Source organism: Megalobrama amblycephala, linkage group LG8 (genome assembly GCF_018812025.1).
Source record: "Megalobrama amblycephala isolate DHTTF-2021 linkage group LG8, ASM1881202v1, whole genome shotgun sequence".
NCBI classification, from domain to species: domain Eukaryota; kingdom Metazoa; phylum Chordata; class Actinopteri; order Cypriniformes; family Xenocyprididae; genus Megalobrama; species Megalobrama amblycephala.
The window spans coordinates 16372824-16423433 of record NC_063051.1 but is presented as its reverse complement, the minus strand read 5'-3'; the positions used below and the strand labels follow the sequence as shown (position 1 = coordinate 16423433).

General features: G+C 35.9%; 6 protein-coding genes and 2 long non-coding RNA genes across 26 annotated transcripts in view; 3 read left to right on the top strand and 5 right to left on the bottom strand.

Moving 5' to 3' along the window:
- Nucleotides 1-363, bottom strand: part of kif1aa (kinesin family member 1Aa) — an 80978-nt gene extending 80615 nt beyond the window's left edge. For 9 of the 16 annotated variants that reach the window (XM_048199662.1, XM_048199663.1, XM_048199667.1 and 6 more), the window contains exon 1: nucleotides 46-363. The gene's annotated coding sequence lies outside the window, so the exon portion shown is untranslated. The remainder of the gene's footprint in view (nucleotides 1-45) is intronic. The other 7 variants (XM_048199672.1, XM_048199673.1, XM_048199674.1 and 4 more) reach the window with 1 other exon arrangement.
- Nucleotides 364-2041: 1678 nt separating this feature from the next.
- LOC125273887 lies at nucleotides 2042-19357 on the bottom strand. Its single transcript, XR_007186132.1, has 4 exons — nucleotides 19219-19357; nucleotides 17452-17609; nucleotides 10451-10495; nucleotides 2042-2942 (listed from the first exon to the last, which is right to left on the bottom strand). It is a non-coding gene; the product is annotated as an uncharacterized LOC125273887 (long non-coding RNA).
- On the top strand, nucleotides 6871-17923 carry zgc:103559 (Allantoinase, mitochondrial). Its single transcript, XM_048199655.1, has 11 exons — nucleotides 6871-7117; nucleotides 7500-7651; nucleotides 9676-9790; nucleotides 11456-11602; nucleotides 11844-11889; nucleotides 11996-12089; nucleotides 12214-12400; nucleotides 14462-14600; nucleotides 17025-17197; nucleotides 17357-17389; nucleotides 17469-17923. The coding sequence occupies exons 1-11, from the start codon at nucleotides 6971-6973 to the stop codon at nucleotides 17613-17615; spliced, it is 1380 nt and encodes a 459-aa protein (XP_048055612.1). The 5' UTR covers nucleotides 6871-6970; the 3' UTR covers nucleotides 17616-17923.
- agxta (alanine--glyoxylate and serine--pyruvate aminotransferase a) lies at nucleotides 19276-24214 on the top strand. The gene is made up of 11 exons (XM_048199659.1): nucleotides 19276-19475; nucleotides 19995-20187; nucleotides 20280-20344; nucleotides 20421-20521; nucleotides 22488-22558; nucleotides 22638-22722; nucleotides 22835-22933; nucleotides 23067-23136; nucleotides 23392-23487; nucleotides 23586-23714; nucleotides 23866-24214. The coding sequence occupies exons 1-11, from the start codon at nucleotides 19317-19319 to the stop codon at nucleotides 23971-23973; spliced, it is 1176 nt and encodes a 391-aa protein (XP_048055616.1). The 5' UTR covers nucleotides 19276-19316; the 3' UTR covers nucleotides 23974-24214.
- LOC125273886 lies at nucleotides 19906-24743 on the bottom strand. The gene is made up of 3 exons (XR_007186131.1): nucleotides 24610-24743; nucleotides 24396-24473; nucleotides 19906-20220 (listed from the first exon to the last, which is right to left on the bottom strand). It is a non-coding gene; the product is annotated as an uncharacterized LOC125273886 (long non-coding RNA).
- A 499-nt stretch (nucleotides 24744-25242) lies between these two features.
- Nucleotides 25243-27871, top strand: dtymk (deoxythymidylate kinase (thymidylate kinase)). 2 transcript variants are annotated; one of them, XM_048199660.1, is made up of 5 exons: nucleotides 25243-25529; nucleotides 25871-25979; nucleotides 26090-26204; nucleotides 27335-27532; nucleotides 27631-27871. In XM_048199660.1, exons 1-5 carry the CDS (start codon nucleotides 25400-25402, stop codon nucleotides 27739-27741), a joined length of 663 nt encoding a protein of 220 aa, XP_048055617.1. In that variant the 5' UTR covers nucleotides 25243-25399; the 3' UTR covers nucleotides 27742-27871. The 2 variants fall into 2 exon arrangements, with proteins under 2 accessions (XP_048055617.1, XP_048055618.1); XM_048199661.1 differs by having other exon boundaries at nucleotides 25247-25529; nucleotides 26114-26204.
- atg4b (autophagy related 4B, cysteine peptidase) lies at nucleotides 27824-36122 on the bottom strand. 2 transcript variants are annotated; one of them, XM_048199658.1, is made up of 13 exons: nucleotides 35980-36122; nucleotides 34013-34114; nucleotides 33861-33932; nucleotides 33650-33748; nucleotides 33450-33551; nucleotides 33271-33343; nucleotides 32927-33006; nucleotides 31045-31244; nucleotides 30820-30898; nucleotides 29543-29688; nucleotides 28740-28796; nucleotides 28566-28656; nucleotides 27824-28477 (listed from the first exon to the last, which is right to left on the bottom strand). In XM_048199658.1, exons 1-13 carry the CDS (start codon nucleotides 35987-35989, stop codon nucleotides 28404-28406), a joined length of 1185 nt encoding a protein of 394 aa, XP_048055615.1. In that variant the 5' UTR covers nucleotides 35990-36122; the 3' UTR covers nucleotides 27824-28403. The 2 variants fall into 2 exon arrangements, with proteins under 2 accessions (XP_048055615.1, XP_048055614.1); XM_048199657.1 differs by lacking the exon at nucleotides 35980-36122 and adding an exon at nucleotides 35824-35973.
- Nucleotides 36123-36776: 654 nt separating this feature from the next.
- boka (BCL2 family apoptosis regulator BOK a) lies at nucleotides 36777-50279 on the bottom strand. Of its 2 annotated transcripts, XM_048199653.1 has the most exons (5): nucleotides 49606-50279; nucleotides 47108-47236; nucleotides 46756-46788; nucleotides 43913-44076; nucleotides 36777-38208 (listed from the first exon to the last, which is right to left on the bottom strand). In XM_048199653.1, the coding sequence occupies exons 1-5, from the start codon at nucleotides 49826-49828 to the stop codon at nucleotides 38083-38085; spliced, it is 675 nt and encodes a 224-aa protein (XP_048055610.1). In that variant the 5' UTR covers nucleotides 49829-50279; the 3' UTR covers nucleotides 36777-38082. The 2 variants fall into 2 exon arrangements, with proteins under 2 accessions (XP_048055610.1, XP_048055611.1); XM_048199654.1 differs by lacking the exon at nucleotides 46756-46788 and having other exon boundaries at nucleotides 49606-50276.
- Between the last annotated feature and the right edge of the window lie 331 nt (nucleotides 50280-50610).

Below are 50610 nucleotides of genomic sequence, written 5' to 3'. Positions count from 1 at the left end.
ACTGCATTGTCCTCTAGAACACGCCAACAATGAAAAAACTCTTACCTTTACAATGGTGATCCTCTGATGCTCTCAGCTACTGACTCTATAGATCAGCTCCCACTACTGCCTCTTGCGCTGGCTTCTCAAATTCTCTTTCTAGAGCTCTTCCTCTGATATGTTAAAAACAATCTGCTTTTCGCTCTGTTTAACAAAGAGTCCTTTATTTGTTCCAGCGAGGTATTGTGTAGCTGGATGCCTGGTGAGGCCTGCTTGTAAGGAGGAAGGCTTCTTTGGAAGGAGGAGAGATCTTTGAGTGCCCTGTAATGTAGAAGCCAAAATGGCTCTGCTGGCTGCCTAGAGCTGTGATGCTGAGACTGACTGAACCAGTGACATCATCACTGAGGAAGGCAGAAGCATCAATGCAGTAGAGAGAGGGAGAGAGAGAGAGAGAGAGAGGGGGAGGAGAGAGGAGGGGGTGAGGGATGGAGATTAGATTCCCCATGGAGTACGGTATGCACACACGCACACACACACACACACAAACATGGCTCTACATAACATGAGATTCAGTGGCTAGTGCTGGACTGCGTATGTGTGACAGATCAAAAGAAACCAAGTAGGTTTGTCCCAAACTATGCAGTATGATTTTTAAGACAAAATAATATTTAATATTTACGTTAATTCACCTCAAATTTTTTTGACTTGGCCTCTCTCTGTATTTGTTAATTAGAGACTAAAAGTAAAAAGACACCAGTAAAGAAATCTCATAATGAGATATAATGTATCTTAATAAAATTTGCATTAATTTTATTTGCAATTAGTTTTATTTAACAGCTATAGATGGCTAAAATTCTATATTATTAAAAATGACAGTCATTTTCATTTTTATGCAAGTTAGGGGTAATTGAAAGAAAACTACTAATAATAATAGTTAATATTAATTCATTTAATAATTATTATTAATAATAATATTATTATTGTTGTTTTCTTTATTATATTACGACAATAATAATTTAGTTATAAATTATTAAATTATATATATTAAATAAAAAAATAATGTAGTTTATACTCTGTATTTATACTTTTTTAATAGGGGTCAAAAATATATATAAACAAACAAATAGATAAATAAATAAAATGTTAAAACTATTCAAATCAAAAATACTACAAATAAATTTTTCGGAGATTATGGTTCCTAGATTCTTAAATACTGAAGGTAAAACATGTCAAAAATTCTAGATTATTAAAAATGTCAGTCATTTTCATTTTTTATGCAAGTAATTGAAAGAAAATTGTTATAATAATAATAGTTAATATTAATTTATTATTATTATTATTATTAATATTTATTATTATTGTTTTTATTATATTAAAACTTATAAACTTTAATGTTCAATGCTTATGCTAAAGAAAAATAAATACTCTGTATTTATACTTTTTATTAGGGGTGTAAAAAAAAAAAAAAAAAAAAAAAATTATATATATATAAAAACAAACAAATAGATAAATAAAATGTTGCTAACACTTTACAATATGGTTCATTAGTTCACATTAGTTAACTACATTAGTTAACATGAACTAATAATGAACTTCACTTATACAGCATGTATTAATCTTTGTTAATGTTAATTTCAACATTTAATACATTATTAAAATCTTGTCAACATTAGTTAATGCACTGTGAACTAACATGAACAAACAATGAACAACCATATATTCAACTAACATTAACGAAGATTAGTAAATACAGTAACAAATGTATTGCTCATGTTAGTTAATACATTAACTAATGTTTAACTAATGAACCTTACTGTAAAGTGTTACCAAAAAGTTAAAACTATTCAAATGAAAAATGCCATAAATTGAATTTTCATAGATTATGGTTCTGCAGTATTGCTTAAATCTTTTTTTTTTCTACTTTTTTTTTTTTTTGACTTGCAAAGAAGTGTAAATAATATTTGACCTCATTTTGGCCTTTCCTTTGAGCGATCTGTCAAGGAAAATCAGCTTTCTGGTGGATTACTCAGTTCACAAACTATTAGAGCAAATTGGACTGTGCTCTCCCCACAAATCCAGTAAACCCATGTAAACGCATTCATAACGGAAGCTTTTCCCACTGACATTAATCCACCTCTATTCTTCTGACTCAGCCCCTCTTTGCATTTTCTGAAATCAGGAAGTGAATAAGAGACTAAATGGAAATTACACCACTAAAGAATTATATCTTATCATGAAATCATGATTAAGCAATGCCATTACCATATGTTGAAATTTGTATTACTGAAAAAAACGAGTCTATGTTGGGCTTCTAATAATTAAATAATTATTTTAGGAGTACATTTAAACAAAAGTAATATTATTTGAGTAATACATAAATATTGAAGAGTGGAATAGCAATATGTATGCAAAAAACCCATCAGCCATTAACAGCCATCTTTTGAGGAAGATAATTATTACATACGTGATTCAAAGTCAAAATGCTTTTTATTTAGTGCCTCTATGTGATGCTGCATATGTCAGAAAGAAAACAGACCAGCACATCAGCCCCTCTGAATGCTGTAATGATGATTCAGTGTTTGTGAGCAGGTCAAAGCAATTGTTTGGCTGGTTCATGTACAATAGAGGGAAAGGGCACAGACCATCCATGGCACATCCAGAACATGGCAGTAGCCCTTGGGTTTCACCCAAATCAGATGCAAAAACAATTCAGTTAATGCTGGTCACTCACTTACATCTGGGACTTCATTTCCTACTGCCTTTGTCTTCCTTTTCATTCTATTATCTTCTGCTTGTCTTACTCTTCCTAACACCTCTTAATCTCACCCTGTTTTTTTCAACTCGCCCCTTCCTCAGAGGTTTGACCATTTTCGCCAAGTGGCTGTTCTTAATCACTCATAAATATCCAAGTCATTCATGACACTATGTGAGTCCAACTGCTGTCTATTCCATGGTGCACCAATCTATAGTAGAGGGTGTGATACAAAAAGAGAAGGACACCAAAATTAGACAAGTTAATATACAGTGCTGCTTGAACGTTTATGAACCCATTGCAGAATCTGCAAAATGTTCATTATTTTAACAAAATAAGAGGGATCATAGAAAATGCATGTTATTTTTTATTTAGTACTGTCCTGAATAAGATATTTTGTATAAAAGATGTTTACATATAGTCCACAAGACAAAAAAAAAAAAGCTGAATTTATAAAAATTACCCGCTCAAAAGTTTACATACCCTCGATTCTTAATACTGTGTGTGGTTACCTGAATGATCTACGACTGTTTGTTTGTTTTGTGATGGTTGTTCATGAGTACCTTATTTGCCCTGAGCAGTTAAACTGCCCAATGTTCTTCAGAAAAATCCTCCAGGTCCTGCAGATTCTTCAGTTTTCAAGGATTTTTTTGCATATTTGAACCCAGCAGTGACTGTATGACTTTGAGATCCGTCTTTTCACACTGAGGATAATTGAGGGACTCAAACACAACTATTTAAAAAGGTTTGAACAATCACTGATCCTCCAGAAGGAAACATTATACATTAAGAGCTGGGGGTGAAAACTTAAGAACAGGATGAAGATCTCCAAATTTTTCTTATTTTCTTTAAATATCATATTTTTCCCATGTAGTACTGCAATTTGGAAGTAACCGAAGATACATGTTTCCCAGAAGACAAATTAAGTACAATATACCTTGATCTTCACATTCAAAAAGTCTACACCCCCTGGTTCTTAATAGGGATGGGCGATACCACTTATTTTGTTTTCGATACGATACCGATACTTTCAAGACCAAAATCGCTGATATCAATACCGATACGATACCTCTAATCTGAATTTAAGATATTAAATTATTAATAATTTAAGTCCTTAAATTATTGAATTACTATGAGTAAAATGGGTAATGGTACCCACTTAACATTATATTTGAAAGGTATTTTAACATTCAATACGCCTTAATTGCAATTTTTTAGATTATATTTTTGTTTACACATGGTTAAAATGTTTATTTGTAGTGTTAACCATGGAAATCTACAAATACTATGGTCACTAGTAATGGTTCGGTTTCATAAGGGACTGCCAGTGGCTGTTGCACCCATAAAATGCAAACTTTGTATTTTGACAGTGTAGTTACAGAACAGAACATCAATACGAACTTTTAATGTTCAATTTAAATAAATGCAATTGCAAAAACCATGTAGGCTACTATTTCATTTTGTTTGTTGTGAAATAACTTGTTAAGCATTTGCTGTTAAGAATCGTTCTGGGCTGCGTTTCCCAAAAGCATCAATGGTTTCTAACAATATTAAACGCATGCAGCCGTTTGAATGTAGTGTCGGCAGTGAGCGAACGCTTTCTGTGATTGATTGGTTCTGACTTGCAACATTTGCGTGTGTTCAGATGAGCAGGAAAATACTTCTACTACACAATTATTCACTAACGTAGGTTATTTGTCCAATTCAATGCATATTGTATGCATTACATTTATTGTTAATTAAACAAAATCACTGGTAAAAAAAAACACACTTTGTATCGATATTTTTATTTGAGTATCGATACTTTCGATACTCAACGTCAGTATCGATATATCGATACTTCATATCGATCTGCCCATCCCTAGTTCTTAAAGCTGCAGTCCACGATTTTTGGCCCTCTAGCGTTTAATAGGTACCCGCAAGTACTGTGATACTCTGCGGCGGGTCCTACCAGTCCGGTCTGAAATAGGCCAAATATAAACACTTATTATAAGTGTACCATAATGATTCAGGGTAAGACAAAAACACGATTTGGAAAATGGATTCATGTTGTACATTCTCATTATATCATTTTTTGTAAATTTTGAACTCAAAAAAAAGTTTCGGACAGCAGCTTTAATGCAACGTTTTTCCTTGTGGAGCATCAGTGAATGTTTGAACCTTTTGTAATACTTGTGTATTGAGTCGTTCAGTTGTGACCAGTATGAAAAGACGGATCTCAAAATCAAACAGTCACTGCTGGAAAGGATTTACATATGCAAAAGATGCTGGAAAATCAAAGAATTTGGGTTTTTCTGAAGAACGTTGAGCAGTTTAACTGCTCAGGACAAACAAGCGACTCATGAACAACCATCACAAAACAAACAAACAGTCGTGGATCATCTAGGTAACCACACACAGTATTAAGAATTGAGGGTATGTAAACTTTTTGTATGGTTCGATACTATTGGATTTTACTTGTCTCAATCATGTGGAACCACTGTCCATGATTGAATTGAGTAAGTTGGACATAACTATTTTCCATAGATTCTTCCTTAGTCAGTTGTTTTGTCAAGCTGTGACCAACCATAGTAAATAAGTTGAATCAGCCTTAATAAATTAAGTTGACCCAACGTAAGTACATTAAATTGGAATAACAGAATTGCATAATGCTGAAATAAAGCAACTTAATCATGTGGAAATCCTTTCCATGACTTTTTTTATGTTCATTCAAAGAGTTATTTTTTTTTTTTTGTGTATTCTCATATTTATAATATATATTTTCACTTCCATATATGCAAAGCCTAAAAAAAACAAAAACAAATTCCAAAGTAATTATTAATAATAAATTACTCAAGTATTTCTTGCACTGAGTTTACTTTATTCTGATTGAATTTCATTTAAAGAGTACTTAGACTGAAGGATTTACATTAGTGCATTTTTTTATTCGTTTTCATTTTATCTTCTCTCTCTCTCTCTCTCTCTCTCTCTCTCTCTCTCTTTTTGAATTTAAATTGAAATGGGACATTTCTTTGATTTACCATGGGATATGACCCAGACAGGAAGGCACAGCAAGCACAGAGCAACCACAGCATTCAGTTAGACACAATGCCAGTCTGAGCAGTCCCTTGTGGCTGCTTTTCTCTCCTTGTGTCTTTCTCCATCCCAACCCTTTCTGCTCCTCTGTCTCAGCTCAGTAGAGCAATGCTCTGAATAATTTATTCAGCTAAAGAAGCTCTGGTGTGGGTCTGACGCCTGATACCGTCTTAAAGGGACAAGCCTTTAGCGAAAATACTGCTAATAAAAACATGATGATACAGGATAATGCAACCACAACACAAATCACACAAAAACAAACCTAATCCTACTAAGACACCATTTTCAGCTGTATTCTCAGTTTGAGTAGGCCTAATTAGGGCTGGGTGATATGGCCAAAAACATTCTCACTACATTTTTTTTTCCATATTAGTTGGATTTGATATTTATCATGATATTCATTTACCATTTATGGGGAAGAAAATGTTTTCCACATATTTGTAAGACCTTGAAAATAAATGTAAACATAATTAAACTCCACAGAGTAAGCTACCTTTTAAATAGGACCCAATGAAATTCATTTTATTTTTTTCCTAAATTCTGTGTTTTCCATTTTAATTTTTTTTCTGGATTCCATAAAGGTTTATGACTTAATACAAATTTATCATCAAAAATGGTGTCTAATTATTAACAATTTATCATCAAAAATGGTGTCTAATTATTAACAATTTAATCAATCTTTTAAAATGTAATCAAATGAAAATATAATTAATTTACAACAAAACACTGCGTTTTTATTTATGATCAAAAAAGATGCTGCACAACAGAACTGTATAAAGTAAAACACGGGTGAAAAAATATCTTGGTTGTATGATATTAAAAAAATATATATATTATTATAACTTCAAGAATAGATTTCTGTCATTATTTCTTCAAGTTAAACTTTTATTTTGAAGTTTTGTCATGAAGATCTTTCAGTTTCAGAATGTATTTGACCGTAGTTTTTCTTATTTAACCCATTCCCAAAAAACAAACTTGAATTACTTTATTAACAATCTACTGAATGTTTAAGTTATAAGAACCAACACAGGTCAAAGAACTTTTATCTTCCTGCTGACATCCACATAAAGATCAATGAGAAGAGGTACATTGACCCTAAAGTGAAAGCTGTTGCTGCCAGAACAGTGAAACACACTCATATAGGCTACAAAAGATATTGCAGACATGGAGCCAGGATCAACTGTCAGTGCTGTGCGGAGCCAGAGGGTTTTGTGTGGAGAAGAAATTCGACCTGCAGTTATCTTAATAAAGGAAGGAAAGATTCATAGCATTCTGCCTGATTCAGAAGCTTCAGCGCACACAGCTGGAAAGGTGAGCTAGACTATAAGAGTGCGACATACGCCACCTGCTGGAGACTAGAGGTGCTGCAGTCCTCAGGTTTAACCCATAAGGACATGAGATTTTGCTTGTTGGTTTTAAACACCTTGTTCCAAGCCTTCGTAATTTACAATAATTTTGTTTCATAATTAATTTTAGAAAAGGCCATTTCATGCAGGTTCCATTACTGACAACATGCCCTACTATTGTACAAAGTAAACAAATCTATAAATGTACACGTGTGTTCAGTGAACTGTATTTTTGCTCAGTATGCTTTATTTTGAAATAGTTACATCTCTGGCAAAACATCTAAATCTAATTTAAAACTTAAATGTTTTTCCATTCCTGTACTAACTAGACAGCATCTTTATAACAGGTATTGGATGTGGGGAACAGTCTGGTGATGCCAGGTATAGTGGACTGTCATGTTCACGTTAATGAACCAGGTCGTACAACTTGGGAAGGGTACTGGACCGCCACAAGGGCAGCTGCTGCAGGAGGGGTGACCACTATTGTAGACATGCCCCTGTGAGTATAGATTTTTAAAATTAAAATTTAGTGACTGAACTGAAATTACCATTATAATAAATGGTGGATTTAGAGTAGTTTCAGTTATTAAAAAAAAAAAAAAAAAAAAAAATCTACGGAAGAGGATTAGGGCCAAGCAATAATAAAAAAATAAAACCATCTCCATGGTTAAATTTAGAGAAAAAACGTGTTAAATTTCGAGAAAAAAAGTCGAAATAAAATGTTGAAAAAAGTCGTTAAATTACGAGAACAAATTAGTTAAATTATGAGAAAAATGACATTAAATTTCGAGAAAAAAGTCGAGATAAAATGTTGAGAATAAACTCGTTAAATTACGAGAAAAAAGTCGTTAAATTACGAGAAAAAAGTCGAGATAAAATGTTGAGAAACTCGTTAAATTACGCGAAAAAAGTCGTTAAATTACGAGAACAAATTTGTTAAATTATGAGAAAAATGACGTTAAATTTCGAGAAAAAAGTCGAGATAAAATGTTGAGAATAAAGTCATTAAATTACGAGAAAAAAGTCGTTAAATTACGAGAACAAATTTGTTAAATTATGAGAAAAATGACGTTAAATTTTGAGAAAAAAGTCGAGATAAAATGTTGAGAATAAACTCGTTAAATTACAAGAAAAAAGTTGTTAAATTACGAGAACAAATTCGTTAAATTATGAGAAAAATGATGTTAAATTTCGAGAAAAAAGTCGCGATAAAATGTTGAGAATAAACTCGTTAAATTACGAGAAAAAAGTCGAGATAAAATGTTGAGAATAAACTCGTTAAATTACGAGAAAAAAGTCGTTAAATTACAAGAACAAATTCGTTAAATTATGAGAAAAATTACGTTAAATTTCGAGAAAAAAGTCGAGATAAAATGTTGAGAATAAAGTCATTAAATTACGAGAAAAAAGTCATTAAATTACGAGAACAAATTCGTTAAATTATGAGAAAAATGACGTTAAATTTCGGGAAAAAAGTTTAGATAAAATGTTGAGAATAAACTCATTAAATTATGAAAATAAAGTTGAAAAAAGAAAAAAGTCGTTAAATTATGAGAACAATTCGGAATTTAACGAATTTGTTCTCGTAACTTAACGACTTTTTTCTCATAATTTAATGAGTTTTTTCTCAACATTTTATCTCGACTTTTTTCTCGAAATTTAACAACATTTTTCTCATAATTTAACAAATTTGTTCTCGTAATTTAACGACTTTTTTCTAGTAATTTAACGAATTTGTTCTCGTAATTTAACGAGTTTTTTCTCGTAATTTAACAAGTTTATTCTCAACATTTTATCTCGACTTTTTTCTCGAAATTTAACGAGTTTATTCTCGTAATTTAACGAGTTTATTCTCAACATTTTATCTCGACTTTTTTCTCGAAACTTTTCTCGAAAGTTTTTTCTCAAAATTTAACAACTTTAATCTCGAGATGGTTTTATTTTTTTATTATTGCTTTGCCCTAATCCTCTTCCGTAATAATCAGTCCCACTTTATATTAAGTGGCATTAACTACCATGTACTTACATAAAAAAATTAGTACAATGTACTTATTGGGTTCATATTGAATTGCAAAACATTTTTGCTGCTATTGAGGTGGATACGGGTAAGGTTAGGGAAAGCTTTGGTGGTATGGGTAGGTTTAAGGGTGGGGGTAAGGTGTAAGGGATGGGTCAACAGTGTAATTATAAATGTAATTACAGAAATTAATTACAGATGTAATTACATGCAGGTGTTTTTAAAATATAAGTACAATGTAAAAACATGTATGTACACAATAAGTGCATTGTATCAAATGATTAATTTAAATGTAAGTACATAGTAGTTAAGGCCACTTAAAATAAAGTGGGACCAAAAAAATCTTCCCCCCAGTCTCCCTTACTCCCTCATAATGATGACAAATAATATAGCTGATAACTGGACTCTCAATTGCAAGCTGATAAAAGGTCCTTTTGCATGGTGGAGGAATCTAGGTTGATAAATAACATAAAACTGACATAACTGATTAATTTCATGGTACATAGAAACAGCATCCCACCAACTACAACTCTTGGAAACTTTCATGAGAAGCTGCGTGCTGCTACAGGACAGTGTTTTGTAGACACAGCATTTTGGGGAGGAGTCATCCCTGACAACCAGGTACTTATCTACATATTGTAGGATAGACCACGTATAGTAGGAACAGAGGGACAGTTGAAACACCTTAGCTGTGATTTTTGCTCAATAAATGCATGGTAGTAACAAAGAGAGTGTTACTACGCATGTGTGGAGCAAAAATCACGGGTAAGAAGTGATGCGCACGCAAGTTAAAAGGATAGTTCACCCAAAAATGAAAATTCTGTCATTAATTACTCACCCTCATGCCATTCCAAACCCGTAAGACTTTCGTTCATCTTCTGAACACAAATGAAGATTTTTTTTTTTTTTTATGAAATCTGAGTTTTACAATCTCTTTATGAACTTTTTGAAGCATCAAATATCAGCATCAAGTTGCAGAGCTGTCTACAGAGGGACAGAAATCTCTCAGATTTCATCAAAAATCTTCATTTGTGTTTTCCGAAGATAAGTCTTATGGGTTTGGAACGACATGAGAGAAAGTAATTAATGACAGAATTTTCATTTTTGGGTGAACTATCCCTTTAAGGTGTTTCAGCTGTCCTGCTGTTCCTACTATATGCAGCCTACAAACTACCTGAATGAAATACATTTTGTTTTTAAACTGTTGTTATAATCTTCTAATTTTTAAATATCATTCACACAAAATTGGGAACACACAAAAAAAGATTTGCTATGTCATACCTATATTAAAGTTGATCTTGTTTGATTTTCTTCTGCGTTCCAAACCTGGAAGTGTGAAAAATGACAATTTCAGACCAGCACAATTGCGAGAGCGATATTGGATTTATATAACAGTTCAACAAATAAGTAACTTACATTTTACACACAGTATTATCAGTTACATTGTTCATCCATCTAAGCAGAATTAACAGCTGCAAACAGTATGTGTTTCGTTAATGAATAAATCAACGTTTTTGAATGAATTGGTTGAGCAAATGATTCAATGATTCACTCCAGAAGACATCAGCTACATCCAAATCTGCATATTTCACACTTCATGCATACAAATTCATGCTACACACACTCATACTATATACAGTAGCACATACTTTTTAACAGTCACAAGGTATGCTTCTTTTTTTTTTAACAGAATTACTTACTCAGAAATTACATGATTTTTGGATGCAGCCATCCACAAAGATTCACCAATTCACTCCAAAGACTTTGGCTGCATCCAAATATGCATACTTCACACTTCATGTGTACTAATTCATACTACTCACATTCATACTAGCACATACTTTTTAACAGCCGCAAAGTACGTTCAATTCAAAAGAAGTACCGATTATGCCATTTTTGACTCAGCCATTAACTGGTTTAATTCCTGAATGAATCAGCATTTTTGAACAAATTGGTTGATTAAATTATTCTTTCCAAAAGACATCGACTGCATCCAAATATGCATACTAACTCATACACATTCATACTATATAGAACATTCTTTTTTAACAGTCGTGAACATATTCACAAGAAGTACCTATGCGATTTCGAACACTTATTGGCATACGCTTGTTTAGTTCCTGAATGAATCAGCATTTTTGAATGAATCAGTTGAGTAAATGAGTCATTGATTCACTCATAAAGGCAGTCGCTTGTCTCCATTCATTGGCGTAACAATGTTTTGCCAGTATAACAATAAAAATATATATATTTGTCTCTGATTGTCTGCCTGCCCATCCATCTCAGCTAGAGCTAAGGCCGATGGTCCAGGCGGGTGTGGCTGGATTTAAGTGCTTTCTGATCCACAGTGGAGTGGATGAGTTTCCTCATGTGAGTGACGCTGATCTACATGCAGCTATGAAACAGCTCCAGGGCACAGACAGCGTTCTGCTGGTGAGCCATATCATATTATTCTGCCTGCCCAATCATTTCAACCTCATATCTGATTTGATGACACATTTCTGCCATGATGAGCTTCTCATAATCATTGTGCCTAGGGTGCAACATAATGGAACATAACTGTTCAGACAATTTATATGCAGCAATAAATATTAATAATGAAAAAAGTATTATGTTGCTTATGGAACTTAAAATGAATGAAGTTCTACAGTAATGATGCACCTATTTGGTATAGTTTCATGCAGAGCGAGAAGTCCAGCATCCAGCCGCTGAGAAGGGCGGTATGAGATTAATCATTTAATGTCATTTAAATTAAAATTCTACTGAAAAATCAGGAACATTTATTATTTTTAAAATGGAAATTCCTGCTTTTCTCTTGTTCCTCAGATCCACATGAATATTCAACCTTCCTAAGGTCTAGACCTGACATTATGGAGCTTAAGGCCATCCGTACCGTCACTCAGCTCTGCTTACAGTATCAGTATGTTATGATGAGACCTATGAGGATGATAAAGACCTCAACTTTTGATTATCTAATGATGGTTCTGCAGACTAGAGTAGCCAATCAAGAAATGTCAGGTCAGCTGTTCCATTCTTATTATCAGAGTGCGATGCCACATTGTGCACCTGTCATCAGCCCAGCCTCTGGAGCTCATTAGGGCAGCAAGACAGGCTGGAGCTCCGCTGACTGTGGAGACCACCCATCACTACCTCAACCTGACAGCAGAGAACATCCCAGCACGGGCCACTCAATTCAAATGCTGCCCACCGATACGAGACACAGCCAACCAGGTATCAGAAAAACGATCATAAACCTCATAGCTCAAGCCATTTTATAGATTCTGTAAAATTTACACTACAACTTGTTAAAGGTGCTAAAGAGGATGTTTTGTTTTATACATTTTTGCAATATTACTTGAAACTGTCTTTACTAACTGATAAAAGACTATTTATTAGGTGCACTGAAAGGAATAATATTAATATACATCATCTGTGCACGAGGTAGGGCCTTAAAAACATCAGCCAATCGTTCACGCGATCATTGCGTAAACGATTGGCCCTCTGGCTTGTCAATCACTGCAGTGACATTCCTTGTGAGAGACGTGCGCGGATTGGCCCTCTGGCTTGTCAATCACTGCCATGACGTTCCTTGTGAGAGACGAGCGCGGCTGCGCGCTCCAGTAACTTTCCACACTCCACAGGCGCCGCATGCGATGTTTTTGTTCGGAGACAGGAGTAACAACTGCAGATTATGAGTTACCTGCAGTGAGTCCGACATAATGAATCCACTAACACGACACAGCGAATGCCGGTGGTAAACACTCGTGTTCCAATACTCGTGCACGAATTTTGGGAGGCGTTCCCTCGAAAGGAAGGGGGGTTGTTCTTACGCATGCGCTCATTTCAAAAACTCAGTAACAGTCTTTGGTTTCTCAGTCGACGAAAAGATCCTCTTTATCACCTTTAAAGTAATAGTAATAGCACAAAGTTATTATATGTCTTTAGAATACTTGTAATAAACCTTATTTATTAAAGGGTTAGTCATTAATTACTCACCCTCAAGTTGTTCCACACCCGCAAGACCTTCGTTCATCTTTGGAACACAAATTAAGATATTTTTCATAAAATCAGATGGCTCAGTGAGGCCTCCATTGCCAGCAAGACAATTAACACTTTCAGATGCCCAGAAAGCTACTAAAGACATATTTAAAACAGTTCATGTGACTACAGTGGTTCAACCATAATGTTATGAAGCAACGAGAATACTTTTTGTGCACCAAAAAAACAAAATAACCAACTTTATTCAACAATATCTAGTGATGGGTGATTTCAAAACTGCCAAAGTCACGCCCCCCAGTGGTGAACCATTGAAATTTCAAAACACTTATGACATAACGAAGCCTCTTTTACTGAAATCACGTGACTCCGAACCACTCATTCGAGACAAAAGATTCGTAAAGCTTTGAAGCTTCATGAAGCAGTGTTTTGGAATCGCCCATCACTAGATATTGTTGAATAAAGTCATCATTTTGTTTTTTTGGTGCACAAAAAGTATTCTCTTCACTTCATAACATTAAGGTTAAACCACTGTAGTCACATGAACTGTTTTAAATATGTCTTTAGTAGCTTTCTGGGCATCTGAAAGTGTTAATTGTCTTGCTGGCAATGGAGGCCTCACTGAGCCATCTGATTTTATGAAAAATATCTTAATTTGTGTTCCGAAGATGAACGAAAGTCTTACAGGTATGGAACGACATGAGGGTGAGTAATTAATGACAGAATTTGGTAACACTTTAGAATAATGATCATTAGTTAACTACATTAGTTAACATGAACTAATAATGAACTGCACTTATAAAGCATTTATTTATCTTTGTTAATGTTAATTTCAACATTTACTAATACATCTTGTTAACATTGGTTAATGCACTGTGAACTAACATGAACAAACCACGAACAGCTGTATTTTTATTAACTAACGTTAACAAAGATGAACAAATACAGTAACAAATTAACTGATCATGGTTAGTTCATGTTAGTTAATACAATAACTAATGTTAACTAATGACCATTATTCTAAAGTGTTACCCAGAACTTTAATTTTTAGGTGAACTAACCCTTTAATTTGAACACTTTTATTATGGTGCTGTTGCATTCATTTCGAATCTTGAAAGCTCCAGGCCCCATTACCTGTAATTTTATTGAAAATTGCATCATTCTTCAAAATTGATCTTTTTATCTTCCACAAAAGAAAGTCATACAGGTTTGGAACAACATGAGACTATTTAATGAACTGTGATTATAGTGCATTCTAACTATAATCTGTCAGTAATGAATCTGTTTCTTTGTCAGGAGCTCTTGTGGTCTGCACTCAAAGCTGGTGAGATTGATATGGTTGTGTCAGATCATTCACCGTGCACACCTGACCTGAAGTGTTTGGACAGAGGCGATTTCACACAGGCGTGGGGAGGGATCTCTTCTCTGCAGTTTGGTAGGCTGTCATTGTACCCAATACATTCCTACACTCACATACTGAGTATGTCTTATGATGGCCAAAGTCCGGTGTGAGGTCCACCAACAGTTTACCAATCAGACTAATGATTAACTCTTAAGAAACATTCAGGTATCAAGTCCCAGATTTGATTCAACTTACAAAAGATCTACAGTCGCAAGAATAAAGTATGGGATTAGTGTGGATCTCAGCATAAACTGGTCTTAAAATTTAATGTGATCTTCATCAAAGTCACAACAATTGACAAACAAGCCTGCTGAAACAAAACACAAATATGGTGTTCCACAGACAAAACTTACTAAAGGCTCGCAATGCTAAGGAAAACGACACGGCACACCAACATCAAACCATCATTGTTTGGAGCTACTTTGCAGTGTCATGTTTTGGACTGTTAGGAAAGCTCAAGCCCAAGTTTATCAGGACATTTTGCAGAGAATTTTGTCTTCCAACTAAAGTGCAACAGAAGTTGGGTTGATTCAACAGGACAATGACCCAAAGACCAGGAGTAAATAAATAACTGAATGGGTTCAGCAGAAGAAAATATGGAGTGACCTGGTCAGAGACCCTAACCTGCAAAACATAATACTGAATTTTTAATGTTTTAAAAATGTTTTTTTTTCTTGGTTATGGGAACGTTAAAGGATTAGTTCACTTTAAAATGAAAATTACCCCAAGTTTTACTCGCCCTCAAGCCAGCCTAGGTGTATATGACTTTCTTCTTTCTGATGAACACAATCAGATTTATATTAATAAATATCCTGACATGTCCAAGCTTTATAATGGCAATGAATGGGACCAACGAGTATGAAGCTGAAGAGAGTGCATCCATCCATAATAAACGTACTCCACACGGCTCCAGGGGGTTAATAAAGGCCTTCTGAAGTAGAGCGATGCGTTTGTGTAAGAAAAATATCCATATTTAACAAGTTATAAAGCAAAATATCTAGCTTCTGCCAGACCGTCTTCAAGTTATGAAATAAGCGTAACTGGCGTCGTGTCAGTTACACTTTTTCTGTAAGTTGAATACGGAAGGTATAGGATGTAGCATAAGCGTTTTGAACTGCGAGAGGCGTTACACTTTCTTCATAAGTTGAATACGGAAGGCGGAAACTAGATATTTTACTTGCTAAATATGGATATTTTTCTTACACAAATGCATCACTTAAGAAGGCCTTTATTAACCCCCTGGAGCCGTGTGGAGTACATTTATGATGAATGGATGCACTTTCTTCAGCTTCATACTCATTGGTCCCGTTCACTGCAATTATAAAGCTCGGATGCGTCAGGATATTTATTAATATAACTCTGATTGTGTTCATCAGAAGGAAGAAAGTCACATACACCTAGGATGGCTTGAGGGTGAGTAAAGTTTGGGGTAATTTTCATTTTAAAGTGAACTAATCTTTTAAGGAAACATTACATTTAATGATTTTGCAAACATTATGAAGTTGCTATTGAATGTTCTCTTAAGTAACATGTTAGACAAACATTCAATTAAAACGTTTCAGGAAAAAAACGTTCCATGAACAACGTATAAATAATGTTTTTGTGCTAATGTTTTGAGAATATTATTAAAGACCAGATAACTTTAAACAGATGTTAGCTGGGTATCAACTTACTGGGTTCACATACTTTCCCACCCTGAACTGTGAATTTTTATCTGTTATTGCAACTGGGATTAGATCAAATGTTATGATCAATTTAATTTATGGAGAAATCTATGGTTCTGCAAGTTAATTGATAAAATGCAAGAGTGTTTAATATATTACGAGTTAGCAAAACTTAAAGGTGCTAAAGAGGATCTTTTCGTCGACTGAGAAACCAAAGACTGTTACTGAGTTACATGCGTAAGAATTTCGAGGGAACGCCTCCCAAAACTCGTGCACGAGTATTGGAACACGAGTGTTTACCACCGGCATTCGCTGTGTCGTGTTAGTGGATTCATTATGTCGGACTCACCGCAGGTAACTCATAATCTGCAGTTGTTACTCCTGTCTCCTGACAAAAACATTGCATGCGGCGCCTGTGGAGTGTGGAAAGTTACTGGAGCGCGCAGCCGCGCTCGTCTCTCACAAGGAACGTAATGGCAGTGATTGACAAGTGAGAGGGCCAATCCGCGCACGTCTCTCACAAGGAACGTAATGGCAGTGATTGACAAGCCAGAGGGCCAATCGTTTACACGATGATTGCGTAAACGATTGGCTGATGTTTTTAAGGCCCTACCTCGTGCACAGATGATGTATATTAATATTATTCCTTTCAGTGCACCTAATAAATAGTCTTTTATCAGTTAGTAAAGACAGTTTCAAGTAATATTGCAAAAATGTATAAAACAAAACATCCTCTTTAGCACCTTTAACTGGCGTTACTAAAATTTCCATTCATCTTGCTGTTTACCAACAGGTCTATCTTTGTTCTGGACGTCAGCTTCTAAAAGAGGATTTTCATTTTCTGATGCAGCAAGACTCTTGTGTAAAGAGCCTGCTCAACTCTGTCGTCTTGACAACCAAAAAGGGAGTCTCATTCCAGGTCACGATGCAGACTTAGTCATTTGGGACCCAGAAAAAGAGTTTACGGTGAGAAGGAGTGGGATTCACTCAAGGGGGTTGAGCTGAGATGCTTGAAATGACTGACAGCAAGATAGAACATGCTCGTGTCTAATTCTGTGTTTCTCTGAAAATACACTGAAAGCTTTTTGGAGCCTGCAAGTTAATGCGTGTCGTATAATTTCCTAGGTGAAAGAAGATGACATACATCACAAAAACAAGGTAGGTCAAATTTTACATAAACCAATATGACATTTCATATATTGATGAAGGGAAATTGTTACTTTTTCTCTCTTTTCAGTTGACTCCATACATTGGCCTTGCTCTGCGAGGGAAGGTGAAGGGCACTATAGTCCGAGGGAGGGTGGTTTACAGTCATGGCTCTTTCAGCTCTCAGCCTCTAGGGAAGCATCTCTTTATTAAGCACAAGACACCGGCACCACTGTAAACAAAGCACAAGAAGCACATTCCATATCTCGCCCTATAGTCATCACTGTCAGGAACTGCTATGGCAACAATGCTACTATATGGCATATAATTATAGTTAATTTGTTTTTAATTGGCTTTTTTTTTTATTAATTATTGTGAATGTTTGAAGTATATTCAAAAATGCTTTGGTTAACACTTTACACAAACATTTCAAACAAACATTATTAATAATAATAATAATAATACATTTCATAATTAATCCAACATTTCATCTTAAAGGGATAGTTCACCAAAAAATTAAAATTCTGTCTTAATTTACTCTCCCTCATGTTGTTCCAGTACGACTACAAAAAAAAAAAAAAAAAAAGATATTTTGAAGAATGTTGGTAACCAAACAGTTTCAATTCCCATTGACGTCCATTGTATTTTTTGTCCATACAATGAAAGTTGATTGGAACTGAAACTGTTTTGTTACCAACATTCTTCAAAATATGAATGCTTTTATAATTGTTTTGTTTATAATCGTTTTATAATTGTTTTGTTTATAATTGTTATAGAATTTGAAAAAAGTACATAAATGTGAAATACATTTGAGCTATTAAAATTAGTGCTGTCAAATCGATTCACATCTAACATAAAAGTTTATATATACAGTCAAATCAAAAATTATTTTTTATATATTTTTACTAGTGGGTGCAGGACACTATAGCTCATTTATGTAACTGAGGATAGCAAAATAAAGTAAACTGTGACATATTATACCCAAAAATTCTTTATACAGTGGACTACCAGTAAAAATGATAAAAAATTTGGAACCAAAAATTATTCAGACACTTTGACCTGACCATGTTTTAACCAAGTGTTATCTGACATAATTCACATTATTTTTTTCTGACAGTTTAACTCTGAGATCTTGTCAACTTATTACCTTTTTTAAAAAATATAGTGAATAAACTTTAATAATGAATGAAATGTTCAAGGTGTCTGAAGAAATTTTGGTTTGACTGTATATACGTGTACACACACACACACACACACACACACACACACACACACACACAGATTAATCGAGTTGACAGCACTAATTAAAATATCTGTGTGGTCTCTTAGACCCCTAAATTACAGAATAGTATTGTATGCATTAAAATATGAATATTAGTTAATGAATATTGTTAACATACAATGTTGTTACAGCTCTACTGTAATTGTACATTTCTTCAGGAAATGTAAATAAAATTTGATTACATCACTGCAAAGATAAGCAACTAATGATTAACCCAACTTCAGAGCAAAACTGTGAATTTCAAAACTTGCTTTACACTGTCAATTTACATGTAAAAATACATAAATAAAGAATTTTGAAAAATATTTATTTGTGATATTCAACTGACATTTGTGGTTTGCTTTTGTTTTTATGAGCAGACATTGTCAAATTAAATGTCCAACTAAATTTGAAAGATTCTGGAATAATAAATGAATGCTTTTGCTCTATTTCATTTTACAAATTTGCTTTTGTATTCAATTAATTTGTGTTTTAAAGTTAAAAATTATGACCTAAAATATGATTTAAGTTTTTAGGATTTTAGTGTAAGTGGTCTTTACTCAGTTAACAAAGGACTCACAGGACTTAAAGTGAGATGATTGGCCAACAGGTGAAAGGTTTGCCCACAGTTTACATGAGTTAACCATTGCCTCAGTCTGTCAGTGTGCCGGCAGCATTATGTCCTCTCTGTCTGTTCTTCCACCGGAATGTCTGTTACAGCCTTTCCATGTCCCCAAACGGCTTATGCTGGGACCAGGACCGTCCAATGTACCCGCACGAATTTCAGCAGCTGGAGCACAGCCCATGCTGGGCCACCTGCATGCAGAAACTATTGAGGTAATACAATACATGTGCTCATTAAATGCATACTATAGGGACTGACTTTTTAGGTCTTCACTTTTATACAATATATGATGCTTTACTATTTCGAATCATATTTGCTTAAAGGAAAAAAAAATACCAAAAAATAAAAAAAATTGATCATCATACTTACCCTTATGTTGTTCAAAACTTTTATTCTTCTGTGGAACATATGGTAAAAGGAGATATTTTGGGACATGTCTCTTGATCAAAACAGTTTGGTTACCAACATTCTACCAACATACCACACAGAAGAAAGAAAGTCATACAGGTTTGGTGCAACATGAGGCTCAGTAAATGATGACAATGTTCTTTTTTGAGTGAACTATCCACTTAAACAGCTGCAACATAAATTACTTGGATGTGGTTAGTGACATGTTGAAAAAAGAAAACAGTAATGTAGCTTGTTTATCAGAGATTTTAATAAATATAATCCTGTCAAAATTTAAAATCTATGAATGAAATTCATTCAGTGTTTGCTCAATTTTCTTTCAGATTATGAATCAGATTAAGAGTGGCATTCAGTATGCGTTTCAGACCCGAAACCGCGTGACTCTGGCTGTGAGTGGACCGGGTCATGCTGCTATGGAGTGTGCCATCTTTAACTCGCTGGAGCCTGGAGAGAGTGTCCTCATAGCTGTCAATGGCATATGGGGAGAGAGGGCTGCGGAGATCGCTGAGAGGATAGGTAGTGATTCTGCTTTTAGTAGAAAGCCTGGAACTGAGAATTATAAAAGTGATTCAGAACATCATCAATTCATATCAAACACTCTTCAACAGGTGCCAAAGTGAACACAGTTGTAACCTCTGCTGGTGGGTACTTTACAAATGAGGAAATTGAGCAGGTAAAAATCATATATATTTCATTAACCACTTATGTATTAACTACATATGATTAACTATGTCTGTCCTGTTTTAAAGGCATTAGACAAATACAGGCCAGTGGTGTTCTTCCTCACACATGGAGAATCCTCCACAGGAGTGGTCCACCCCATAGATGGCATAGGTGACCTTTGCCACAAGTGAGACATCTCCTCCCTGAATAGACCTTTTCCTTAAAGGGTCATGAAACCCCCCTGTTTTAGCCTGGTCGTTCACACCTCTGAGCTGTGTACAAAAATCTTTGTAAAAATGGGCGTGTAAAGCTCTGGAAAAGTGGGAGTGTAGAGGGGGGGAAGAGGGGACTGAACAACCAATGAAACACAGACCTACAACACACTCATTATACACAATAATGAACATTAATATATGAGCACAGAGAAAAATGACAACAAACTCCCAAGCACAAGGGAGAAATGCGAAAGAATATTTAAAAGGGCTAATAACAGTACTACAGTCTCATGATAAACTACACATCATTTAACAGGGAAAGAATAAAGACATAGTTTAATTTTGTCCATTCTCTAAGTCTTTTGTTCATCAGAATAATCGTGTCGTTGCATTCAGATAGGCTACACCACTGTATCAGTGTCCAGTTTGCACATATATTTCATTTGAAGAAGACTTAGTGAAATATGTGTGCATACACCGTGATGGGTCACGTTTGGTGTAGGAGAATATGTGAAATATGTCTATAAAAACTTTAAACACGGATACTTTATTCTGTATATGAGCTAGGATCCACGTGGCTAGTGTTGTTAAACTCATCGCGGAGCTCCGCGCTGAAACCGATCATATGTGTTCGTATTCAAACTCCAGTTCTGATCGCATCGTGGGCAAAATACAAACAACACTCATGTGCTGCTGTGCTGAGGGAAACATACGGCTCGCGTGTCCGAACGCAGAATTGATGAACAGCACTTTTGTGACATTTGAATTATCCGCTGTAATGCGAACATATTTTCCATTTGTGCTGGTAGATTACAGCAAAACAATCCACATGCACCCAAACTTCTGCTCTGGTCGCGTCGCATTTTTGAGTTGTAGCACTGAGGAAACAAGCACCAACGATATGTCTCTGAATGACAAGAGACCGAGGCGAGAGAAGTGATACTTCCTCAAGCATAATACCGCAATTATAATCTTATGCATACTACAGCGCAGTGATTGGATTGAATGAGCTTTAAGTCATGAATAAATGTAGAAACTGGTGACGTCAGCATGTTCGACCAGCCCATACTTGGAACCAACCAGCACTCCGGATCCTGCCGGTGGTACATGATGACGTCAGATTTTGTGACGTTGCTCCGACTTTGCTTTTCAAACTGGAAGACAGAAATCGCTCTGAAAAATGCAAAAATAACTAATTTCAAATTATAAATAAAATTAATGAGTACCTTTAGTGTTTTCAATGATGTGCAGCCTATACATATCTGTTCTGGGGTTTCATGACTATTTAAAAAAAAAATAAAAAAATGGTGTTTTGGTCTTTTAGTCCATTTTATAAACTTTGAGGTCACCTTTAGCAGATGCAACAGTCTTCCTCTTCTGAGAAAACAGAGAAAAAATGTATTGCTGCATCATGTTGCACTACACAGATTTTTGTCCAATCAAATGCTGTCTAGAATGAAAACGTTCCTCCCCCTAATACATTCTACCATGACTAACCAGTAGTACATCATTTACGATGGATGGATGGATGGATGGGTGGATGGATGGATGGATGGATGGATGGATGGATGGATGGATGGATGGGTGGGTGGATGGATGGATGGGTGGATGGATGGATGGATGGATGGGTGGGTGGATGGATGGGTGGATGGATGGGTGGGTGGATGGATGGATGGATGGATGGATGGGTGGATGGATGTGACTGAGGTATTTAAATGAGATAGATGGATGGATGGATGGATGGATGGATGGTGTCCTGGTATTCCTTACATTCTGGGGACCAAATGTCCCCACAAGGACAGTAATAGCAGTAAATTTGACCTTGTGGGGACATTTTTGGTCCCCATGAGGAAACAAGCTTATAAATCAGAAAGTTTTATGGGATGTGTGTGTGTGTGTTTATTTTGTTTTTTGAGTAAATTCTTTTCTGTCACTCAGGTACAACTGTTTATTTCTGGTTGATTCAGTAGCGGCATTGGGAGGTACTCCCATCTACATGGATGAGCAAGGTATCATCATGTTACATGTTCTGGCACCATAATCACTGCCTGAGGTCCATGATTTAAAATGTACATTTTGTATCTCTAGGTATTGATATTATGTATACTGGCTCTCAGAAGGTCTTGAACGCCCCTCCAGGAACTGCACCAATCTCCTTCAGTGAGAGAGCATGGTGAGACAAAACAGCTCCAAGGAATATTGTTTTTTTTTTTTTTTTCATTATTATGTGGGAAAGAAAAACAAATTTCTAAAACACCCTCTCTCTCTTTTTTTTGGCAAAACAGTCAGAAAATATTTAACAGGAAGACAAAACCAATCTCTTACTTCTTGGACATGAGCTGGTTGGCAAATTATTGGGGTTGTGATGACAAGCCTGTACGCGCGTAAGGACCATTTATCACTTTTACCAAGCACTGACATAATATCATTAAACACTACAATGTTGTTAAAACAGATCTCTATCACTAAACAATGAAAGACTATTGTGCATAGTTTCTGTAACTGTTGTTTGTGCAGTTATCACCACACCGGACCTATATCTTCCTTCTACGGTCTGCGGGAGAGTCTGGCCATCCTCGCAGAGACTGTGAGATCATATTCTGCCTTACACTCACATTTCAGTTTTATCCTGGCATTAATACATTATGATCATCTGAGGAGCAAACGACCAAAAACATCAGCATGAATTAGTAAATCTGAGAAACATAAGGGATTTTTTTAGATGTGCACAGAGAAATCATTTAAAATAAATACTGCAATAATCTATTTAAAAACAAGAATTGTCAATTTTGATTTCATGGTGACTTTAACTAAAGCATTTCTTTGCCACATATTTTTATAGGGTCTTGAAAACTCATGGAAACGGCACAAAGAGGTTGCAGAGTACTTCCATAAAGGCTTAGAAGAAATGGGCCTAAAACTGTTTGTGCAGGATAAGGTTGGTAGAAGAAACGGAGCCTTAAAGATCACAAAAAAATCTCACATAGCATGCAAATCAAATGGATGTAGTATTACCTGTTCTGAAAACTCTTATAGAAAGCAAGACTGCCAACAGTGACCACAATAGTAGCTCCCCCAGGATATGACTGGCGGGAAATCACAGGGTACATTATGAAGACCTTTAACATTGAAATCTCTGGGGGACTGGGACCATCTGCCGGCATGGTGAGAAGCTATTGGATTTGATTAATCATAACTGACAAGACACCAGGACAACAAACCATTCCCAGTACTATGACATAGTGTGTTAAAGAGACGCACGGGTCAGTAATTGTAAACGTACTGTAAATGTTTTGTTTCTCATGTTATTTTACAGGTTTTGCGTGTGGGACTGATGGGATGTAACAGCAGCAAGGCCAATGTGGACATGGTGTTGGACGCCTTGGCTGATGCTCTTAAACACTGCCACAAGAGTAGAGTCTGACTGGTCATCAATAACAAGTTCAGCTTTTAACCCTATATCAGTGGTTTTCGATTGTTTTTAGTGACAACACCCTTTGAAAGTGGAAAAAAAAAGTCATTTGCATATTACTTTAACTGATACTAGTACAATACTAGTAGTTGTTACATTTTTATAGAAGAACTGCTATAAAACATCATCAACTTCTTGTATTTTTCATCTTTTAGGGGTTTTTTTTTCTTATGAATAAATGACTTATAAATTACTTTTTGTAAGCTGGCCACTGTTCTGTTATTTTCTGTGTATTTTCCGTTTTGCAAAAACATTTCAGTTTTATAAAGTGGTTCTTGCAATATCCCCAAATAAACTAAAACATAAAAAGTGCTTTAGTGTTTGAAATATAAAAGGAATAATTCAGCCAAAACAAAGTCTTTTCATTTACTCACCCTCATGTAGCTCCAAACCTGTCTTGATCTTGTTCAGATGGTTTTGCAGGATCTTGGGCTGTGCTGAACTCCTGAGGCCTATCAGTGAATGCAGATCTTATTGTAAACTATTCAACCAATGATGCAACAAAACGTGTTTTTCCTGGTAAGGCAAATAAAGCCAGCTTAACAAAAGCTAGCTGAAATGTATGTTTGACAGAGTGAAGAAACAAACCACAGTTTTCTCCAGACTCCAGGTTCACAATCCTCCTTCTCTAAGAAGGCCTGCATCACGCACAGCCTTTTCCCTCCCCAGTTGCACCTCATTGGCTAAAATTGGTTAAATAATTATATAAATAAAAATAAATCTATGGGCATAATATCTAAAATGTTCTTTGGCTGCATTCAATGATCTATATAAAAATATAATCACAGATTAAACTTTTTCACTGTGTAAGGATATGACGTGGCACGCACTGTCGAATGATGTATGCAAATTCACGGCAAATTATGGTTTTGTATTTTTAAAATTTTAATTAAAAAAATGAGAAAAAAAAGCTCTAAAACGTACATTGTTTATATGTTTATAAAATTGTATTTAGATAAAGCAAACATGGTTTTGAAGATAGATTTTTTTTGCACTCTCTCATTAATAACATTTTGTTAATATATAACATTTTCATCAAAATAAGTATTTAATATGCTGATATTCAGACATTAATAAACAAATTCAATAAAGGCATAAATGCCGACAATGAATATTGGTACTTCATTACACTTTGCTTAAGTAAATAAATAATATAATATATTAAATCTATTAAATAACTGATTATAAACTGTCCTCACTGAAAAGGAAAGAATCACATTTGTCCATTCGCGGGCACCGTAGAAGTGGAATGACGTAGGCTGGGTTTTTTTAAAAAAGAAAAATACCGCGTAAACATTTCACGGCCTATGAAAGATTTGCTCTCCATTGTCAGTATTTCCTCCCTGTTCTTCCACCTTTTTAGTTGATTTTAAGAGCCATGTCTTGCAGAAGAGGAGCTTTGATTGTTCTGGAAGGAGTTGACAGAGCCGGGAAAACCACACAATGCCAAAAACTTGTGCAGGCGTTACAGCAGAGCGGACGAGCGGCAGAAATTATGCGATTTCCAGGTGAAAGTCACTTATCTTTGACTATCCCATATGAACCTGTTTGTGGAGCTTTACCTAGACAGACTCTGAAACAGTAACGTGATAGTGAATCATCCCGCAGTTTTTGCAGCTCTTATATGTTTAAAAAAACATTGGTACACCGCTTGTGAAATCAATAGGACATATAAATGTGTCTCAAAAATCCAGTCGGTGAGCTGCCTAACTAGACAACATAAAAATCGTAATAGAAAATAAAAGAAACCGCATGACAGTGAGACAGCTTGCTGGGTTTTGAGAGAGACTTAATCCATGTGCAGTGTTTGTATTTCTTGTACTGAGGATAAAAGGTTTCTTTTATACAGACAGAACCACTAAGATTGGTCAACTCATCAGTTCATACCTGGAGAAAAAGAGTAATCTGGAGGATCACACTGTTCATCTGCTGTTTTCTGCAAACCGATGGGAAATGGTGTAGGTGATCACTCCAGAGTTTTATTACTAATCCAGTAAAGTGCATGCACAGTAATGCTTCATTGATTTATCATTCATTAAGTAGATTGACTGGTCTATCTGTCACCCAGTCAGTCTCTGTTTTCTTACTTCAGGCCTCTAATGAAACAGAAGTTGGAACAAGGGATTAATCTAGTGGTGGACCGCTATGCGTTTTCAGGAGTGGCTTTTACTAGTGCCAAGCCTGTGAGTGTTTTCATTTTAGTGTCACTTTAACACATACTGGGAGAATAAAAATTAAAAAAAAAAAAAAAAAAATGTATTAATGTATAAAGGATGTTCACATACACTACCATTCAAACGTTTGGGGTCAGTAAGTTTTTATATATATTTACAAAAGAATTTGATTTTAAATAAATATTATTTTGAACTTTCTAATAATCAAAGAATCCTAAAAATGTATCATTTCCCACAAACACTGATACTAAAAAATGTTAGATATTAGAATGACAGGAATAAATTACATTTTGCAAATACTAATAATATAATAGCAAGGTTATTTTAAAAGATATCACAATGCTTCACTGCATTTTTGATTAAATAAATGCAGCATTAGTGAGCATAAGAGACTTCGGCAACACTTTACAATAAGGTTCATTAGTTAAACATTAGTTAATGTATTAACTAACACGAACTAACCATGGGAAATACATTCGTTACTGTATTTACTAATCTCCGTTAACATTAGATAATGAAAATACAGTTCATTGTTTGTTCACAGTGCATTAACTAATGTTAACAAGATTTTAATAATTTATTAGTAAATGTTGAAACTAACAAAGATTAATAAATGCTATATAAGTGCAGTTCATTAATGTAGTTAACTAATGAACCTTATTGTAAAGTGTTACCGAGATTTCTTTTCAAAAACAATTCTTACAAACCCCAAACCTTTTTTAAAAATGTAGTTTAGTGTATATTCTTAAATACTTCCTTAAAGGGATAGTTCACTCAAATCAAAATTTGGTCATTTACTCCCCCTCAAGTTGTTCCAAACCTGTATAAATATTTGAAAGAATGTTTGTAACCAAGCAAATCTTGCCCCCCATTGACTGCCATAGTAGGAAAAAAAATACTATCAAGAGGGGAGTCTGGTTACAAACAGTCTTCCAAATATCTTCCTTTGTGTTGGGTTAGAACAAAGACATTTATACAGGTTTGGAACAACTTGTGGGTGAGTAAATGATGACCAAATTTTCATTTTGGGGTGAACTATCCTTTTAAGGTATTTTACAGTTGTTTATTTTTGAAACGGTTAACAGGATCTGACTCTGGTCAGATGTAGAGACATTAATTTAGCTGTTTGATATGTTCAGGGCTTCTCTCTGGAGTGGTGCATGAATCCAGATGTGGGACTTCCAAAACCAGACATGGTGATGTTTCTGCAGCTCAATCCTAATATGGCAGCAAACCGTGGAGAATACGGAATTGAACGGTATGAGACGAGTGCTTTCCAACGCACGGTTCATCAAAGGTTTGAAGAGCTCATGCAAGATTCCTCAGTCAACTGGAAGGTGATTTTTATCTAGTGTAATCCTAATTATTGTACACATTTACAGTAGGTAACTATCTTTGAATTAGTTTAATTTATCTTTTGTCTTTCTTCATCTAGGTGATTGATGCTGCAAGGACCATAGAAGAGGTGCACAAAGATATTAAGCATTTGAGTGAAGAAATCATCCGTTTAGTGGAGAATCAGCCAGTTGGAAAGCTGTGGAGCTGAACGGATCTCCAACTGCTTTTATATAAACTTTTGTTTTTCCTGTCACTTGTAAATAGTGGAAAAACCTAAGAAATTTTAATTGTTTTGTTTTTAATTTTTTAATGATTAAATAAATAATTCATAAAATAAACTTGTGTACAGAGATTTTAAACATGAAGACAAAATCATTCTTGTATAATTACAAGCAATCCTATGCAGTCTGCAAATGCCCAACCTTCCTTGGTTGTCATTTACAATTTCATACAGGTCCAAAATTTCACTGACTTTCATTGGTTGAGAGTAATTGCTCAATCAAATTTGATTAGCATGTCTCCTACCCAAAACCATAAAATGTGTTATGGCAAACCTGTGTTTAAGTTAAGGGGGTAAAAAGGCACCATATCACTTAAAAATTAATCTATAGCGTTAAGACTCAATATGGATACACATAAATGCGACAAAGTACATACATACTGATGGTCCTGAGTGCCTGTGACCATGAAACCTGACCTCGGCTCACTCAGGGTGACAAAGAGCAGTCAGTATAGCTGTTTAAGAAGAAAGCTGTGTGTTTGACGCAGGTGACTATTCCACAGTGGCCTTGGACGTCAATGGTATTCTTCTGTTTCCTCTGAGGCGGCTCTACCACAGAACTCTGAAAGTCTGGCAAATGCAACTGTTCTTCACAAAGACAGGATTTCAAATTCTTCATCCTCAGAATCAAAGAAGCGCTCGAGCCGGTCTGAATCTGAAAAGTCTGTTGAGGAACAATAACATATGGTGTGTATTTATAAACGTAAATCTTAAGAGTTTTGAATCTATGAACAAGCAGTTTAAGAGATTACCTGGAGTAAGATTAAGTACATCAGTGCTAATTAGATGAGATGGCTGACTGTCTACTAATTCAAACATAGGAAGACCTCTACAGTTGGAAACCTTTTCAAGGGAAAAACAAAAGTGAACCAGAGGCACAAACATAAACAGACTACGAAAAATAAAGTCATTTTTGGCTTAAGTACCTTACGAATCTGTGCACACCAGTCATCAAAATCATCCTCTGTTTGACAGAAGAAGCCCTGATGGACAAAATTTGGCAAACATGATACTGTTATTAATTTTTACTGTTTTTGACACCTAACAACAACTGTATTTAATCCCAAAGTTTTCCAAGCTAAGTGAGCACATGTGTTTTACTCTTTGGATATCAGGCAACTGTGAGGAAAATGGAATGATAATCCAAGAATAAATACATATTTCTCTTTAACGATACTTCTAAATATACATATACAGCTGTATAACAGCCATTACCCCAGTCTTCAGTATCACAATGTCCTTCAGAAATCATTCTAATATGCTGATTTGGTGACAAAAACACTGATCTTTTTGTTGTTGTTACGTGGGATTAAATGGGTTAATCAGTGGTGTTCTACTAGGTGGACATAAATAATACTGAAATGAATAATTTGTTTCTTTGGTAACACTTTATTTTGATGGTCCCTTTTGAACATTTCTGTTGACTATAAGGTCCTTTGGAACTACATGTCAACTAACTCTCATTGGAGCATTAGTAGACTGTCTGCTTAATATCTGCTAACACCTTATTGTGATGCTCCTCCAACAGACATTTTATTGACTATAAGTAACTTTGCAAGTACATGTCAACTCATTCTAACCTTAACCCTACCAGTCTATTAAAACTCTACTAACAATCTAATGAGAGTTAGTAGACATGAGTTGCAGCGTTACTTATAGTCAACGGAATATGGTAAAGGAACCATCAAAATAAAGTGAAACTGTTTCTTCTGCATCAAGCCCTACTTACAGCAGCAATGGAGGGGTCAAGCTCACAGATGTGCATTCGGCAGGGAGGGTGCTGGCAGTGGTAGGATTCATCTGGGAACTGACCGCATTCACTTGGGTCCACTGCTGGCTGAGTTGTATGGGGGTCTAGATAAATGAGCTCATCACCTGCAGGGCGCCATCAATAAGAAAAGATAATGAAGCCGTTTGAAACTCAATATGCTGCCATTCAGCATTTAACATTTACATAATCTATACCACACAGATAAACCTCTCAAGAGTCCCAGTAAAAACAGTAGTGCTTCTAAACTCACATTAAGTGGCATCCCAACACACAATGGTTTGTTAAATACAAACAAAAATGTCATTGTATTAAAATAACGAAGTATACAAAAAAATAATTTACACCATTAAAGGTGCAGTGTGTAAATATTAGCAGCCTCTAGCGGTGAGGTTGCAAATTGCTCAGTCCACTGCTCACCCCTCCCTTTTGAAGCACGTAGAGGCGCTACGGTGGCCAACACAGGACAAAGATGTTGTCTGAGACAGCAGAGAGTAGCCAGTAAAGCTATGAGGTTTCTTACTTTTAACAAAGAACGATCTCTGTTTCTAATAAACCAGAGGACTACTACTAGGACTACTACTACTACTACTACTACTACTACTACTACTACTACTACTACTAGTGACGATGCAAGCTGCCTCTAAAAACACCAAAGAAGAAGAAGGACATAGTGACGAAACATGATCGGTAGATAGAAATGGCTCATTCTAAGGTAATAAAAACATAACGGTTCATTATGCAAGGTCTTTATACACCACTGAAAACATAGTAATGTATATTATATTGCATTTCTGTCAGTAGATCCTCCTAAAATTTACACACTGCACCTTTAAGGACATTGTGATTGACAAACCATATTTAAATTAATGTAGTATGGGCTGGAGTTAATATTTAAGGTTTTTAAAATTGAGGACGACACACTACTTTGTACATGTTAGCATCTGCCTAATTTGACTAGCTACCAAGTACACTAGACAAATTTGCGGCAACATACCGTAGATACTGATTCGCAGACGATATTTGGTTCTGCCAATAACAAAAGGTATGGGAAACGTTTACTTATTTTGCTATCCAAACTATGTGCTAATAAATTATTAGTTGCACCTAATTTTTTGCATTTAGTATTGTTTTTTCCCTGTCATCAGAGATTCTTATCAGAAGGTAAACCATTTGGTTCATCAGCCACTAATTGAGCACAGACTTTTTATAGGTTTAGCTTGAAAAACTCTGCTTACCTACAAAGCCAATGAAGTAATGGGCGCTGTTTGGCTTTCCACCTATTACTCCTAATGACTGAGGCATCATGAAGCATTGCTGTGGATAAGACATGAAAATAAAGCCCACTGCTTGTACAGCAAGTAGATAAAGTACAGCTATAGTAGATAAAGACATTCTACTCACACTTTACAGGTAACAGTGTTCAACATCAATTCATACAACAGATAATGTTATAGATTTACCTTGAGTGGTTCAATATAAGCTTCGTTGATATCACTGAGGCCCAGTCTTAGAGGAATCAGCAGAACAAGGGGTTTCCACAGAGCCGTCTCCTCTTCTGCCAGAGCACAAGCCCCCTCCAGATCACCATTCATCTCCCGAGGCTCATCAGAAATCGCACATGCACCCCTGTCGAAGTCCAGCCACGGCATACACAGCCTCTCTATGGACAGCCAGTACAAACAACCATTATCAAATACCTTAGTCATTTATGGCCTAATTGGGACAATTGTGAAATCAGACATCCTCTCTCAAGAATTAGTCCTGACACTAAAAACATCTGATACACACATAACTGTATAAAGGTAAAGTACAACCTTGATAAAAAATATTCAGCCCTCAATATGGTTTTTGCAATTCTGCAATGACCCAAGACACTTTGACTAAGTTACAAAAGTCATTAGGTATGTTTACATTTGCAGTTATAATCAAGCTACGGTCTCTGTCCAAGTTGTCTATGATATCTATGAACAAGATTTCTATGGGAAAACCATCTTCAAGCTATTGCACAAAAAGGAAGGTTTGGGGAAACTGACAAAAAACAAAAGCTGTTGTATGTAGAAACTTGAAAGACATAAAGCCTTATGGTTTGATTAAACCAAAGTCAAACTTTTGGCTCAAACAAAAAGTTGTTTGTGTGGCGTACAATCTAACACTGCACATCAGCCAAGTAACAACATGGCCACAGTGAAATATGCTGATTGTAGTGTTATTATGTGAAACACCTGGAGATTTTGGATAAAAACCTACTCCCTTTTGCAAGAGAGTATAAACTAAGGACGTTTCAGTAAGGCAACAACCTAAAGCACTCTGCCAAAAACTGATGAAATGAAGAAATTGATGCCCTTGAGTGGCTTACTCAGAGTCTTGACTTCAATCTCTGAAAGAATAAACTGCTGCTCACTGCAACTCCTCAACTTACAAAGTACATGAAGAGGAATGGGCTAATATTGCTCCATAACATTGTGTAAAATTAAGAAGGATCTAAGGCTGATAATTGTAATATCTCTGAAGCTGGTTCAACCAAGTACTAAAGAAAGGGAACAAATACTTATTATCTACTGACTAATTAAAATTAACATTCAGTTATTAACTTTCAGTTGTTGTTTTTTTTTTTAATATAATTATATTTATTTTTTGTGTTGCAAAGTTGCAGAAGCAAGTCATTTAAAAATAACAATAATAAAATCATGTCATCTGTCATCTCTTCTCTATGTATTCAAATATAGCAAAGCACAATAGTCTACTCTATTTAAAGATTACTTAGCTTCAATAGTCTTTTCCAGTTATATTTCATGACTAAAAATCACAAAAAGCAAAACAAAATTTATGAACTGTGTATTAAAACTGGTCTGTTGTGTACTAACCCTAATTAGCAATTACAAAAAAAAAAAAAAAAAAAAAAAAAAAAATCCATTAATCAGGCATCACAGCTACCAGAAGAGGCATGTCGGATTGTGACATATATAATGTAATGTAAATATTGACTCAAAAATGAAAATTCAGTCATCTCTTCAATTCTCCAATTTACCAATATAAGGAGATATTTTGAAGAATGTTGACATCTATTTTATGGACAAAAAACATGTATCAAAATATATTCTTTTATGTTAGCAGTCATACAGATTTGGAATGACATGAGGTGAGTAAATAATGACAGAATTTGGTGAACTATCCCTTTAAATATACTGGCTAATTATATCATGCTTTCAGCTACTAATAAGAGTAAAGTATAGTCAGCTCAAATCCATTCCCATAGAATCCCACAGATTCCCCTCTAAATTAGTGCAAATAAAGCAAAAGAAGTCTGCAGATTCTATGTGGGCACTATGAAAGAGAACTCACTGATTTCCTCTATGACCACAGTATTGTCCATAGCTACATGAACTGCCAGTCGGCTCCAGGAGTCAAAAACTGCCAGTTTCCTAGATGGGCACAGAAGTTTAGATGGTTTTATTCCAATATAGCAAAGCACAATAGTTTATTTAAAGATTACTTAGCTTCAATAGTCTTTTCCAGTTATATTTCATGACTAAAAGTCACAAAACCAAAAAAAAAAAATAATAATAATAATAATAATAATAATAATAATAATAACTAAATATATAACTAAAAACCACAAAAAGCAAAACAAAAGTCTAAATATTTAAATAATAATTTTAAAAAATATATTTAATTTGACAACTTACTTGAGTACCTGTGCCACTGTATTTGGACCATACCATTGGCCTATAGACTTGCCCTCACCTACACCCATCTGAGCTGAAAAAAAGAACAAGCCATGTCATCTACAGTAATTTAGCTGTCAAGAGAGTAACTTAACAATCTTCCTATAATATTCAAGCAGCAAGTAGATAAGGAGTAGTACCTATTTGATGGATGGAATAATAGCTGTCCTTCTTGTCAATGAAGGCATTGAGGATACTGATATATTCTGCTCTCTGCCGCTGACCTGGACTCCATCTCCAGTCTAATAAAACATACAAACACACATCTCAGATATCAGCAGACCTCACCTCATAATCACCAACCACATAACACACAAGTTTTCAAATGTGGTAATCTTACCTCTACCCAAGTGCCTGAATATCAAGGCCTCCCCAAGAATCATCTGCCCACATCGAAGCATGCAGCCCCAACCAGTGTCTGAAGTGGGCCCAGTGCCACCTGTAACATTATGTCCATTAACAAACCAAACTAAACAGATTTATCTATCCGGATGAATAATTAAATGCAGCCCTTGGACGATAAAAATAGGATTGAGGACTTTGACTCTCACCAATCGGCTGAAAGTTCTTTCTGTACGTGAACCACAAACGTGACGTGACGTCTGCCAGAATCTCATCCTTCTCTGGGACACAAAGAACACAGTGTTACAAACAAGAACCAAACACATCAGCACAAAACCTTCAATGTCTACCACTGTATTACCCGTTAGAGCACTGAATTCCTTTCCCAAAATCCAGACAGGCTCGGAGGTCTCTGGGAAATCTTCGATCTCTCCAAAGCGCAATGAGTCGTATGTGAGAGTAGCTGTTGGGAGAAAAACCAATGACCAACTGGAAGCTCAACTATTTACACAGACCAACAGAATATTACAAAATAATTTGTAAAAACAAAGACATTGTTTGGCACCTTTTTAGTCTCTTTAGTAGGCCTAACCATCTGATGCAAAAATTATTAAAGGGTTAGTTCACCCAAAAATGAAAATAATGTAATTTATTACTCACCCTCATGTCGTTCCACACCCGTAAGACCTTTATTATCTTCAGAACACAAATTAAGATATTTTGATTAAATCCGACGGCTTAGTGAGGCCTCTATTGAGAGCAAAACCATTCAAACTATAAAGATCCATAAAGGTACTAAATACACATTTAAATCAGTTCATGCGAGTTCAGTAGCTCTACCTTAATATTATAAAGCGACGAGAATACTTTTTGTGCGCCCAAAAAAACAAAACAATGACTTTTCAACAATATTTCATGATGACCGATTTCAAAACACTACTTTGGAGCTTTACGAATCGAATCAGTGATTCGGATCTCCTATCAAACGGCTAAACTGCTGAAATCACGTGACTTTGGTGCTCCGAGTCACTGATTCGATTCGTAAAGCTCCGAAGCAGTGTTTTGAAATCGGTCATCATGTGATATTGTTGAAAAGTCATTATTTAGTTTTTTTGGAGCACAAAAAGTATTCTCGTTGCTTTATAATATTAAGGTTGAACCACTGTAGTCTCATGAACTGTTTTAAATATGTCTTTAGTACCATTCTGTATCTTGAGAGGTTCAGTGGCATTGCTGTCTAAGGAGGCCTCACTAAGCCATCAGATTTCATCAAAAAAATCTTAATTTGTGTTCTGAAGATGAACGAAGGTCTTACGGGTGTGGAACAACATAAGGGTGAGTAATAAATTACATTATTTTCATTTTTGGATGAACTAACCCTTTAAGAATTATCACAATTATCTCATTGTTTCAACAATGATGTATTTTGAAGGAGTTTCACATCTGTCCAATGGAATAAAAGATATAGTTTCATGAACAAACACGCAACAAATAAAGCATTTATTAATCTAAGATAATTCTGTTACAGTTAACTATTTTTTTACATATACATTTTAACCGTTTCAAGATTTTTAAGTCAACCATTTTTTAAATAAATATGAATTTACAATGAATAATACTATATTTATAAATTAACATTAACTTAAATTAATATTTTACTGTTGATACCTAATCCATTAGCTAATGTTAACAAACTGAACGTTATTGTAAAGTGGTACCTTTTTTTATTGCCTTTGTCCCGCTGTGTATGTCTAACTTTAAGTCTCTTAAGTTTAATTCTGTGTAAAACGGCTGTTAATTGTAAAGGATAAAATTTATCAAAGGGTTAAAGCCATGGCACAGTGCACGAAAGTCCCTGTGATAAATGTTACTGGCAAACATATTATTAGAGTAGGCAGAAATTTGATAAACGACATGGACAACCTCCCAAAAGCATTTCCAGCTCAACAGTATCAGTCGTGGGCTGGAACGCTCCTATGATGCTCAAAAACGCTGTCAATATTGGCAGCTGACTAGACTCGAAAACAGCCAAAACAGCCAAACAGTTTTCACGGGTGGTCGTGACATTTTGGTGCAGTGACATCTAGAAGACAAAACAGTGTCCGTCCCTTATCTGACAGCAGACTGTTCTGTTTTACTGTCCAGTTGGCAGCAGTTGGGACATCTATGTACCATATTTAACGACAAAATCCCAAACTGTAGAGGCGGCATCTCCAATAACAGGCGCGTACTTGGTTGTCGAAAGAAGAATGTTGCTTTTTAACAATTTCATGACACCTGAACAGATGACCGAAATATAAAGGAATTGTTTTCTTGCGGTTTTCTTACCTGCATCCATCCCGACAGTGATTCAGCCTATCTTGTTTGTTGAGTGTTCCTTACACTGCACTAACCAATACGAAATCACTTCCGCTTTGGACAGAAAGCGTAATTTTTGCGGTAACCAATCAAATCCTTTCTATGGATTTGTTGGTGTTTTCAACCAATAGAATTTATTTTAAGGCGGGACATGTTGCCTTCCATAGGAATCAGATATAAACAAGCTGGAGCAATTGAGCAATCCGACATGAAACAAAAAGAGCTGTGGAATGTAACTCTACATAAAATGTAAATTCCCTTAAAAAGTAAGTGATAGGAGATGGACTTATCACGCGTATTCAGTGTTGTAGATCAAAATTATTATTATTATTATTATTAAACATTATTATTAGCTAAATCGCCTTATTGTTGTGATCATCCTCAACACAACACCATATATGTGCTTTGTGCTGTGATAACTTTAAATCATTGAGCGCCTGTAGTTCCACTTACAGCCACTAGGTGCCAGTGAGTTGTCGCAATTGGAAATTATAACGCAGAAAGTTGACATTACAGATCATATTACAAATAATTGGCTTTAACATTTATCTTAATCAACACATAGACTACCAGTCTTCCATTTCTCCCAATAGCTAGTTGTAAAACACAGCATCACATGCATTAATATGCTTTGTGCTCATGCTGTAAATCAGTAAGACCCTCTATATAAATTCATGTGTAAAGGAAACCACATGTTGAGAGTGATCACCATAGTAACAATATCTCGAAACTATTCTATCTGATCTAAACTGCTTCCTCCCACTCGCTTTCCACCAATTACACTAATGTGTTGTTACAGTAATGTTGTGTACAATTATCAGTATGAAGGCTTTATTATGATGATGTTTTTTTTCCCAACCCCAAGAAAATCACAGCTAAAACATTTTTGAAAATAAAAAGTATATTTTTGTTTTGCATACATTCAGTGTAGCATACACAAAACAATGTGTAGTTTTCCACAGACTTATTTGTTATAAACTGAACTATACAAGAGAACAAAACAATGAAACAATTTTAAGACACCAAGTTTTAAGTTATTAATATAGTGATGGCTCCATGATATCTTACAAATTGTTCAAGGCGGCACCAACAACACCACATGTAAGGTGAAAATATTACACAGAAAATAAATTATAAAAAAAAGAGAGACATCACTATGACATACTAGTTGACAGGTCCAGACTTGAAACATGGAATGAACTGAAATGTTATATCTATATTTTTAGTCAACCCAAATCTTTGTTTTCATTCTCCTACAGCCATTTATATACAGTACTTTGGACGTTTTTCCTTGGGAAATATTGATATTGATCTCAATTACATGCATTCTAACTCCTGGCCATTTTTTTTTACCTAGCATTGTGGGTCTCAGTTGAATTTTTGAATCTTGATTGTTAATAATATGCATTTAGAGAGCATCAAAACCACTCAAGACTGTGAAAAATGTAATAACAATCAGAGAAAACTTCTGATAAGACAACGTTGTGCTAGACAGCATTAATCCAAGTACATGAACTTTCTATTTCACTCACAAATACAAAGGTCACAAAAGCTTCCTCTCCCGTTGGGCTTGGTATTCTGCATATCAACATTAGGTTCAATTAATAAAAACAATGGTAACAGCAAGGAATGCCTAGAGTGCAAGAGGCCAGGTTAAACACATAAAACCTTAAAAATAACGTTCATCTTGGAGCGCAATATTCTTTAAAACAATATTGGGTAACACTTTACAATAAGGTTAGCATGAACTAACAATGAACAATACTTCTGCAGCATTTAATAATCTTAATTTCAACATATGAATTAACTGTGAATTAACACGAACAAACAATTGGACTTTTATTAACTAACATTAACAAAGGTTAATAAATGCTGTAAAAACATATTGCTCATAGTTAGTTCATTTTAACTAATTATATAACTAGTGTCAACAAATGAGACCTTATTGTAAAGGGTAACCAAAGTGCAAACTTTGTGCAAGTGTAAACACATCAGGAGCAGTGAAAGGCTTAAGCAGTGACTAGAAACCCCTTCTGAAGAGTTCAGCTGTCCGTCACTTGTTTATACTGCTCTTCATTTTTCCCTCAGCAGGTAGAAGACCACGGCCTTGAGATAGTGACCACAGGCACAGGCAGCTGCCACCAACCAATGAGAATGAAAACTGGGGTCTGTATTGACTACACACTTGGTGATGTCCGCCTGTAAGAGAGCAAAGAAAAAATATATTACATTATATTATATAATGCACACACGCGCACACACACACTTAAATATGGAATATGTTATTATTTAATTCTCTTTGAGTTCATCTGGCAGTAACAAAAGGAAACTGAACTGCAGTTTGCACTCAAGTATGTGCTTTTTAGGCCAAAACCAACACTCAGTGGTCTAAACGCATTATAATTCAGCATGCAGCATTACTGGGTTGGCCAAATGTTATAAAACTTCCAAATTAGCTTAATACACATTCAAAGTATTAAAGTTCAGTTTGTTTTGATTTGAATGATTAGTTTGTTTTGATTATTTTTGCTTTTGCATTTTAGAAGCAAATTTCCCAACATAAAAGATAATATTATATTATGTTCACCAGGGCTGCACAGTAAGAAGTAAAAGCAGTCCTATTGTTAAATAGTATTACAATTTAAAATACTTTTTTTTATTTTTTTTTTTATTTTAATATTTAAAAATGTAATTTATTCCTGTGATGGCAAAGCTGAATTTTCAGCATCATTACTCTAGTCTTCAGTGTCACATGATCCTTCAGAAATTATTCTAATATGCCAATTTGATGCTCAAGAAACATTCTTATTATCAATGTTGAAAATGGTTGAGCTGCTTAAAGGTGCCATCGAACGTTTTTTTACAAGATGTAATATAAGTCTAAGGTGTCCCCTGAATGTGTCTGAAGTTTCAGCTCAAAATACCCCATAGATTTTTTTAAATTAATTTTTTTAACTGCCAATTTTGGGGCATCATTAACTATGCACTGATTCAGGGGCTGCTGACCCTTTAAATCTCATGCTCCCTGCCCATCGAGCTCGCGACTCTATAATACAGGGCATTTACAAAGTTCACACAGCTAATATAACCCTCAAATGGATCTTTACAAGATGTTCGTCATGTATGCTGCATACATGCTTCGGGTCATGTGAGTATAGTATTTATTTGGGTGTTTATATTTGATTCTGAACGAGTTTGATACTGCTCCGTGGCTAACGGGCTAACATTACACACTGTTGGAGAGATTTATAAAGAATGTTTATAAAGTTGTGTTTATGAATTATACAGACTGCAAGTGTTTAAAAATGAAAGCAGCGATGGCTCTTGTCTCCGTGAATACAGTAATAAACGATGGTAACTTTAACCAACAGTAGCCTACATTAGCAACATGCTAATGAAACATTTAGAAAGACAATTTACAAATATCACTAAAAATATCATGATATTACGGATCATGTCAGTTATTATTGCTCCATCTGCCATTTTTCGCTGTTGTTATTGCTTGCTTACCTAGTCTGATGATTCTGCTGTGCACAGATCCAGATGTTACTGGCTGCCCTTGTGTAATGCCTTTCATAATGTTGGGAACATGGGCTGGCATATGCAAATATTGATTGGGGGCGTACACCCCAACTGTTGCGTCACAGTCGGTGTTATGTTGAGATTCGCCTGTTCTTCAGAGGTCTTTTAAACAAATAAGATTTATATAAGAAGGAGGAAACAATGGAGTTTGAAACTCAGTGTATGTCTTTTAGATGTACTGAACTCTTGTTATTTAACTATGCCAAGGTAAATTCAATTTTTGAATCTAGGGCACCTTTAATATTTTTGTGAAAACCATACTTTTTTTTTTTTTTTTTTTTTTCCAAGATTATTTGATGAATTGAAAGTTTGAAATACAATTTTTATACATTATAACCTTCAAACTAAGTTTAGCATTTTGAATGTCTTTAGAGTCACTTCAATTGAATGCATCCTTAATTTCTTCAAAAAGACAAAAAACAAAACCAAAATATCTTACTGACCTCAAACTTTTGAACTTTTTTTTTTTTAGAGATAATGAAGGTACTGAGAGATGGGACATCCTTTAATTAGGAATTTTAATTATAAAAAGATCTTACTCGGGTGTTTTTGTGTGTTTATTTTTTGTGAGTGAGTGTGAGTGTGTGAGTGAATAGGCCCTTCATTTAGCTCCCAGGGCAATCCTGCAGAGCAAACACTCAACATGGCACGTAGACACGAGTACCCACATACTCACATCAACAACAATGGAAAATACAGTCTAGCCAGCCTCTGCTTTACACTGACTTTCATTTAGTGCCCCTGATGATAAAGTCCTTGTTTTCAGGTTCAGTTCAGTCTGCAGGTGTGTCCTTGTCTTACAAACACAGCAGTTGCCAAATCAGGACACTCCCAAGAAGAACACATTGAAAAATGTTGAGAATGATTTCGCCTGAAGCAACCATTACATTCACCCAATTAAACCAGCCTTTTTTCATGTTGTAAATCCACCACACAGACCATAAATAATCTATCTATAAACAAATCATTTCTCGTTATCAACGTGTTGGGTTCAGGAGAAATGAGCAGGAATAAAGATCTTAGCGAATTTGACCAAGGGCCAAATTGTTATGGCAAGGAAACTAGGTCAGAGTCTCTCTGAAATGGCAAGGATCGTGGGTTGCTCAGAAGTGGTGAGAATTTACCAACAGTGATCCAAGGAGGGACAAACCACACACCGGCGACAGGGTGTTGGGCACCCAAAGTTCATTGATGCACAAGAGCAACGAAGGAAATCCCATCTGGTTCAAGCCAACAGAAGGTCTACTGTGGCACAAGTCACACAAAATGTTAATGATTGTTATGAGAGGAATGTGTCACAACACACAGTGCACCGCAATCTGATTAGTCTGCAGCCATGCAGCCCCATATGCAGCAGAGTGCCTTTGATGACAACTGTCCACCATCAAAAGTGCCTACAATGAACATGGGAGTATCAGAACTGGACCTTGGAGCAGTGGAAGGAGGTCACCTGGTCCAATGAGTGCCGTTTCTTTTACATAACGTGGACATTTACCTGGGGAAATGATGTCACCAAGATGCACGGTGGGACGACAAGCTGATGAAGAGAGTGTTATGCTCTGGGCAATGTTCTGCTGGAAAACCCTAGATCCAGCCATTCATGTGGACGTAAATTTGACACATGCCACCTATCTAAACATTGTTGCAGACCAGGTACACTTTTTCATGACAATGATGTTCCCTGATGGAAGGGGCCTCTTTCAGCAGGATAATGCACCTTGCCATACTGCACACATAGTTCAGAAATGTTTTGAGGAACATGAAGAGTTCAAGGTGTTGCCCTGGCCTCCAAATTCTGCAGATCTCAATCCAATTGACCCAATCGTGTGTGTGTGTGTGTGTGTGTGTGTATATACAGTATCTTTTTCCATTCTTCAAGAATGACCTCTTTTAGAGACTGGATGCTGGATGGAGAGTGATGCTCAACTTCTCTCTTCAGAATTCCCCATAGGTGTTCGATTGGGTTCAGATCAGGAGCCACTGAATCACTTTCACCCTGTTCTTCTTCAGAAATGTGTTTAGGATTATTGTTATGTTGGAAAAGTGCACGACGACCAAGGGCACGGAGTGATGGTAGCATCTTCTCTTTCAGTATAGAGCAGTACATCTGTGAATTCATGATGCCGTCAATGAAATGCAGCTCCCCGACAGCAACAGCACTCATGCAACCCCACATAAGGACACTGCCACCACCACGTTTCACTGTAGGCACCATGCATTTTTCTTTGTATTCCTCACCTTTGCGACGCCATACAGTTTTGAAGCCATCTGTTCCAAAAACATTTATCTTGGTCTCATCACTAGAGTCCTAGTATATAGTCCCAGTAGTCTTCATCTTTGTCAGCATGGGCCCTGGCAAACTCTAGGCGGGCTTTTTTTGTGCCTGGGCTTTAGGAGAGGCTTCTTTCATGGACGGCACCCATGCATGCCATTCCTCTGCAGTGTACGCTGTATTGTGTCACAGGAAATAGTCACCCCATTCTTCAACCCTTCTCATCAGAAGACGCTCCTGTCGAGATGTTAACTTCCGTGGATGACCTGGACGTCTCTGTGAGATGGTTGCAGTTCCATTTTTAAAAAAATTTTGTACCACTTTTGCTTCAGTATTCTGACTGATAAGTAAACCTTTGCTGATCTTCTTGTAGCCTTCACCTTTCTGGTGTAAAGAATTTATTTTCTTTCTCAGGTGACATTTCTCTTCCATGTGATGCCATTGCTGACAGCATGAAATGGGAAGGGGTTTTAACACCCTTTTATAGTCAGCTGTCTGCTGGACACCTGTGTAATGAATAATTAGACTCACTTGTGGTTGAATTCTTGTTAAATTAGACATTTGTAGTCTAAAATTTAGCTTTGCTCCAGAGACTTTCAGTGGAGTGTACTCATTTTTGCATCACCCTAATTTGACAAACTGAAAATATTGTTCTCTAAGTTATATTATTAACTTTACTTTCATGTTATAAGTTAAACAGATGTTATATAAAACTTTGTCTTGTCAACATTTTGGAAAGGTTTGGTTAGGTTAATATCTAAAAATTGTTATCTAAAAGTCAAAAGCAGGTGTAAAACACTTAGAGGGAATTTGTTAGGCCTGTAAGAGCTGTATATGGACCTAAGTGCAGGCAGCTTGTTATGACTCTGGCACAGTTCCATGTCAAATCTGCCCGAACAGAGACAGGCTAATGAGCACAGACACCACAGACATGCCCTGCCAAAACAGCCACACATACCAGCACAGCTCCTCATTCAGCAGGTTCGCTGAACTGTGCTGGTCTTCTGAGAGATTGATCAGATTTCCACTCAAAAGCTGCAGGAACGCTGCACATTCTCTCTACACACACTGGACAAAGATGGAAAGGCAGCAGTCTGTGTTCTTTCTGAGCCTTAGCTTAGTTATATAAACAGACAGCACAATGTTACTTTCAGTAACACTGAATGAGGGCCCAAAAATGACAATTCTGTCATCATTTACTAACCCTCATGTTGACTTTTTGTCTTCTGCTGAACACAAAAGAAGATATTTTGAATAATGATGGTAACCAAGCAGTTTTGGCGACCACTGACTTCCATTGTATGGACATCATACGTTTTTTATGTTTGAGCTTATATATCTCCGTATTAATAACAGTCTGAGTAATTCTGAGCATTGAACTGTAAACTCTCAAGTGTTTGCTTTCTAAATATTTGGTTATGTGTCTTTTCAATATGACTTATGAGCAGCAACCTTTTTATTTTGAGTATGTCATTTATGCCCCACTTGCCAAAATGGGGGGTGTGCAATAGCCAACAATACACTGTATGGGTCAAAATGATCGATTTTTTTTTTTTTATGCCAAAAATCATTAGGATATTAAGTAAAGATCATGTTCCATGAAGATATTTTGTAAATTTCCCACCATAAATGTATATAAAAAAATTATTTTAGTGAGTGGAAATGCATTGCTAAGAACTTCATTTGTACAACTTTAAAGGTGATTTTCTTAATATTTTGATTTTTTTGCACCCTCAGATTCCAGATTTTCAAATAGTTGTATCTCTGCCAAAATGGAAAGCTTATTTATTCAGCTTTTCAGATATAACTATATGATACGAGAAAATGGCAACATTTTCAGTTATCCAAATGAGAAGTCTGATCAACATGAGCCACATATGATGGACGACTGCGAATATTAGGAAACTGACTGCTGAATACCACCAATGACCAATCAAAATCAAGCATTATCTATGTTTGGGTTGGGAGGCATGATTAAATGCATAAATATTTTTATGTACATTATGTACATTTTTCTAATTAATTGTACAAAATGAATGGATTTCTTACCCAGCCTCCTCTCCTCTTTAACCACGACACAAGACTCTTGCGAACGAACTCGCCCATGCAGTCGACAATGGTGTGCACCATTGCTGGATGCCCGTGCCGAACACAGTCCACAGCTAGAGCTCCGGCCACTGCATACAGAGACACGATCTTCCCCCATGTAACACCTGTAAATAGAGAAACAGAGATTGACATAAATATAAACAAACTGAAAGTCTGTCCTTGTTCATATACTTTCATTCATAGCACATCCCAATATAGGTATATAGGTGGCCTATAGCTGCATATTAAGCGAAGTCAAATCACTGATTACCAATGACAGCATATATTTGTGTGAGCTGATGGAAATGGGTTTGAAAATCAGGTCATCTTAGGTGTCTAACTACTATGTACTTACATAAAAAAAAAAGATAATAATTGTTAGGTACAATGTAGGCTACTTAGTGTTCATGTTGGATTGCAAAACACTTCTGCTGCTATTGAGGTGGTATACAGGTAAGGTTAGAAACAGGTTTGGTGGCATGGTTAGGTTTAAGGGTGGGTTAAGGTGTAAGGAAAGGGTCAACAGTGTATTTATATATGTAATTAGAGAAATTAATTATTTTTTAAATATAAATATACTGTAAAAATATGCAAGTACTCAATAAGTGCTTTGTATCAAATTATTAATTTAAAGAAGTGTTATTTAAATGATTAATAAAGACACTTAATATAAAGTGGGACTGAAAATCATAACCAGGTGAGTCATCAAAACCCCTGATAATTCCTTACCCCCATTTTCAACAGAAATTTATCATACTGTAAAAGGGGGTGGAGTATTACAGTTATATAACTGTATCAGCAGCCAGGCAAGCTGTCAGCTGGTGTATCAGCCAGAAAAACACAAGGATTTTTTTTTTCAGCAGAGCAAATTCATCTGTTTCACTTGTGACTGTAACTTATAAATATGATATCAACATTCCTCAAATGTAATAAGGTGTGGCTATAATGTGTTAGCCTCATCTGTAAGCTTGATAAAGTATATATTTTTAAATTGATGAATTTATAACGTAATTTGATGAAAAGTCTCTCTGTACTATTATGTTTAATCAAACAAGTAGGCATTCTGATAAACTAGTATGATAAACAGACTCCTGGATACACTACTCTAACCTTCAAACGTTTTAGCCTGGAATTAAACAAAACGTAATAAAGCTGCAAAACCCCGTCTGGGAACATCAAATGTCCAGACATAAACATATCAACTCAGGAACCTAATCTGAGTCTAGCAAAGACAGGAAACACAAAGGCAAAAGGAAACCATATTGAGGAATAAAAGAGATAAAAGCTGGTTTGAAGTTCAAGATAAACAGAAAACACCACAATTTCCTCCCTCTGACTCTTGTAAGAATGTTTACATGTTGAATTCAGATGGCACATTTTACAGTTTACAACATTCAAATGGCATATTTTACAGTTTACAACAAACTGTTTCAAATCAAGCGAAACAGTTGAACACTCAAAATACTGGTAATTTCCCTTCCTTCTTAACAAATCTGCTCACACACCTTATAGTTAGCATTTTCCAAATGGAGTTTTCCATTCTGGTCAAAACTACATGTAGGCCTACTTCAAGGAACCTAATCTTGTTACAGAAAGGCTGAACAGAAATTATTGACATGCCTAAAGAATAAAACAAAAGCAAAAGTAAATACTGAAAGGAAATGATATATTACAATATATTAAGCATAGTGTGAAAATATTATCCATATCTTTATATATATAAAAAAACAGTTTAAAGTGCACAGTCATATAGAACTCTAAAAAAGGATTAAAGGTCACTCAAAGGGTTAAAAGTATATATAAAGTGAACACCAATGACTACACCAACTGAGCTTCATTGCTTGAAGACAGGTATGTGTATAAACAGGAGGTGCAAGGGTGTCACCGGGTGTAGTGCTTTGTGTTCAGTAAGGAATCTTTGATGTATTTGGACTGACACAAGCAATTATGCTTTAATATTTAGAATACAAAGAATTCTTCGCCGAACAAATGAGGTGAACATGTTACAGCACATCTTAAGAGCTGCCCATGTTGAAAAAAAAAGACCATGATTTACTACATTCATACATGTAGTAATGATTTGTGGCAGGGCGCATTATCCTGCTGAAAGAGGCCACAGCCACCAGGGAATACCGTTTGCATGAAAGGGTGTACATGGCCTGCAGCAATGCTTAGGTAGGTGGTACATCTCAAAGTAACATCCACATGGATTGCAGGACCCAAGGATCCTGATGCCATGTGTTCCCCACACGCACCCGGGCATCCACGTGATGTAAAAGAAAACGTGATTCATCAGACCAGGCCACCTTCTTCCATTGCCCCAGTTCTGATGCACACGTGCCCACTGCTGGCACTTTCGGCGGTGGACAAGGGTCAGCATGGGCACCCTGACTGGTCTGCGGCTATGCAGCCCCATACACAACAAACTGCGATGCACTGTGTATTCTGACATCTTAAGAGCTGCCCATGTTGAAAAAAAAAGACCATGATTTACTACATTCTAAATCTGGGAGGTCAAATAAGGGTTGTAGTCATATGAACTAAACTGACTCCCAAGGGTTGCACTAAATATGAGCAAAGTACAGCAAAGGGAATGAGAACTTCCAGGGTGCCCAGACAATGTTTATTTTAAAGGAAAATCCATATTTTATGGTGCTCTCAGGCTCAAGTGCAGCGCCGCTTGTCTGTGTATATAAATGTCAGAATGGATCCATCTTTACCCTTTCTAAAAGGAGCATATAGTCACTTAAAGGGATAGTTCACCCAAAAAAAAAAAAAAGAAAATTCTGTCATCATTTACTCACCCTCATGTTGATCCAAACCTGTACGATTTTCTTCTGTGGAACATAAAAGAAGAACTTGTTTGTTTGTTTGGTTTTTTTTGGGTGAACTCTCCATTTAAGGGTATGTAAATATATAGACTGTGCATTCCACCTTTATTCTTTGATTTAAGAAAAACAAAATATAATAGGCATATCATATAAACCAGGTTTCGTTGGTTTTCAGATTATATTATACTCTGTTTTTAGTGTGTTTGCTAATGCTTAACTGGCAGGATGGACAACATCTCGGGAACCAGATGCACCGATTAGTTTATCTAAAGACACTAAACCGTTTTCCATACTATATTAAAAAGCAAGGAGGACGCCAACCAACCTGTAGAGAAGATTTCTGCAGCAACAGCCAAAAAGGCATCAGAGACTATACTCTCTGAGGCAATTGTGATGTTGAGCTGCCGTGCTACGTTGCGGTATACATTGGGTCGCAGGTACTCCAGCTCGTCACCTAGGAGACAGAGATAAATGTGTTTTCTTTCTTCTCATCACAGGAAGACACTATCTCGAGTCTTACAGAATAAAATCACTAAATCAGAGAAGCTTGACACAATGACAATGCAAAAGAACTGCAATCTAACCCTAAAACCTGTAAATAACTCATTTGATTTGCAAGAACTCAAAATAAAAAAAAGTTAATTAACTAATATTTTATGTTAATTGCTATCAAAATGTATGAGTTGGCTAACTCAGTACTTCAAGTTAGGAGCAACATGCATAAGTGCTACAAACTCAAATCCTGATAGTTCTGCTTACCTAAAATTGGGAACATTATAACATAAAAAAAAAAATAAATAAAAAATCAGTGTACCTCAAATTTTTTGAGTTAGCCCAACTTATTCAGGTTTACAGTGTAATCATCATTCTTTTATATTAAAAGCCTAATGGAGGGAGGTAACCTTGCTATACTGCATGTCCTGATGATAAAATTGTCTGTTAAAGGGTTAGTTCACCCAAAAATGAAAATAATGTCATTTATTACTCACCCTCATGTCATTCTACACCCGTAAGACCTTCGTTCATCTTCAGAACACAAATTAAGATATTTTTGATGAAATCCGATGGCTCAGTGAGGCCTCCATAGACAGCAATGCCACTGAACCTCTCAAGATCCATAAAGGTACTAAAAACATATTCAAACAACATATTCAAAAAAGTTCATGTGACTACAGTGGTTCTACCTTAATATTATAAAGCGTTGAGAATACTTTTTGTGAATCTTTTGTGTCAAATCAGTGATTCAGATCGCGTGTCAAACTGCTGAAATCACGTGACTTTGGCGCTCCGAACCGCTGATTCGAAACAAAAGATTCGAAGCAGTGTTTTGAAAATCGACCATCACTAGATATTGTTGAAAAGTCATTATTTTGTTTTTTTGGGGCACAAAAAGTATTCTCGTCACTTTATAATATTAAGGTAGAACCACTGTAGTCACATTAACTGTTTTAAATATGTCTTTAGTAGTTCTTCTGTATCTTGAGAGGTTCAGTGACTTTGCTGGCAGTAGAGGCCTCACTGAGCCATCGGATTTCATCAAAAAATAGCTGAATTTGTGTTCTGAAGGTCTTACGGGTGTAGAACAACATGAGGGTGAGTAATTAATGACATTACTTTCATTTTTGGGTGAACTAACCCTTTAAATAAGTTTTGAGCTATGTGCTCAGCTGCACTTTTAAAAATAAAGATTCTTGGCATTGATGGCTCCTTGAACATTTAACATCCATTGAACCTTTCCATTCCACAAAAAGGTTCTTTATAATGGGAAAAGGTTCTTTAGATTTGTTTTAAATGTTTTCCACACTAAGCAAAAAGAATTCTTCTATGAAATCGCTGTGAAAACCCCCTTTTTCAACTTTCATTTTTAAGAGTGTATGTCTCACTCACATGAATCACCCATCTGTAAGGGATTGAGGTGGGTGAGGTGTGTATGCAAGGAGTACAGGGCTTGTTATCACAATGAGAAGGACTTTTTTTCAGGACAATACAGGGTTAACTTAGTTAAGTGTGGGTGGGGAACCCTCAATCTGCCTTGTGATAATGATCTGCATGTTTGCATGCTTTGTCCATAAAAAGCAGCTCTCCCAGTTACACAGTTGTCTCAAATTAAAATTCTTGTGCCTTTTCCTTTTAGGAGAAAACGGCTTCTTAGAAAACAATGACAGTTGGGAGTAACTTGGTATGAAAGTCTTGTGGTATGTGTTTAAAGTACTTACAGTTTGTAAGTATGATCCACATAATGATGTGAGATTTAATGTTATCGATAGGAATTACATTCAGTTTTGTGAAAGATCTCAGCTCATGTCGTCCAACAACATGAAGGATGAAACACACATTCAACATGGTACAAAAGGCAAAGTACTTTTCAAAGGGTGAGACACAGACAAACCTTAAGAGTGTTGTAAAATATTATGCAATCTTATGGTTTGGCTTTGAGGAAGCTGAGAAACACGTGTTTATTTTCATTTCTGAAAGTTCATAGAACATTTATGGATGGTGCATTTTCCATTTATTTTCTTATGAACCAGACAAGCACAGTTTAAGAAAGAATGAAAACTGACAGGATGTTCTCTGTCTTAAAATAAATCCAAAACATAACATCAGTACATCAACCTACAACTCAGAGCATATAGCCTACAGTAGGCTACTTAAGTGTTTGTACACTATTTATAACACGCACTTCAGTATAGTGTATGGTGTATTATATAGCATCCAAAATAATATAGGCTATACATGCAGTGCACTACAGTAGGCTACATGTAACACCATAGCAATCTCCATAAACATTAATGTACAACATGAGTGAAACGTCAGATGTCCTACCCAACCACAGCAGGACTGAAGACACCTCAGCCAGTGTTCCTCCGGACCCGTGCTCTGGTTTAGACCATCCGATACCCGCCCGGTGGAGTCTGGAGTGAATGTAATCCCTGCACAACACTTTAGACTGAGACACCAACTCCTTATCCGTGGGAGAGCGATCAAACACCTCCATGACTTCAGCCGCAAACACTGAGGAGCGGCGCAACATCTCCATGCCCTTCATGAGTGGAGATCAATTACAATCAGCTGACAACCTCCACCTTTATCACCGTGTATGGAAGTGTTTCTTCTCCACCCTCCTCTCTTTCCAAAGTCTGATGGCGCCTAACACGATCTGGATAAAGATGAAAACTCGCGTGTTTTTCTATATTAATAGAAAGACTCGTTCTCACCTTCTCATGAACCTGATAAAGCGGTCAAAAGAGCAGAGAATCGGAGATTGATTACCCTTGCTGGTTCTCTCACGTCAACAAATCCTCAAAGAGTCTCAAATATCGACATTTTTAATAAAAGCTCGTGTACCATTGCTCTCTCTACAGACTGATAAGCAGCAGTCCGCGAGGGGAAGATTAAACTGCTGTCAGCGGCAGTGAGGCAGTGCTGTCTTTGGTCTGTTTGGATGGGCTGCACACATGAAGTCTCCTTCTATGGAAAAGCTCTCTGTTAAGGCGGAGATAACCAGCAGTGTTATGGTTTTGATAGTCCGCCCCTCTAGAAGAGAGCTGTTTAGAGAGCTAAAGAATTGAAGAATCAAGGAACAGAGATAATAAATAAATGTTCTATTCACAAAGTATTCAGACTCTTTCATTTTTTCACATTTTATTTTGATGTAGCCTTATGCTAAACTGCTTTAAATTAGCTATTTTTGCATCAGTCTACACTACATCTATCTATCTATCTATCTATCTATCTATCTATCTATCTATCTATCTATCTATCCATCCATCCATCCATCCATCCATCCATCCATCCATCCATCATAGCAAAATGTGTTCATGGTCTTTT

Coding starts and splice junctions, on each gene's coding strand:
- agxta (XM_048199659.1), top strand. CDS start 19,317: ATGTCCTCTCTGTCTGTTCTTCCACCGGAATGTCTGTTACAGCCTTTC. Junction 22,934..23,066: donor GATGACAAGCCTGTACGCGC/GTAAGGACCATT, acceptor TTGTTTGTGCAG/TTATCACCACACCGGACCTA. Junction 23,137..23,391: donor TGGCCATCCTCGCAGAGACT/GTGAGATCATAT, acceptor ATATTTTTATAG/GGTCTTGAAAACTCATGGAA.
- zgc:103559 (XM_048199655.1), top strand. CDS start 6,971: ATGGAGCCAGGATCAACTGTCAGTGCTGTGCGGAGCCAGAGGGTTTTG. Junction 12,401..14,461: donor TACGAGACACAGCCAACCAG/GTATCAGAAAAA, acceptor TTTCTTTGTCAG/GAGCTCTTGTGGTCTGCACT. Junction 17,390..17,468: donor ACATACATCACAAAAACAAG/GTAGGTCAAATT, acceptor CTCTCTTTTCAG/TTGACTCCATACATTGGCCT.
- boka (XM_048199653.1), bottom strand. CDS start 49,828: ATGAAGGGCATGGAGATGTTGCGCCGCTCCTCAGTGTTTGCGGCTGAA. Junction 46,789..47,107: donor TGCAGAAATCTTCTCTACAG/GTTGGTTGGCGT, acceptor TATGTTCCACAG/AAGAAAATCGTACAGGTTTG. Junction 44,077..46,755: donor AGGTTTGGATCAACATGAGG/GTGAGTAAATGA, acceptor CTCTATTTACAG/GTGTTACATGGGGGAAGATC.
- dtymk (XM_048199660.1), top strand. CDS start 25,400: ATGTCTTGCAGAAGAGGAGCTTTGATTGTTCTGGAAGGAGTTGACAGA. Junction 25,530..25,870: donor AGAAATTATGCGATTTCCAG/GTGAAAGTCACT, acceptor TCTTTTATACAG/ACAGAACCACTAAGATTGGT. Junction 27,533..27,630: donor ATTCCTCAGTCAACTGGAAG/GTGATTTTTATC, acceptor TTCTTCATCTAG/GTGATTGATGCTGCAAGGAC.
- atg4b (XM_048199657.1), bottom strand. CDS start 35,923: ATGAAATTGTTAAAAAGCAACATTCTTCTTTCGACAACCAAGTACGCG. Junction 34,115..35,823: donor GGATTTTGTCGTTAAATATG/GTACATAGATGT, acceptor TTCTCCCAACAG/CTACTCTCACATACGACTCA. Junction 29,689..30,819: donor TTACTTCATTGGCTTTGTAG/GTAAGCAGAGTT, acceptor GGCGCCCTGCAG/GTGATGAGCTCATTTATCTA.